This window comes from Moschus berezovskii, chromosome 12 (assembly GCF_049115385.1).
Source record: "Moschus berezovskii isolate FMDL1 chromosome 12, NW_MosBer_1.0, whole genome shotgun sequence".
NCBI classification, from domain to species: Eukaryota; Metazoa; Chordata; class Mammalia; order Artiodactyla; family Moschidae; genus Moschus; species Moschus berezovskii.
The window spans coordinates 19589611-19661699 of NC_142471.1; the positions used below are offsets into that span (position 1 = coordinate 19589611).

The window sequence follows — 72089 nt, forward strand, 5'->3', positions numbered from 1 at the left end:
AGGCCTCCCTGTCCATCACCAACTCCCGGAGTTCACTCAAACTCATGTCCACAGAGTTGGTGATGCCATCCAGCCATCTCATTCTCTGTTGTCCCCTTCTCCTTCTTTTTTTTAGGGATGGTTTTGATCACCACCTCCTATACAGTGTTACAAACCTCTGTCCATAGTTCTTCAGGCACTCTGTCTATTGGATCTAATGCCTTGAATATCCATCATTTCTACCGTATAATCATAAGGGATTTGATTTAGGTCATACTTGAATGGCCAGTGGTTTTCCCTATTTTCTTTAATTTAAGTCTGAATTTTGCAGGAAGGAGTTCATGATCTGACCCACAATCAGCTCCTGGTCTTGTTTTTGCTGGCTGTATAGAGATTCTCCATCTTCAGTTGGAAAGAATATAATCAGTCTGATTTTGGTATTGACCATCTGGTGTTGTCCACATGTAGCGTCGTCTTGTATGTTATTAGAAGAGGACGTTTGCTGTGACCAGTGTGTTCTGTTGGCAAAGCTGTTAGCCTTTGCCCTTCTTCATTTCGTACACTAAGGCCAAACTGCCTGTTACTCCAAGTATCTCTTGACTTCCTACTTTTGCATTCTAGTCCCCTATGATGAAAAGGACATCTCTTTTTTGGTGTTAGTTCTAGAAGGTCTTGTAGGTCTTCACAGAATGGTTCAACTTCAGGTTCTTTGGAATTAGTGGTTGGGGCATAGACTTGAATTATTGTGATACTGAATGGTTTTCCTTGGAAATGAACCAAGATCCTCTGTCGTTTTTGAGATTGCATCCAAATACTGCATTTCAGACTCTTTTGTCGACTATGAGGGCTACTTAATTTCTTCTAAGGGATTCTTTCCCACAGTAATAGATATAACAGTTATCTGAAATAAATTCTCCTATTCCTGTCCATTTTAGTTCACTGATACCTAAAATGCTGATGTTCACTCTTGCCATGTCCTATTTGACCACTTCTGATTTACCTTGATTCATGGGCCTAACATTCCAGATTTCTATGCAATATTCTTTACAGCATTGGACTTTACTTTCACCAGACACACTCACAACTGGGCATTGTTTCTTCTTTGGCTCAACCTCTTCATTTCTTCTGGTTCTGTTTCTCTGCTCTCCTCCAGTATCATATTGCGTACCTACCGACCTTGGGGTTCATCTTTCAGTGTCATCTTTTTGCCTTTTCCTACTGTTCATGGGGTTCTCCAGGCAAGAATGCTGAAGTGGTTTGCCATTCCCTTCTCCAATGGACCACATTTTGTCAGAAATCTCCACCATGACCTGTCCATCTTTAGTGGCTCTACACAAAATGGCTCATAGTTTTATTGAGTTATACAGAGCTATGATCCATGTGATCAGTTTGGTTAGTTTTCTGTGATTGTGGTTTTCATTCTGTCTGCCCTCTGATTGATAAGAGGATGGGGGTCTTTAAAGAGATAATTAAGGTAAAATGAAGTCCTATGGGTGGACCCTAATCCAATATGACTCTTGTCCTTTTAAGAGAAATTCAGAACAGGGATATATACAAAAGTAAGACCATGTTGTCAACTAAAAAGTGATGCACAATGTGAAAGTTACAAGTTTTATTTGGGGCAAAATGAGGACTGCAGCCCAGGAAACAGCACCTCAGAGACTGCTCCAAAGAGACAGTGGGGGAAGGTCAATATATAAGATTTTGGTGAAGGGGGAGTTCAGGGAATCAAGCACTTACTTTACAAAAGGTTTTTTGCTAGTCATGAGGAGCTGATGCCACTATTCTTTTCTAGATATGAGGGGATGCAAGGATAGAGATCAAGAAATCAGTGACTGAAAATATCTAACTATCTAAAGACCTGTTCTGCCAGTTTCCCTGGAGCACAGAATGCCTAAATCTCCACCCTGAATTCCCTCCAGGGTGTGTCAAGGGTCAGCAGCTGCAGCAGCATAAGTGAAGTGAAGTGAATTCACTCAATCGTGTCCAACTCTTTGCAACCCTGTGGACTGTAGCCCACCAGGGTCCTCTGTCCATGGGATTCTCCAGGCAAGAATACTGGAGTGGGTTGCCATTTTCTTCTCCAGGGGATCTTCCTGACCCAGGGATCGAACCTGGGTCTCCCGCATTGCAGGCAGACGCTTTACCCTCTGAGCCACCAGGGAAACCCATAGGCAGATGACAAATGCCCTAGTTGTTGTTCAGTTGCTGGCTCTTGGCAAGTGCTAATTTATAGCTGACAATGCGAAGTCAAGGAGCTAGGCCTCAGAAGAAACCAGTCTTGTCAACACCTTGATTTTGGATTTCTGGCCTCCAGAATTCAAAGAAAATAAATTTCTGCTGTTTCAAGTCACTGAGTCTATAGTACTTCATTATGAGCGCCCTAGCAAATTAATACACTCCCTTTTTGGAGCTAGCCTATATTAGAATGTAATATAGGTTGGTATACTCTTAGTAGCAGATGCTTCACCACACTTTGGGTCACTTCTTTGCACAGACCACAAAAGCTTGTTACTTCAAAGTCAAATGTATCATGACTAGATTTCCAGGAGACCACATAGCCCCTCAAATACAGAAATGGTGAGTCTGTCCTATAAGATCTTAGGTGTGCTTGCTGCTGCTGCTGCTGCTGCTGTATCACTTCAGTCGTGTCCGACTCTGCGTGACCCCATAGACAGAAGCCCACCAGGGTCCCCCGTCCCCGGGATTCTCCAGGCAAGAACACTGGAGTGGGTTGCCATTTCCTTCTCCAATGTGTGAAAGTGAAAAGTGAAAGTGAAGTCACTCAGTCGTGTCCGACCCTTAGTGACCCCACGGACTGCAGCCCACCAGGCTCCTCCATCCATGGGATTTTCTAGGCAAGAGTACTGGAGTGGCTCGCCATTGCCATCTCCGTAGGTGTGCTTGGGCATGTCTAAATTTAAATAGTAGTATCAATCTGCAGTTACATTTACTGAATGGGAAAAGGAGCTTAGGATATCCTGATGGCTCAGTGGTAAAGAAATTCACCTGCCAATGTAGGAGATGTGGGTTTGATCCCTGGGAAATGGCAACCCACTCCAGTATTCCCACCTGGGAAATCCCACGGATGGAGGAACCTGGTGGTCCACAGTCCATGGGGTTGCAAAAGAATCAGACACAACTTAGTGACTAAACATCAACAACCAAAGGAGCTTGTGATAGGGAGAAGCAATTAAGAACAGAAGAAATGGAAACATAAATCACAATTATGGACTGTTAATATCTGTAGTTAACCATGTAAGAACATTTACATATATCATTTTATTAATTTGTTCATTCAAAAATATTTATTTTGGGACTTCTATGGTGGTCCAGTGGCTAAGACTGAATTCCCAATGCAGGGGGCCCAGGTTTGATCCCTGCTCAGGGAACTAGATCCCACATGTCACAATTAAAGATCCCCTAGGCTGAAACAAAGATCAAAGACCCCACATGCTAAAAATAATATCTGGCACAGCCAAATAAATAAATACTAAAAACAATAGTGATCGAGCGCCTGCAATGTGCTAGCTACTTTGTGAGGAGCTAGGGCTGCAGTAATGAAGAAGAAAGACAAATCCCTGCTCTTGGGGTACTTCACTCTAAAAAAAGACATGGAGAATAAAGTAGATTTTTACAGTGTAACATGATGAAGATTCTAATGGAAGAATTATAGCGTGATGTGAGAAGATAGAGGAAGGATTATATATGAATTTGCTAGGATTGCCATAACAGAATACTATAGAACTTAACAACAAAAATTTACTTTCTCACAGTTCTAGAGGTTGGGAGTTCAAGATCAAGGTTGGCAGAACTGGATTCTCCTGGGGCCTCTCTTTTTGGCTTGCAAATGGCTGCATTTTCACTGTGCCCTCACAAGCCTTTTTCTCTGTGTGTGCACACCTGGTGTTTCTTCCTCTTCTCACATGGATATTAGAAAAGACTGGAAATAGTGTGGGGGCTATTAAAATCAAATAGACAAGATGGTAGTGGGAATGGAGAGCCGTATAAAGAATTGAGAAAGTCTCAGGATATAGGATTGAGAGGACTTGCTATTGGACTGGGAAAGGAGGAAAAAACCCAGGATGATGCTTAAGTTTCTGAGTTGAGCAAATAGGTGGGAAGTTGGTGCCATGCCCTGAGATAGGAAACAGAGAAGCATATATTCAGGGAGAGGGGAAGATGGTGAGCTCAGTTTTCAATATATTGAGTTTTAGGTGGGTTACTTATAAAAGTAAAGATATTCATAGCCTTATCAGCTAGTTATTTCAATCCATGTTTTATAGAAGACATTGGGGGAAAAAAAACAAACTCTGAAGTTCCAAGAGGTTGAGTAAATTGTTTTTTCACAACCAAGTTTATCTGACTGCAAGGGCTATGCCTTTTCTACTATAGCCCTCAAATTTTTACCCAAACCTCTGAGAGCCAGACGGGTTCCCTGGTGGCTCAGATGATAAAGAATCTACCTGCAATGTGGGAGATCTGGGTTTGATCCCTGGGTCAGGAAGATCCCCTGTAGAAGGGAATGGCTACCCATTCCAGTATTCTTGCCTGGAGAATCCCGTGGACAGAGGAGCCTGGTGGGTTATGTGGTCCATAGAGTTGCAAAGAGTTGGACACTACTGAAGCAATTTAGCATGCATGTATGAAGAGGAACTAAAAAGCCTCTTGATGAAAGTGAAAGAGGAGAGTGAAAAGGTTGCCTTGAAGCTCAACATTCAGAAAACAAAGATCATGGCATCTGGTCCCATCACTTTATGGGAAATAAATGGGGAAACAGTGGAAGCAGTGTCAGACTTTATTTTTTTGGGCTCCAAAATCACTGCAGATGCTGACTGCATCCATGAAATTAAAATACGCTTACTCCTTGGAAGGAAAGTTATGACCAACCTACATAGCATATTAAAAAGCATAGACATTACTTTGCCAACCAAGGTCCGTCTAGTCAAGGCTATTGTTTTTCCCATGGTCATGTATGGATGTGAGAGTTGGACTGTGAAGAAAGCTGATCGCCAAAGAATTGATGCTTTTGAACTGTGGTGCTGGAGAAGACTTTAGAGAGTCCCTTGGACTGCAAGGAGATCCAACCAGTCCATTATAAAGGAGATCAATCCTGGGTGTTCATTGGGAGGACTGATGCTAAAACTGAAACTCCAATACTTTAGCCACCTCATGCGACTAGTTGACTCACTGGAAAAGAGTCTGATGCTGGGGGGGATTGGGGGCGGGAGGAGAAGGGGACGACAGAGAATGAGATGGCTGGATGGCATCACCGACTTGATGGACATGAGTTTGAGTGAACTCCGGGAGTTGGTGATGGACAGGGAGGCCTGCTGTGCTGTGATTCATGGGGTCGCAAAGAGTCAGACACGACTGAGCGACTGAACTGAACTGAACTGATGCAAGGAGCGGGAGGATTATTCCAACTATTTTAGGGAAGAGGTGGGGATTTCCAGGAATTGGGCTACCATCAACTTTGTGGTCTTTGGTGGTTGGCTTTGGAACTGTCACGGTGCCTGTGGGTGTGTCATTTACTCATTGTGTTACAATGAGTATATAGTAAGTAAAGTAAAATTGCTCAGTCGTGTCCAACTCTTTGCAACCCCATGGACGGTAGCCTGCCAGGCTCCTCTATCCACGGAATTTTCCAGGCAAGAGTACTGGAGTGGATTGCCATTTCCTTCTCCAATGAGTATATAGTGAGGCTCAAGGTCTAGTGGAAGTCAACTGATCTGCCATTTTGGATCTGTTTGGTTCTAATCAGTTTATGTCATGTCCTCAGGCTAGGTGATTCTTTCGAAGGTTCTGCCCTGCCCCCTTCCCTCCTGTTTCAGTGTGTGCTGCATGCTAAGTTGTTGCAGTTGTGTCCAACTCTTTGCAACCCTAAGGACTGTAACCTGCCAGGATGCTCTGTCCATGGGATTCTCCAGGCAAGAATATTAGAGTGGGTTGCCATTTCCTCCTCCAGAGGATCTTCCTGACCCTGGGATCAAACCCAAGTGTCTTACGTCTCCTGCATTAACAGACAGGTTCTTTACCACTATTGCCTCCTGGAAAGCCCAAGTGACTCATAATAAATACACATACTAATACATCTTTAGTGAATTATGTGAATTTAACATTAAGTGGGATAAAGAAGAACCATGATTAGTCTCATAATAGTTCAGGGTAGGTTTTTACCACCAAATGGATAGAATAAAACCTTTCTGTTTCTTACAGGGTATACTGGATTTTGACATTTTTGATAAATACATATCTTTTAGGATAACACAATATCATGGAAATCAAAGGAATGTAGTTTCAAGAAGAAAGTGGTGGTCAGTGGTGTCAGATGTTACTAAGAGATGAAGGGCAAGGTTTGAAGTAAGGTCATTAGACTTGGTGATCAAGAAGTTAATAGGGACATCTCAAATTCCCCTGTGGCCCAATAGTTAAGAACCCTCACTCTCACTTCTGAGAGCCTGGGTTCAATCCATGGCGGGGGAACGAAGGTCCTACAAGCTGTGCAATGCGGCCAAAGAAAGAGAAAGGAATTGCTGGTGACATTTTCAAGAGCATATCCTTTGCTGGTATAAAGTAATGAGAACACAAGACAACTTTTAAGGAGTTAAAGAATAAGATAATCTGCATCCCCATAGGATGGTTAAAATTAAAAACACAACAAATAGAATTGACAATCAGAGCAAGTCTCACTTTTTCAGTGCTGGTGGTAGTGCAAAGTAGTTTAAGCATTTTAGAAAACTGGCAATATCTACTAAAGTTGCTTATTTACTTAACACATGACCCATCAATTCTGCTTCTAGATATTTGTTCAGCAGAAATGAATGCATAATGTGCTCCAGAAAGCATGCACAAGAATGTTCATATAAACTTTGTTTTGGAGTTCTGGTAGCTTCATGGATTATATTATAAAAAATTACAAATAAATAAAAATTGCCTACATGGACTGTTGTTGGCAGCTGGACATGAACCAAGGATTGTAATTATTTCAGATCTGTGCACTGAGGTCCAAAGAAAGGGGAAAAGTGTAAATTGTTAATAAGAATGGTCCCTAAGGATGTACTACTCAGCTCACCCTCTCTGTACACCAGTGCAGAATCAAATTTTGTAGAGTTTTAGGTGAAGCAGAAAAGGATAGCTTTATTACCTTGCCAGGCAAAGGGAGACACAAAGGCTTCTGCCTCAAAAAACTGTGTGTCTAAACTCAGAAGAATTTGATGAGGTTTTTTAAACAATGGTTCAAAGGTGGGGTCTCTGTCAAGATTAGGGTATGAGCAGGACTTTGTTGTTGCTGTTGTTCAGTTGCTAAGTTGTCTGACTCTGTGTGACCCCATAGAGAGGTAGCACGCCAGGCTCCTCTATCCTCAACTATCTTCCAGAGTTTGCTCAAATTCATGTCCATTGAATTGGTGATGCTCTCTAACCATCTTATCCTCTGTCGCCCCCTTCTCCTCCTGCCCTCAATCTTTCCCAGCATCAACATAGTTTCCAATAAGTCGGCTCTTTGCGTCAGGTGGCCAAAGTATCAGAGCTTCAGCATCAGTCCTTATATTGAATATTAAGGTTTGATTTCTTTTAGGATTGACTTGTTTGATTTCTTTGCACTCCCAGGGACTCTCAAGAGTCTTCCCAGCACTACGATTTGAAAGTATCAATTCTTTGGCTCTCAACCTTCTTTGTTGACTAGGAGGGCTACTCCACTTCTTTCAGGGGATTCTTGCCAACAGTAGTAGATATAATGGTCATCTGAATTAAATTCACCCATTCCTGTCCATTTTAGTTCACTGATTCCTAAGATGTCGATGTTCACTCTTGCCATTTCCTTCCTGACAATGTCCAATTTACCTTGAACTGTGGACCTACAATTCCAGCTTTCTATGCAATATTGTTTTTTACAGCATCAAACTTTACTTTCTCCAAGACATATCCACAACCAAGCATCGTTTCCACTTTGGCCCAGCCTCCTCATTCTTTCTGAAACTATTTCTCCACTTTTCTCCAGTAGCATATGGTTATCTACCAACCTGGGGGGCTCATCTTCCAGTGTCATCTTTTTGTCTTTTTATACTGTTCATAGGGTTTTCCAGGCAAGGATGCAGAAGTGGATTGCCATTCCTTTCACCAGTGGACCACGTTTAGTCACAACTCTCCACCATGACCTATCCATCTTGGGTGTCCCTGCACTGCATGGCTCAGAGCTTCATTGAATTACACAAGGCTGTGATCCATGTTATCATTTTGGTTAGCTTTCTGTGATTGTGGGTTTCGTTCTCGTGACTATGGGATTGCAGTTCTTGCTTCTCCTGTCTGCCCTCTGATGGATGAGGACAGGAGGTAAGCTTAGTCAACAGAAGAGTTCAAAATGCAGTACTTCAGTGCAATCTCAAAAACGACAGAAGAATCTCGGTTTGTTTCCAAGGCAAACCATTTAGCATCACAATAATTCAAGTCTATGCCCCAACCACTAATGCTGAAGAAGCTTCAATTGACTGGTTCTATGAAGACCTACAACATCTTCTAGAACTAACACCAAAAAACAGATGTTCTTTTCATCATAGGGGATTGGAATGCAAAAGTAGGAATTCAGGAGATACGTGGAGTAACAGGCATGTTTGGCCTTCTGTATCCGTTCCGTCGCTCAGTCGTGTCCGACTCTATGCGACCCCATGAACTGTAGCCTACCAGGCTTCTCCATCCATGGGATTCTCCAGGCAAGAATACTGGAGTGAGTTACCGTTTCCTTCTCCAGGGGATCTTCCCGACCCAGGGATCGAAGCCGGGTCTCCCGCATTGGAGGCAAACGCTTTAACCTCTGAGCCACCAGGTGTTGTTTGGTCTTAGAGTACAAAAAAACAGGGCAAAGGCTAACAGAGTTTTGCCAAGAGAACATATTGGCCATAGCAAACACCCTCTTCCAACAACACAAGAGATGACTACTCATGGACATCACCAGATCAATATCATCAATACAAAAATCATCTATACCAAAATCAGACTGATTATATTCTTTACAGTCGAAGAAGAAGAAGCTTTATACAGCCAGCAAAAATAGGACCTAGAGCTGACTGTGGCTCAGATCATGAACTCCGTATTGCAAAATTCAGACTTAAATTGAAGAAAGTAGGGAAAAGCACTAGGCCATTCAAATATGACCTAGATAAAATCTCTTACAATTATACAGTGGAAGTGATGAATATTCAAGGCATTAGATCTGATAGACAGAGTGTCTGAAGAACTATGGACAGAGGTTTGTAGCACTGTATAGGAGGCGGTGATCAAAACCATCCTGAAGGAAAAAAAAATGCACAAAGGCAAAATGGTTGTCTGAGAAACACAAACAGCTGAAGAAAAGTGAAAGGCAAAGGAATAAGGGGGAAATATGCTCAGCGTGTGAGTGAACTCCGGGAGTTGGTGATGGACAGGGAGGCCTGGCGTGCTGTGATTCATGGGGTCGCAAAGAGTTAGACATGACTGAGCGACTGAACTGAACTGAACTGAATGCTCAACTGAAAGCAGAGTTCCAGAGAATTGCAAGGAGAGACAAGAAAGCCTTCTTAAGTGAACAATGCAAAGAAATAGGAAAACAGTAGAATGGGAAACACTAGGAAGAGATCTGGAGAAGGCAATGGCAAGCCACTCCAGTACTATTGCCTAGAAAATCCCATGGATGGAGGAGCCTGGTGGGCTGCTGTCCGTGGGGTCGCTAAGGGTTGGACACGACTGAGCGACTTCACTTTCACTTTTCACTTTCACACATTGGAGAAGGAAATGGCAACCCACTCCAGTGTTCTTGCCTGGAGAATCCCAGGGATGGGGGAGCCTGGTGGGCTTCTGTCTATGGGGTCACATAGAGTCGGACACGACTGAAGTGACTTAGCAGCAGCAGCAGGAAGAGATCTGTTCAAGAAAATTGGAGATATCAAGGGAAATTTTCATGCAAAGATGGGCACAGTAAAGACTAGAAATGGCAAGGACCTAACAGAAACAGAGGATATTAAGAAGGGGTGGCAAGAATACACAGAAGAACTATGCAAAAAAGGTCTTAATGACCCAGATAACCATAGTGGTCATAAGATGACCTAGATGGTCACTCATCTAGAGCCAGATAGCCTGGAGTGTGAAGTCAAGTGGGCCTTGGGAAGCACTGCTACAAATAAATGAGTGGAGGTGATGAAATTCCAGCTGAGCTATTTCAAATCCTAAAAGAAGATGCTGTTAAAGTGCTGCACTCAATATGCCAGCAAATTTGGAAAATTCATCAATAGACACAGACTGGAAAAGGTCAGTTGTTTTCTTTCTAATCTCAAAGAAAGACAGCTCCAAAGAATATTCAAACTACTGTACAGTTGCTCTCACATCACATGTAGCAAGGTAATCTTCAAAATCCTTCAAGCTTCAACAGTACATGAACCAAGAACTTTCAGATGTACAAGCTGGATTTCAAAGAGGCAGAGATCAGATTGCCAGTATCTGTTGGATTATAGAAAAAACAAGTGAATTCCAGAAAAACATCTGCCTCATCTGCCTCATTAACTACACTAAAGCCTTTGATTGTGTGGATCACAACAAACTGTGGAAAATTCTTCAAGAGATGGGAATACCAGACCACCTTGCCTGCCCCCTGAGAAACCTGTACGCAGGTCAAGAAGCAACAGTTAGAACCGGACACGGAACAACAGACTGGTTCCAAATCGGGAAAGGAGTACGTCAAGGCTGTATATCGTCACCTTGCTTATTTAGCATATATGCAGAGTACATCATATGAAATGCTGGGCTGGATGAAACACAAGCTGGAATCAAGATTACCAAGAGAAATATCAACAACCTCAAATATGCAGATGTTGTTGTTGTTGTTGTTCAGTGGCCCTGTCATGTCCAACTGTTTGCGAACCCACAGACTATAGCACACCAGCTCTCTCTATCCCTCACCATCTCCCAAAGTTTGCCCAAGTTTATGTTCATTGCATCAGTGATGCCATCCAGCCATCTCATCCTCTGACACCCTCTTCTCCTTTTGCCCTCGGTCTTTCCAAGCATCAGGAACTTTTCCAATCAGTCAGCTGTTCACATCAGATGACCAAAACACTGAAGTTTCAGCTTCAGCATCAGTCCTTCCAACATGTGTTCAGCGTTAATTTCCCTTAAGATTGACTGGTTTGATCTCCCTGACCAAATATGCAGATGATACCACTCTAAAGGCAGAAAATGAGGAGGAATTAAAGGGCTTCTTGATGAGGGTGAAAGAGGAGAGTAAAAAAGCTAGCCTAAAACTCAACATTCAAAAAACAAAGATCATGACATCTGCTCTCATCATTTCATGGCAAATTTATGGGGAAAAAGTAGAAACAGTGACAGATTTGATGTTCTTGTGCTCCAAAATCACTGCAGACTCTGACTGAAGCCACAAAATTAAAAGACACTTGTTCCTTGGAAGAGAAGCTATGACAAATCTAAACAGCATATTAAAAAGCAGAGACATCACTTTGCTGACAAAGATCCTTATAGTCAAAGTTATGGTTTTTCCTGTCGTCATGTATGGATGTGAAAGCTGGACTTAAAAGAAGGCTGAGCACAGAAGAATTGATGCTTTTGAATTGTGGTGCTGGAAAAGACTCTTGAGAGTGCCTTGGACTGCAAAGAGATAAACCAGTCAATCCTAAAGGAAATCAAGCCTGAACATTCATTGGAAAGTCTGATGCTGAACTGAAGCTCCAATACTTTGGTCACATGATGCTAAGAGCTAACTTATTGGAAAAGACACTGATGCTGGGAAAAGATTGAGGGCAAGAGGAGAAGGGGCTGACAGAGGACAAGATGGTTGGATCACATCACCAATTCAACAGACATGAGTTTGAGCAAACTCCAGGAGATAGTGAATGACAGGGAAGCCTGGAATGTTCTAGTCCATGGGGTCACAAAGAGTTGGACACAACTTAGCAACTGAACAACAGCCTTCTTTCTGGTAAAGCTCTCACACCTGTATATGACTACTGGAAAATCCAGTAGTCACAGCTGCTGGTTTGAAAAACCATAGCTTAGACTAGATGGACCTTTATTAGCTAAGTGGTGTCTCTGCTTTTTAGTATACTGTGTAGCTTTGTCATAGTTTTCCTTCCAAGGAGCAACTGTCTTTGAATTTTATGGCTGCAGTGTTTTGGAGCTCAAGAAAATAAAAGCTGTCACTCTTTCCACTCTTTCCCCTTTTATTTGCCATGAAATGATGGGATTGGATGCCAAGATGGGAGTGTAACTTGATTGCAACCTTGAGATGAAAACCACATAACTGCACTGCAGTGGAGAGATAGTGTGGGCCTCTGCTGTAAATCTGCCATGCCAGACCTGGACTGACCTCCTCTAGACTTCTTTTACAGACTTCTACTTAAGCTATTTTTATTCTGAGATTTTATATGCAGGAAAATATAATTCATAAGTAACAAATTTCAATTAAATTACCCATTTAATCTAGTCAAGACTGATTTCTGCTATTTGCAACAAAAAGTGCTGTGCTTAGTCATGTCTGACTCTTTTTGACCCTGTGGACTGTAGCCCACCAGGCTCCTCTGTCCATGAGGGTTCACCAGGCAAGAATACTGGAGTGGGCTGCCATGCCCTCCTCCAGGGGATCTTCCCAACCCAGGGACTGAACCCAGATCTCCCGCATTGCAGGCAGATTCTTTACCATTTATTGTCTGAGCTACCAGGGAAGCCCAAGAATACTGGAGTGGATAGCTTATCCCTTCTCCAGGGAATCTTCCTGACCCAGGAACTGAACCGAGGTCTCCTGCATTGCAGGCAGATTATCAGCTGAGCTACCAGGGAATGGCACAGGATTCATGGTTTTAACTCAAAATTTGATATTTGTTATTTTACTTACTCTAAGTCTTATTGTTACTTACTTTAAGATCATGGCATCTGGTCCCATCACTTCATGGGAAATAGATGGGGAAACAGTGGAAACAGTGTCAGACTTTATTTTTCTGGGCTCCAAAATCACTGCAGATGGTGATTGCAGCAATGAAATTAAAAGATGCTTACTCACTGGAAGGAAAGTTATGACCAATCTAGACAGCATATTAAAAAGCAGACATTACTTTGCCAACAAAGGTCTGTCTAGTCAAGGCTATGGTTTTTCCAGTGGTCATGTATGGATGTGAGAGTTGGACTATAAAGAAAGCTGAGCACTGAAGAATTGATGCTTTTGAACTGTGGTGTTGGAGATGAGTCTTGAGAGTCCCTTTGACAGCAAGGAAATCCAACCAGTCCATCCTAAAGGAGATGAGTCCTGGGTGTTCATTGGAAGGACTGATGTTGAAGCTGAAACTCCAATACTTTGGCCACCTGATGTGAAGAGCTGACTCATTTGAAGAGACCCTGATGCTGGGAAAGATTGAGGGCAGGAGGAGAAGGGGACGACAGAGGATGAGATGGTTGGATGGCGTTACTGACTCGATGAACATGGGTTTGGGTGGATTCCGGGAGTTGGTGGTAGACAGGGAGGCCTAGCGTGCTGCGGTTCATGGGGTCGCAAAGAGTTGGACACGACTGAGCGACTGAACTCAACTGAAGCCTTGTTGTAAATAAATATTGATGCTGCTGCTGCTAAGTCACTTCAGTTGTGTCCGACTCTGTGCGACCCCATAGATGTCAGCCCAATAGGCTCCCCCCGTCCCTGGAATTCTCCAGGCAAGAACACAGGAGTGGGTTGCCATTTCCTTCTCCAATGCATGATAGTGAAAAGTGAAAGTGAAGTCGCTCAGTCATGTCCGACTTAGTGACCCCATGGACTGCAGCCCACCAGGCTCGTCCGTCCGTGGGATTTTCCAGGCAAGAGTACTGGAGTGGGTTGCCATTGCCTTCTCTGAAATATTGATGAGAGTCTTATCAATGATTTTAAAATACAGAATAACCAATGATCAAATATCAACTAGAAGTGTGGATAACTGACCAAGTTTCTTCCATAGATAAATGTCATGAAATAAAATGGAGAATAAGGAGTTATCTTGATTAAAAGCAAATTAAGAGACTAATAGACATAGCAGTTACATGTAAGTTGTGGACTTTACTTGGGTCTTGACTTGCTACAGGTTTGCTTTTTGAAAATAATTGGGAAAGTTTCACTACTGTTTAGGTGGATGTTAAGGAATGAATGTTAATTGTGTAATGTACAATTAAAGTATTATAGCAGAGAAAAATGTTCTAATTTTTTTAGAGAAGAATACTAAAATAATTGGGCTTCCCAGGTGGTGCAGTGGTAGAGTCCACCTGCCAATGCAGGAGACATGGGTTCAATCCCTGGGTTGAGAAGATCCCCTGGAGTAGGAAATGGCAACCCGCTTCAGTATTCCTGCCTGGAAAACTTCATGGACAGAGGAGCCTGGCGGGCCACAGTCTATGAGGTCACAAAAGAGTTGGATACAACTGAGCACAAACACAACTAAAGTAATTAGAGAATAGTAAAATATTATTTATGATTTACTTAAAAATTTCTAGCTGACAAATAGATGGAGAAAATATGGCAAAATATCAACACTAAATACCTGGTTTAGATACATTGGTGTTTATTATACTGTTATACTTTTTTGATATAATTGAAAATGTTCATAATAAGAGGTACAGAAATGCAGTTAAACAAGAGAAGACTTTAATTGTTTATAGAGTTAAAAAATAAATTTGTAAATTGCAATCAATAATTATCTGTGATAATTGAAGAACTCAAGAAAATTCTTTATTTGAATATTGTGGCCTCAAATTATCTGATTGGTCTATTTCTCTAATTACTTTTCTCCCTTCCCTCAAAATGTAAACTGGAAGAGTGTGATGAACATGGCAGTCAAACTGTGGAAGAGTCAGAGTCCTGTGGATTCTAGTACTGGCAAGAGAGAATTCGGCGTGGAATAATCTCTAAGTGTCTGGCCAAAGCTGAAGTCTGGCTAGCCTCCACCTATGCTGTGAAAATTCTCTGGCTGCAGTCCTGACGTCCTAAACATCTGAGGTTGCATCATTTTTCCCACAGTGGCTTCTAGACTGAATGTCAACAGCATATGATGTAAACAGGTCAGGATAATGTGTAGAAAGTGCCTTCAGATTTTCTCTCCTCTCTCTCTTTTCTCCCTTTCTTCCTCCCTCCCTCACTTCCTTTTTCTCTTCTTCCTCTTTTCCTTCTCACTCTCCCCTCCCCCCTCCTTCTCTCCCTCCCTCTCTCCTTCTCCCCTTCCCAGCTTCTTCCCACCCTTCTTTCTTTCTTTGTTTTGGAAATTCAGGCTTACACAGTTTCAAGACAGATTTTGCCCAAGGGTTTTTCAGTTTCTTGAAGGGTTGCTGCTGCTAAGTCACTTCAGTCGTCCGACTGAAGTGCCCACCAGGCTCCCCCGTCCCTGGGATTCTCCAGGCAGGAACACTGGAGTGGGTTGCCATTTCCTTCTCCAATGTGTGAAAGTGAAAAGTGAAAGTGAAGTCGCTCAGTCGTGTCCAACTCATAGCGACCCCACGGACTGCAGCCTACCAGGCTCCTCCATCCATGGGATTTTCTAGGCAAGAGTACTGGAGTGGCTTGCCATTGCCTTCTCCTTCCTGAAGGGTAGAAAGAGTATAAAGACTTGTGAAAAAGACCATTTCAGAAGTAAGTAATACAGCCAAAGTAAGAGGTAAAAAATTCAATTAGTGGTAAAAAGTTTACTTTTTTCTGTGCTGCTTTGCTATGAGCCCTTTCTTCCCTGAAGGCCTCACAGGTCTTCCCTGGTTGGTCAGTCAGAGGTCTCCTGGGCTTGTGTTGCTTAGGTGGAATGGCAGTAGGGAGCATGGAACGCAGAGCGAATGGATAGATCAACAATGGCCTTGAGACCCTTGGCAAATGTAGAAAATGTTGTGTTTATTTTTTAAATTATTTTTTATGTATTTATTTTTGGCTATGCTGGGTCTTCATTGCTGTGCACGGGCTTTCTCTAACTGTGGTGAGTTGAGGGTAACTGTCCAGTTGAGGTGTGCAGGCTTCTCAGTGCGGTGGCTTTTCTTGTTGCTGACCAGGGGCTCTAGAGTACAGGTTCAGTAGCTATGGCACATGGGCTTAGTTGCCACGGAGCATGTGGAATCTTCCTGAACCAAGGATCAAACCTGTATTCCTTGCATTGGCGAACAGATTCCTAACCACTGAACCAGGGAAGTCCTAGAAAATGTTTTTAAAGGAAGCTAGAGGCAAACTTCTCCTAGAAAACTTAAGGAAAAACAATCTTTGAACGTCTGCCTACGTCTTCATTCATTTCTTTCCTACCACTCAGTTTCTAAGTCTTCTCTTATTTATTTAAAATGTAATCAAACTCCATCTTCTAATAGCTCACGATTCCTTTGACTCTTTCTCAGTAAGTGGCTATTCTGTTTGAAACAAAATCCAGATAGACCAGGATTTTGCATCTCAGCGTCAAAGCAAGGGGTAGAGCTGGAAATTTGAGTCTGTGTAATTGGAGATGGTGAATATAATGTCTCAAGAGCTTTGATTATAGAGGCCTCGGTGTTCTGACAAGTCTGAAAATAAAATATACGTGAAAACTTTCTTTTGTGTCTGACCCAGCACAGATCAACAAGTGAATTATTTTTTACAGATACAATTAAGGCAGTCCTGCTGGTGTACCAGCAGATGCATGGTTCAAGGACATTGGGGATTCTGGAGAATTCTGCTCCCTTATTTGAGAAACGTCTAACGCAGAACTGGTTAAATCATTGCCTTTCTGCCTTTATTCGACGGACTTTACCCTAGTATCAGCTTACTGGTAAGAAACCTGCACTGAAATTCTACTTTCCTTGGCCTCCCCTCTGTTGAACTTTGTTGAATAGAATGCCTGACTCCTGCCTAACTTGGCTCTCTTCATCTTGGCTCAGGCTGAAGCAACTGGACAGCTTGGCTCAGAGTCCAGGGAGTTAAGAGACTACAACCTCGTGGCTACCCTGCCTCTCCCTCACATGGGCTGTTCCTGCCCAGTCTGGTTTGTGAATAGTTCTTGGCAACTACCCCAGAGAATAGAGCCACTAACAATAGCAACTCTCTTTTTAGCTCAAATCTCTTGGTACTCAGGACTGTGAACTTAGGAAAACCTAAAATAACCTATGTAATTACAGTGGGTTACCCTAAGAGTCTATTTCTGCCATTACCAACTCAGGATGTCACTCCAGTAGATATTTAGCTGCTCGTAGTGGAAAGAGTACTGGGCTTATGGCCAGACAGACCTAGATTCAAAAACTAACTCGGTTATTTACTAATTTTATGACATTGGGTAAGCCACTAATTTGAATCTGTTGGAACTGAATGAGTGCCCACCTATACATATAGATGCTTGGAAACCTGCAGAGTGTTATACAAGGTTAAACCATTGCTATTGGGAAATGGGGATAAAGTTTGAAGAAAAATTTAAATCTTCAAGAAGCAGATGAATCAACTTACCCTCTGTTCCATACTGTAGCGTAGTGTTAGTCACTTCATTGTGTCCGACTCTTTGTGACCCCATGGACTGTAGCCCGCCAGGCTCCTCTGTCCATGGAATTCTCCAGGCAAGAATACTGGAGTGCGTTGCCATTTACTTCTCCCATTCCATACCATGCTCAGTTCTAAAACTACAGGTCGTTTCCACTTAAAGTTAAAGGCAGTGTTCCCCCTTTGCTTATGACACAGCTGGAAATGGGGGAATGATTTGGCAGTTCCTTTCACATCAAGGGATGACAAAGCAAGAAGATGAGTCCTTATACCTAATTAGTACAGGAAAGAGTATTATCCACTTATGTGCTAACTGTGCCAGCAAACTGGCTTTCTCTGAAGTTTAGTCATTGTTTTTACTACTTAAATTTTTATCTTATGTGTAGGAAAAGAGATTGGTTCTTCAGACTGGTTCTTCAGAGTTAGACATATTTGTACACTTTCTCACTACTCTTGTGTAAACAGAGCAGGGCCCTGTTTATACAGGACCCTGTTTGTACCTACTAGGTACAAATCCTTTCTATGTTTCTTGATTGCAAGAAATAAGCTTCATTCAGCCTCCTCAACCTTCCCTGGGTTCCAAAGGGCACATTCTAACAGGCCAATAAACAGGAAAGGGAGGGAATGTAGAAAAAAAGAAGTCAAGAAACAACAGAGCAGTCCTGGGGCAGGCTCCTGGTTCCAGCCAAAAATGGCTTCTCTCGGGTCAAGAAAGTGAAGCCTGGTTCACTTTCTCCAGGGACCACCCCCTGCCCCTGCAAGCCAGATGGCATGGCCAGAAAAACAAAAATAAGAAAGCTCTGCCTGTGGATTTTACCACCTTGTAGGGGTCTTAATGGGCTTCTCAGGTGCTAGTGGTAAAAAAACCTGCCAATGCAGGAGACACAACAGACAGAGATTCAGTCTGTGGGTCTGGAAGATCTCCTGGAGGAGGGCACTGGCAACCCACTCCAGTGTTCTTGCCTAGAGAATCTATAGAGGAGCCTGGCAGGCTATGATTCACAGGGTTGCAAAGAGTTGGACATGACTGAAGGGACTTAGCAAGCATTCAGGGGTCTTAATAGTTTTCCTGGCCTTATAATAAATTATCATAAACTTAGTGGCTTAAAGCAACACACATTTATTACCTCACAAATTCCATGGATCAGGCTTTGATGGGTCCTCTGCTCAAGATCTCACAAGGCTGCGATCAACCTATAGGCCAAACTGGTGTCCTCTCCCAAGCTCACAAGGCTTTTTTTCTTTTTTGCCATGGGGTTGTAGGATCTTAGCTACCAGACCAGGGACAGAACCTGTGCCCTCCACAGTGAAAGCTTGGAGCCCTAACTACTGGACCACCAGGTTAATTCCCAAGCTCAGAAGGCTTTTGAAAGGATTTAAGTGGCAGAATTCATGGTGCCTCTATCACAGAGGTTTCCTTTACAGCATAAGTCACATTTTTTTACCAGTGAATTCTTGAACAGAACTCACTGTAGTGGTCTGACACATAATTGTTGAATGAATGGTATATGGTTATGGTATATATGGTATATGGTTACTTGAGACCCATATTATTTTCTTATTGATTTGTTAGCAACTTGAGGGCACAACCCTGAATCGTTTGTCTTCCTCCAACAGAGTCTAAGCCAGTGCGTGCTCTGGAGATTAAGTGGCTAAGTCGTGTCAACTCTTTGCGACCCCATGGACTGTAGCCCACGAGGCTCCTCTGTCCATTGAACTTTGCAGGCAAGAATACTGGAGTGGGTTGCCATGCCTTTCTCCAGATCGTCATGACCCAGGGATCAAACATGTGTTCTGTCCGTGGTCTGGTGGCTCCTGCAGTGCAGGCAAATACTTTACCGCTGAGCCACCATTGCTCAAATCTCATTTCTGCGGGGGGAAAAAAATCAGGTGCAACAACTAAGCCCGGAGCCTGAGAGCAAGGGAAGATCTGGCAATACCGAGTGAATTTGTGAGAAGTTACGCTGGAAGAACGTAGGAGAGACCGATAGACGAAGTCGGCCACTTAAAATTCTGCACGCCTGTTACCTCTGCAGGTGACGTATGAGTCTTCAGGAAGCTGGAGCTATGCTTCTCGCGAGAGGCGAGACGGACCGCGAGAAAGTTTGTCCGTGCCCCGCCTTCCTTGAGCCCCACCCACTCCCTGTCCTCACTCCCACCTTGAACCAGCTGCGTGTGACGATTTGACGCGTGCGTGGCCCTGGCGTAGGAGGCGGGCCCGCGACGCGGCGCCGGAGGAGGAAGTGGTGGGGTTGTTGCTCCTGCGCCCGCTGCTGGTTCTGGGGGCGCGGAGTGGGGCCACAGTCGCCGCCGCTGCGTTCGCGCTTTCCAGCCGTTCCCCTCCATGTGCCCGGGCTCCGTCGCTCCCCTTCCTCAGGCCGCCGCTTACCCCGGGGTCTATGGAAGTAATGGAAGGACCCCTCAACCTGGTGAGTGGCCCACAGAGGGTTGCGTCGGCTCTCGGGCACCTTTGCCTCAGGACCCCGATTCGGCGTGCAGCTGACTGGAGGCCGGGAAGCTGGTTTGGCGCGGGTGATCCTAAAATCTGGGGGGCGCAGCCAGGCTTGGCCCTACAGGGGCTCCAGCCAAGCAACCGCAGACGGCCCCTCGGGCATCCCTGGGAAGCTCCTGCCTCCTGTTCCCGCCGCCTTCAGGCGCCCCCTGCCCCAGGGCAAGGGGCTCCCACCAACGAGGGCTGCCACCTCTCCAGACCGGAGGAAATGCCTCCAAGCGCCACGTAACCACCTCTTTGCAGCTTGGAGAGACATTGAAGCCGGCTGGGGCAGAAATGGTGTGTAGTACTGGTTCTAACTTCTAACACAGGGTCTGAAGTCTGAGCGTCCCCCCACTGTGGAGAAATCATAACCTCTCACCCTCGTTTCCCTTCACCCATTTCTCACCTGTGTTCACATGCGTAAACTGAGACTTCCTTTCGCAACTAAATTAGAGACAGCTGGGGGAAAAAGACAGGGCTGTGTCTGTTTTTAGCTCAGTTTCATTACTTTAGGTATCATGAAAATATGGTAGATGTTTACCTTTCTCAGGAGAAGCATTGATAGCTCATTATTATGTTTTTAGGCACCTCAGGTGTAGCGATTTTAAAACAAACACGAGTTCTTTTCCGCCTGGCCGCTGTATCTTTTGGTTTTCCAGTGAGGGTATCTATTTTGGATACAAAAGTTGGATTACTTAAAGTTGTAGACAGACTGGGTAACTTTTTTCAGTTCAACTATGATAGTGGGTTTGGAAAAAAGAAAGTATGGAAAATTATTAGGTTTTCACGTTGGAACCCTGAGAACACGTGTGGTGGGAGAGCTCTGGGCTGGAATCAAATCATTCTGTAGAGAAGCAGTACAGCCTGGTGGACTAAGAGTATAGATTCTGGACCTAAACTGCTTGGAATTGAATTCTGACTTTGTCGCTTAATAACTGTATGACCTTGGGCAAATTGATCTCTCTCTTTGTGGTTTGTTATGAGCCTTAAGAGAGTAAATAGAAGTAAGGAGCCTAAAACAGTACCTGGTATGTAGTGAAGTGTAAGAGTTAGTTATTACAATAATCAGACCAAAACTCTTAATTTAAAAATCTCACTTGGCCTTGGTGAGCTTAAAAAGTTTAAGATTCTAGGACCTAAAGCTATGGTTCCCAGATGGCTGGTGCCAGTTTAGCTGCTTTGAGAAGTGCTTTCCAGTTTTATTGTTGAGCCCTGCCCCCATTGTTAAGAGTTGTTTACACTTAAAAAGAACCAGACTAGATTTGTGATTTTTTTTTTTTTAAACCAGGGAAATGTCTTGCACTTTTCTTGGTTTTAAGCTGACATATACTTGGCAGTGAAATATAATGGATGGCTCAGTACTGAAACTTCATAGGAACATTATTAGAAATAACCAGCAGTTCACAAAGTGCTTCAAAGTTCAAGTGTCCTTGCAAAATGACCATTGGTTCAGTTCCAGTTAACTTCTCTTTATTTGGCTGCTTGCTTCAGCATAACCCCAGCCAACTGCCCCACTAGTGTGTGGTAGCTTATGAAAAGACTGGAACTGGGTGACAGTTTAGATGGAGCAGCAGAATCACCAGTTTAGGAAAAATTAGTTGACTTGGCAGTGGTATTACCTTTTTATAGAAGATAATTTTGAATATTCTTAGGAGTCTAGCATAAATCCATAATCCAGCCATACAATTTATGTGGACAAGTATCAGAAATTTGGCATCTTGAATTCTTAAGCCATTTGAGATTTCAGAGATTTAAGTTTTAGGTCTAGCTGTGTAATGGAAGAAAACAATAGAACAGAAATTAACATTTACTTGAATCATTTTAACTGTGCTAAGTATCAGTGTCTGGTCTCTGAATTTGTTGTCACTCAGTTTTAAAAAACAGAATTTTTTCATTTTCTGTTGTACTATATCCTTGTAGCTTATATGTTTTATGTGTAGTTTGTACCCCTTAGTTCCCTATCCTGTCTTGTCCTATCCTCTTTACTTCTCCCTACAGGTTACCACTAGTTTGTTTTCTGTATCCAAGTCTGTTTTTTTGTTATTGAATATATTCATACATTCATTTTTTTCCTTTAGATTTCACATGTAAGTGATGTCATACAGTATTTGTCTTTCTCTACCTGACTTATTTCACTTATACCTTCCAAACCATCCATGTTGTTGCAAATGGCAACGTCTCACTCTCATTCTTTTTTATGGCTGAGTAGTAGTCCATTATTTGTGTGTGTGGTGTGTATCTGTTGATATACATATTTATATATACATATACACATACATCACACCCTTTTCTATTTGTCTGTTGATGGGTATGTTGGTGACTTCTGTATCTTGGAAATTGTAAATAATACTGCTGTGAACATTGGGTCGCATGTATCTTTTCAAATTAGTACTTTCATTAGAAGACTGAATTTTTTTTAAAGACAATCACATTCTTTTATGCCAGCCAATATTCATTCTAGTATCCAGCAGACTCAACATGAGAAATACTTCTCAATGCTATAATTTTGAGTGCCTTTGAGCATCCCATTAGTCTATAAAAGCTTTTTCTAATGACATCATAGTGCATTCCAAATTGATTGCATAAGGACTTATTACAGTTCAGTTCAGTTCAGTCGCTCAGTCGTGTCCGACTCTCCGCGACCCCATGAATCACGGCACGCCAGGCCTCCCTGTCCGTCACCAACTCCCGGAGTACACTCAAACTCATGTCCACAGAGTTGGTGATGCCATCCAGCCATCTCACTCTCTGTCGTCCCCTTCTCCTCCCGCCCCAATCTTTCCCAGCATCAGACTCTTTTCCAGTGAGTCAACTCGTCGCATGAGGTGGCCAAAGTATTGGAGTTTCAGCTTTAGCATCAGCCCCTCCAATGAACACCCAGGGTTGATCTCCTTTAGAATGGACTGGTTGGATCTCCTTGCAGTATAAGGGACTCTCAAGAGTCTTCTCCAACACCACAGTTCAAAAGCATCGATTCTTCGGCGATCAGCCTTCTTCACAGTCCAACTCTCACAACCATACATGACCACGGGAAAAACCATTGCCTTGACTAGACGGACCTTGGTTGGCAAAGTAATGTCTCTGCTTTTTAATATACTATCAAGGTTGGTCATAACTTTCCTTCCAAGGAGCAAGCGTCTTTTAATTTCATGGCTGCAATCAGCATCTGCAGTGATTTTGGAGCCCAAAAAAAAAAGTCTGACACTGTTTCCACTGTTTTTCCATCTATTTCCCATGAAGTGATGGGACCAGATGCCATGATCTTTGTTTTCTGAATGTTGAGCTTCAAACCAACCTTTTCACTCTCCTCTTTCACTTTCATCAAGAGGCTTTTGAGTTCCTCTTCACTTTCTGCCATAAGGGTAGTGTCATCTGCATATCTGAGGTTATTGATATTTCTCCCAGCAATCTGGATTCCAGCTTGTGCTTCTTCCAGCCCAGCGTTCCTCATGATGTACTCTGCATATAAGTTAAATAAGCAAGGTGACAATATACCACCTTGACGTACACCTTTTCCTATTTGGAACCAGTCTGTTGTTCCATGTCCAGTTCTAACTGTTGCTTCCTGACCTGCATACAGGTTTCTCAAGAGGCAGGTCAGGTGGTCTGGGATTCCCATCTCTTTCAGAATGTTCCACAGTTTATTGTGATCCACACAGTCAAAGGCTTTGGCATAGTCAATGAAGCAGAAATAGATGTTTTTCTGAAACTCTCTTGCTTTCTCCATGATCCAGCGGATGTTGGCAATTTGATCTCTGGTGCCTCTGCCTTTTCTAAAACCTGCTTGAACATCTGGGAGTTCACGGTTTACATATTGCTGAAGCCTAGCTTGGAGAATTTTGAGCATGACTTTGCTAGCGTGTGAGATGAGGGCAATTGCCTAGATTTATAATCATGTGTCCTCAGAGCATCCTTGAAATTAAGTAAGAATTGCTTCCCAGCTTTACAGATAAATAAACTAGACAAATTAAGTAGATTAGTGACTCAAATACATTGTGGAGCTACCTTATGTTGATATCATGACTTCTTTCTAGTAATTCTGTCTTAATGTACTTAAAATATTCATTTCAATATGGTCCTTATCTATACTGAATTACAGATTCTTTGTCAGTATTGAGTGGCTTTGCATGGTGCTAAGTTGCTTTAGTCGTGTCTGACGCTATGGACCACCGAGCTTCTCTGTCCCTGGGATTCTCTAGGCAGGAAGAATACTGGAGTAGGTTGCCATGCCCTTCTCTATGGGAATTTCCCAACCCAGGGGTCAATCCCGCATCTTTATGTCTCTTTACATTGGCAAGCAGGTTCTTTACAACTGGCGCCACCTGGGAAGCCCTCCTCTGCTCTAGTATTTCTTCTTTTATGTTAGATTTGCAGTATGAATTTGTAGGCCTGTTTCCTCACAGTGATTTTTAAGATATGGAAGAGACCAGCTTGAAATAGTCATTTTAATATATAGTACAAATACTGTGTTCTAATTTTCTGGTTTTTGAAGTTGGTCAAAAGGAAAATAGGATGAATTGTATTTACCTTGGTAGGGGGGAATAACTAGTCTTTGGGCTCTGAATAAGTTTTTTTTTCTTTTGTCAATTTTCAATATGGAAAATTGTAACTTATAAAGTTACTTAGTATATATTTAGGCATTTCTTTCCTTACACTTAATTTTGGTGTGATGCAAGTGCTAGTAGCAAATGTCAAAACTTATGTGACATAATTTCTAATTCTTTGATTTGTTTGCGGTCTATTTGGGAATGATGTCAGACTTTAATTTACATATGGCTGTGTTGCTCATGCTTTGCTTACCTACTCAGCAAACTCTTAAGGACAGAGTCCATATGACTGTGTGACCACAATTGTGTTCTTTGTGTTTGGCCCTTTTAAGAGTGCTGAGAATATGTTTGTTGAGAAGCTGAACTGCTCTTTAAAGTGCTCAACTCTTCTCATCTAAATAAAGGTATCAGGTATGGTCCAAAGGATGGCCTTGTATGTATGGGGTCTTTGTAACTATTCCATGTTAATTATATTGACAATAAAAATAAAATCTTGCCCTGAAAAATATCAAGGAAAAGTTCATCTTGTCACAGGCTAGGCTAAGCTTAGTGGAAGCACTCTGAGGGATGGCAGTAGAGCACTAGGACTTACCCAGTAATTACAGAGGCCTGGGGTTGGCAGCAGGCACTTACAAATATTATTATTTTGTTTTCTCAGTAGCTGTATGAGATATTTCACATTTTACAGATGAAATCTTGGAACTGCAGAGTAAGTGGTGATAGTTGGATTTGAAAGCAAGATTCTAAATAAAGTATCTCATCTTTCTATTAGATCATGTTTGCCCATTTAACTGTGATCCACAATAAGAAATTTTTACTTAATGACAATACACACATACTTAAGTGTATATTACCTCGGAGCTTGGTTCCTTATGGATGTGTCTCTTGGAATTGTGCAAAATGCAGGCACATTCATAAATTTAACCCAAAATAAGACAAGAAAGTAAAAATCTGAAACATAGAATGCTGTGTGTGTGTATAGTATTGCATATGATATACTCTGTTGTGCAAGTCTCAGTTGTGTCCGACTTTGCAACCCCGTGGACTGTAGCCCTCCAGGCTCCTCTGTCAGTGGGGATTCTCCAGGCAAGAGTATTGGAGTGGGTTGCCATGCCCTCCTTCAGGGGATCTTCCCAGCCCAGGGATCGAACCCAGGTCTTCTTCATTGCAGGCGGATTCTTTTATTGTCTGAGCTACCAGGGATGTCCAAGAATACTGGAGTGGGTAGCCTATCCCCTTTTCCAGGGCATCTTCCTGACCCAGGAATCGAACTGAGGTCTCCTGCGTTGCAGGCGGATTCTTTACCAGCTGAGTCTGTATAGTGTTATATATGATGCACTCTAATATTTACTATTCAGTTCAGTTCAGTCACTCAGTCGTGTCCGACTCTTTGCAACCCCATGAATCACAGCACGCCAGGCCTCCCTGTCCATCACCAACTCCCAAGGTTCACTCAAACTCACCTCCATCGAGTCGGTGATGCCATCCAGCCATCTCATTCTCTGTCGTCCCTGTCTCCTCCCACCCCCAATCCCTCCCGGCATCAGAGTCTTTTCCAGTGAGTCAACTCGTCGCATGAGGTGGCCAAAGTATTGCAGTTTCAGCTTTAGCATCAGTCCTTCCAATGAACACCCAGGACTGATCTCCTTTAGAATGGACTGGTTGGATCTCCTTGCATTCCAAGGGACTCTCAAGAGTCTTCTCCAGCACCACAGCTCAAAAGCATCAGTTCTTCGGCGATCAGCTTTCTTCACAGTCCAACTCTCACATCCATACATGACCACGGGAAAAACCATAGCCTTGACTAGACAGACCTTGGTTGGCAAAGTAATGTCTCTGCTTTTTAATATGCTATCTAGGTTGGTCATAAGTTTCCTTCCAAGGAGTAAGCGTCTTTTAATTTCCTGGCTGCAATCAGCATCCACAGTGATTTTGGAGCCCAAAAAAATAAAGTCTGACACTATTTCCGCTGTTTTCCCATCTATTTCCCATGAAGCAATGGGACCAGATGCCATGATCTTTGTTTTCTGAATGTTGAGCTTCAAGCCAACTTTTTCAATCTCCTCTTTCACTTTCATCAAGAGGCTTTTTAGTTCCTCTTCACTTTCTGCCATAAGGGTGGTGTCATCAGCATATCTGAGGTTATTGATATTTCTCCTGGCAATCTTGATTCTGGCTTGTGCTTCTTCCAGCCCAGCGTTCCTCATGCTGTCCTCTACATATAAGTTAAATAAACAGGGTGACAATATACAAATTTGACGTACTCCTTTTCCTATTTGGAACCAGTCTGTTGTTCCATGTCCAGTTCTAACTGTTGCTTCCTGACCTTACTATTAGAGTTTTTTAAATGCTGGTTGTGACCCACAGGTTGATTTCAGGACTTACTGTTGGTTTTCATCCTGTAACTTGTCTTCACAGCAGATGATGGCAGTTCTTAAAAAAGGGGTGGGCGTGGAGGGCAGGGTAAACTGAAATCTTGAGGAAGGAAAGAGATGCAGCAGACTGCCTGTGGGAGAAATTGACTTAACATCAAAGGTCTTCCCTGACGTCTCTTCCAGGTGAGCAGTTACCCCAGGTACAGTTCGTTATGCTAGTTACACAGTCGGTGTAGCGCTTACAGTTGGGGGATGCTACTTTAGAAGCATCACAGTAGACTCATAATAAATTGATTTGGAAATGGAGAGTGAATGACTTTTCCGCTTTGCTCTCCATTGAGGACACTACCACAAGGTTCAAGAATACATTAGATTTTCCTCTGCCAGTTTATTGTGTTTGGTAATGGTATTCCTTTTCTTTTCATCTTTACATACAGTTTTCCCCAAGGACGCAAATAAATGGAAGTTTAATAGAAAGTGATACTTTTATTCCCTTTGGGAAAGAACACAGTATGAACCTGTAGTTTTAAGGCAGTTAGCATGTAGTTCTTGGTGAGGGCAGTCACTTGGTAATCTATCTGTAGTTAGGATTTTTGTTGGTCACAGGTGATAGAAATCCAGTTCATATTAGTTTAAATCAAAAGGGATAATTTATTGAAATCGAAAGGTAGGTGTGAGGCACTTTGCTGGAGGTCCAGGTGTTAAGATTCTGCGCTTCCACTGTATAGTGCATGGATTCAGTACCTGATTGGGGAACTAAAATTCTGCATGCCATACAGCATGCCTCCCCTCTCCCCTTCCAAAAAAAAAAAAAGAAACCTACAAAAGAAAGGTACAGGAAGGGCAAGACTACAATGTAGGTGAGTCTAAGAACTTATGGGACCAGGGACTCTTAAGATAATCAGGTTTTTCTATTCTGCGTCATCAGACTTTATTGCTTTACTTCTCTCTCCAGATTCCAAATCTACATTTTCCATCTGGCTAGTTATAACCAATTAAAACTTTCTTGACGTACCCTCTGGTCCTAAGTTTGAAAATACGCTGGAATGGTTTCTTTAGAGGATGAGGTAATTTATAAATACAGCAAGTTCCATGGGGATCATATTGATTGTATCGGAAGAACAGTTCACAGGGTTGGGGGGGGCATGTGGAAAGTGTCGGCTGTTCTGAGGAGAATTCAGCAAGGAAGGAATTTGTACAGGGCACATGGAATAAGGGGGCTTCCCAGGTGGCTCAGTGGTAAAGAACCTGCCTGCCAGTGCAGGAGCCGTTGGAGATGTGAGTTCGATCCCTGAGTTGGGAAGATCCCCTGGAGCAAGAAATAGCAACCCACTCTGGTATTCTTGTCAGGATAATCCCATGGACAGAGGAATTTGCTGGGCTAGAGTCCATAGGGTCGCAAAAGCATTGGACACGACTGAGCACACATGTATAGTAAGATGTTACTACATCTAAAGCTGTTTTACTTTTTATATAGGCTTTAGAACATTTTGTAGTATTGTTCTTTCATTTTTACTCAGGAGGGAGTAGGAAACTGCTGGTTAAAATGTCCTCGAGATTGGATGGATGAAATAGTGAATGAAGTAAATATACCACTGACTGATTTTCTTGTGCTCAGTATAGGTGTATATATATATGTATAGTTGTTTATTTTAGATTTTGATGCAAAGTTTTATTTTGGTATTTTCTATGAAATACATTAATGCTCGCTTGGCATTTCAGAATCTTTGGTTTTGTCACCAACCCTCAACATAACCTCTCTCGTCCCTCTATCTGACTAACTGTTCATTGATCCATCAAACACATGAGCAGTCACTGTCTTATCAGGTAATCTGGACATCAAGGATTTGACAAAGTCCCTGTTCTTTTATCCCATTCTGTAGTTTTCATCTCTTGTGTTCTCTTTTTCTGTTTTCTTTAGCATCTTAAGCATAGTTAGAGTTCATTGCTATTCCAGTACCTGGGTAATCTCTGGTTCTGGTTCTGTTGTTTTCTGTTTTTTGTTAGTGCCATTTTCCTGCTTGATGTGCTGGTAACTTTATATTACACATATGGATGATGTGTTATGCAGATTCTGAATTTGTTATTTTCCTCCAAAGAATGTTGTTAATAGCTTGTTCTTCTGGCTGACAATGAAAATGCTAGTGGATCATCTTGGTTCAGTTCAGGCTTGATTTTAGGCTTTACCACAGTGGGTCTGTTTCGTTTTACCCATGATGCCTAGAGTGTGGTCCTTACAGAAGGGCTGGACTTCTGAGGTCCCAACTCAGAGTCCCAAGTGTTCACCAAAGATAATACTTTCTCTAGACCCAAACTGCGACCTGTCTCCCCAACACTGTGTGGCTTCTGAATTATTTGCTAAGAATTTCTGCTCAGCTTCTTGGAACTGGATCCTGTTCATGTACAGCTTAGATGTTAGCCAAGAATCTGAGAGAATCTTTGGTGCATACTTTTAGGGTGTTTCATTACACTTCACTCTAACCCTGGACTCTTCAAAATCTAGCTTTTCCTTCCAGTTTCCATCTCCTTAATCCTTCAAGCCTGGCTTCAACAGTAGGTGAACTGAGAACTTACAGATGTACAAGCTAGATTTAGAAAAGGCAGAGGAACCAGAAATCAAATTGCCAACATCAGTTGGATCATAGAAAAAGCAAGAGAATTCCAGGAAACATCTGCTTCATTGATTATGCTAAAGCCTTTGACTATGTGGGTCACAACGAACCGTGGAAAAGATGGGAATACCAGACCACCTTACCTCCTCCTGAGAAACCTGTATGCAGGTCAAGAAGCAACAGAATTAAACATGGAACAACCAACTGGTTCCAGATTGGGAAAGGAGGACATGAAGGCTGTATATTGTCACCTGCTTATTTGAATTATATGCAGAGTACATCATATGAAATGCTGGGCTGGGTTGAAGCACAAGCTGGAATCAAGATTGCTGGGAGAAGTATTAATAACCTCAGATATGCAGATGACACCACCCTTATGGCAGAAAGCAAAGAGGAACTAAAGAGCCTCGTGATGAAGGTGAAAGAGAGTGAAAAAGCTGGCTTAAAACTCAACTTTCAAAAAACAAAGATCATGGCATCCAGTTCCATCACTTCATGGCAAATAGATGGGGAAAAGTGGAAACAGTGTCGGATTTCATTTTCTTGGGCTCCAAAATCACTGCAGATGGTGACTGCAGCCACGAAATTAAAAGACGCATGCTCCTTGAAAGAAAAGCGCTGACAAATCTAGACAGCATATTAAAAAGCAGAGAGATCACTTTGCCAGCAAAGATCTGGATAGTCAAAGCTAAGGTTTTTCCAATAGTCATATATGGATGTGAGAGTTGGACAATATTATAGAAGGCTGAGTGCCCAGGAATTGATGGCTTCGAATTGTGGTGCTTGAGAAGACTCTTGAGATTCCCTTGGACAGCAAGGAGATCAAAATACTAAAGGAAATCAACCCTGAATATTCATTGGAAGGACTGGTGCTGAGGCTGAAGCTCCAGTACTTTGGCCACCCGATGTGAAGAACCTTCTCATTGAAAAAGACCTGATGCTGGGAGAGATCAAAGGCAACAGAGAAGGAGATGATTGGATGGTATCACTGACTCAATGTACATGAGTTTGAGCAAACTCGTGGAGATAGTGAAGGACAGGGCAGCCTGGCATGCTGCCGTTCAAGGGGTCACACAGAGTTGGACACAACTGAGTGACTGAATTTTGGCCAATGAGATCCTGCCTTCTTGGGCTTTATTTTCCTGTACTCTGTTTTGGAAAATGCACTCAGAATGCCAAGGGGGATGCAAGTTTCACCTTGTACATTTCCCATTTCTTGAAAATGTATCCTTCTGTTCCTTTCTTTCCTCTGCCATCTGTAAACTGTTGTTTCTTTATACTTCACCCAGTTTTGTAGTTGTTTACAATTGGAGAGTAAACCAATGCCAGCTATTCCATTCTATTTGGATCAGAGGTACAAATTTCCATGAGAATTTCCACAGGATTCTCAAAATTAAATCAGTGTATTATAAACCCTAAGTGCCAGAAAGTACTTTAATTTGAGATTGTGGTATCACAAAAGCTAATACTCCCAATATTCAGTGACAGGATATCCCAGCCATGTAAGGATTGGCCAGTCACTGCTTCCCATATTTAAACATTTATTTCCAAATAAAGTTTGCGGCAGATTACAAAAGACAGATACCATACTATTAAAATATTAGTTACCTTAAGTGAATACTTAAGTGAAAGTCGCTGTCGTTTCCGACTCTGTGACCCCGTGGACTATAGAGTCCATGGAATTCTCCAGGATTCTGGAGTGGGTAGCCTTTCCCTTCTCCAGGAGATCTTCCCAACCCAGGGATTGAACCCCAGGTCTTGGCTCAGACGGTAAAGCATTTGCCTACAATGTGGGAGACCTGGGTTTGATCCCTGGGTTGGAAAGATCCTCTGGAGAAGGAAATGGCAACCCACTCCAGTACTCTTGCCTGGAAAATCCCATGGATGGAAGAGCCTGGTAGGCTACAGTCCGTGGGGTTGCAAAGAGTCGGACACGACTGAGTGACTTCACCTTATCTCCTGCATTGCAGGCGATTCTTTACCAGTTGAGCCACAGTTACCTACTGAGATAAGTTATCCTGAAATTTAGCAGCTTAAAACAACACACATTTGTATCCCCACAGTTTCTGTGTGTCGGGGATAAAGGCATGACTTAGCTGGGTTCTTTGCTTCAGGGTCTTTTACAAGGCCACAGTCAAGGTGAGGGTCAGCTAGGGGTGCGGTATCATTTGAAGGCGCTCCTGAGGCAGGAGGGGTTAATGGCAAGATTTCATTCCTTGAGGGGTTTTGGATTGAGGACTTCAGTTCCTTGCTGGCTCTTGGCACGCCACCTCATACCCTTCCATGTGAGTGTTTCCTTGGGCAGCAAACAACATGACTGTTGGCTGCATTAAGGTAAGCAAGGGAGAGAGAGTGCGACCAAGATGTAAGTGACGGTCTTTTGTTACCTGACCATGGAAGTGACCCTCCATCACCTTGATTGTGTTCTGTTTCTTAGATGTAAATCACTAGGTCCAACCCACATTTGAGGAGGGAAGATTATATAAAGTGGTGAATCCCAGGAGGGAGGAGTCATTGGGAGCCATATAAGCAGCTTTCCACAATGGCTGATAGAAAAGCAAAGAAAATAAGAACTGAAGCAACAAAGAGTATCAAGAAAGTATAATCCTTTGGGGCTACGTCAAACTAAAAAACTTATATGCACAGCAGCAAAATGAAAAGGCAGCCTACCAAATGGGAGAAAATATTTGCAAATTATATATGATAAGGAGTTAGTATCCAAAATAGGGAAAAAAAAATCTGCTTAAACAACAGGCAGAGGATTTCAATAGACATTTTTCCAAAGAAGACATACAGATGGCCAACAGGTACACAAAAAGATGCTCAACATCACTAATAAGGGAAATGCAAATAAATCAAAACCACAACGAGATATCGTTTCTCACCTGTTAGAATAGTCATGGTTTAGTTGCCAAGACATGTCTTGACTCTTGTGACCCCATGGCTATAGCCAACCGAGCTGTAGCTTACCAGGCTCCTCTGTCCGTGGAATTCTCTAGGCTAGAATACTGGAGTGGGTAGCTGTTCCCTTCTCCAGTGGATCTTCCCAAACCAGGGATTGAACCCAGGTCTTGCGCATTGCAAGATTTTTTACTGTCTGAGCCATAGGGGAAATCCTCTCTGTTACTCTTTAAAAGATATGAAGTAACAAGTGTTGGCCAGAATTGGAGAAAAGGGAACCCGTACGCACTGGTGGTGGGACTGTATTCCTACATTGGTGCAGCCACTGTGGAAAAAGGTCCCTTGAAAAATTAAAAGTAGAATTACCATACTATGTTGCAGTTCCACTTCTGGGTATTTTTCTGAAAAAAATGAAAACAAAAAATGTCTACTGAGATTCTCTGCTTGTGGTTTCAGTTCAGTTGCTATGTTGTGTCTGACTTTTGCAACCCCATGGACTGCAGCACGCCAGGCTTCCCTATCCATCACCAACTCCCAGAGCTTACCCAAACTCATGTCCATCGAGTTGGTGATGCCATCCAACCGTATCATCCTTTGTCATCCCCTTCTCCCACCTTCAATCTTTCCCAGCATCTGGGTCTTACCAAGGAGTCAGTTCTACGCATTAGTGGCCAAAGTATTGGAGTTTCAGCTTCAGCATCAGTCCTTCCAATGAATATTCAGGACTGGTTTCCTTTAGGATGAACTGGTTGGATCTCCATGGAGTCCAAGGAACTCTCAAGAGTCTTCAGCACCACAGTTAAAAAGCATCAATTCTTTGGCGTTCAGCTTTCTTTATAGTACCACTCTCACATCCATACATGACCACTGGAAAAACCATAGCCTTGACTAGACAGACCTTTGTTGGCAAAGTAATGTGTCTGCTTTTGAATATGCTGTTTAGGTTGGTCATAGCTTTTCTTCCAAAGAGCAAGGGTCTTTTAATTTCATGTCTGCAGTCACCATCTGCAGTGATTTTGGAGTCTCCAAATATAAAGTCTGTCACTGTTTTCCCCATCTATTTGCCATGAATTGATGGGACCAGATGCCATGATCTTAGTTTTCCGAATGTGAAGTTTTAAGCCAACTTTTTCACTTTCCTCTTTCACTTTCATCAAGAGGCTCTAGTTCTTTGCTTTCTGCCATAAGGGTGGTGTCATTTGCATATCTGAGGTTATTTATGTTTCTCCCGGCAATCTTGATTCCAGCTTGTACTACATCCAGCCCAGCATTTCTCATGATGTACTCTGCATATAAGTTAAATAAGCAGGGTAACAATATACAGCCTTGACGTACTCTTTTCCCAATTTGGAACCAGTCTGTTGTTCTGTGATCCAGTTCTATCTATTGCTTCTTGACCTGCATACAGATTTCTCGGGAGGCAGGTAAGGTGGTCTGGCATTCCCTACTCTTGAATTTTCCGCAGGTTGTTGTCATCCACACAGTCGAAGGCTTTGACATAGTCAATAAAGGAGAAGTAGATGTATTTCTGGAATTCGCTTGCTTTTCCGATGATCCAGTGGATGTCGGCAATTTGATCTCTGGTTACTATGCCTTTTCTAAATCCACCTTAAACATCTGAAAGTTCACAGTTCATGTACTGTTGAAGCCTGGCTTGGAGAATTTTGAGCATTACTTTGCTAGCATGTGAGATGAATGCAATTGTGTGGTAGTCTGAGCATCCTTTGGCATTGCCTTTCTTTGGAATTGGAATGAAACCTGACCTTTTCCAGTCCTGTGACCACTGCTGAGTTTTCCATATTTGCTGGCATTTTGAGTGCAACACTCTAACCGCATCATCTTTTAGCATTTGAAAGAGCTCAACTGGAATTCCATTGCCTCCACTAGCTTTGTTCATACTAATGCTTCCTAAGGCTCACTTGACTTCACATTCCAGGATGTCTGGCTCTAGGTGAGTGATCACACCATTGTGGTTATCTGTGTCATTATAATCTTTTTTGTATAGTTCTTTTTTGTATTCTTGCCACCTCTTCTTAATATCTTCTGCTTCTGTTAGGTCCATACCATTTCTGTCCTTTGTTGTGCCCATCTTTGCATGAAATGTTCCCTTGGTATCTCTGATTTTCTCGAAGAGAAAACTGCTGTGGTTTAATCAGATTTTTTTGCTTTTTATTTTTATATTGTATGAATTCTTTGTTATTTTGGATACTAACCAGTCATCAGATATAGGATTTGCAGATATTTTCTCCCATTTGGTAGGTTGCCTTTTCATCTTGATTTCGTCTGCTGTGCATAAGCTTTCTAGTTTGATGTAGTCCCACTCTTGGCTTTTGTTGCTTTTGCTGTCAGTTAATAAATTATCACGGCCAAGAATTATGTCAGAGAGCTTTCTGCCTATGTTTTCTTTGAGGAGTTTTATGGTTTCAGGTCTTATGTTCTTTAATCCATTTTAAGTTAACTTTTGTGTGTTGTGTAAGGTAGTGGTCCAATTGCATTCTTTAGCATGTGGCTATCCTGTTTTACCAACATCCTTTATTGAAGAAACTGTCCTTTCCCTGTTGTATATTCTTGGCTCGTTTGACATTTGTTAATTGAACATTTATTCATGGATTTATTTCTAGGCTATCCTGTTCCATTGATCTTTGTGTCTTTTTATGCTATCATACTGTTTTGACTACTGTAGCTTTGTAGGGCTTACCTGCTGGCTCAGACGGTAAAGAATCTGCCCTTATTGTGGGAGACCTGGGTTCAATCCCTGGATTGGGAAGATCCCCTGGAGGAGGGCCTGGCAACCCACTCCAGTGTTCTTGCCTGGAGAATCCCCATGGACAGAGGAGTCTGGCAGGCTACAGTCAGTGAGGTCATAAACAGTCAGAGACGACTGAGCGACTAAGCACACACATAGCTTTGTAAGATAGTTTGAAATCAAAGAGCCTGATTCCTGCAGCTTTGTTCTTTGTATTGCTTTGGGTATTTGGGAGTTTTTGTATTTCTGTGCAACTGTTAGGATTGTTTGATTTCTGTGAAAAGTACCATTGGAATTTTGACAGGTTGCACTGAATCCGTGTATTGTAGTATGGACAGTTTAACTATTCTTTAAATCCATTTCATCAGCGGCTTAATAGTTTTTGTGTACAGGTCTTTAACCTCTTTGGTTAATTTTACTCCTAAGTACTTATTGCTTTTGATGCAGTTGTAAATGGGATTGTTGTCTTAATTTCTCTTATGATTTTTTAGTGTCTAGAAATGCAACAGAATTATGTGTATTGATTTTGTAAAATATTTGACTGTGCCGGGTCTTAGTTGTGGTACTTGGGATTTTCGATCTGCAGTTACTGCACGCAGGATCTTTTAGTCATGGCATGCGAAATCTTAGTTGCAGCATGAGAACTCTTAGTCATGGTGTGTGGGATCTAGTTCCCTGACCAGTGCTCCATCCTGGGCCCCCTGCATCAGGAGTGTGGAGTCTTAGCCACTGGACCACCAGGGAAGTTCCTGTATATTGATTTTTTATCTTACAACTTTGTACTACATTCATTGAGTCTAAGTTTTTGGGTGGAATCTTTAGAGCTTTCAGTGTTTAATATCTTGTTATCTGTAAATAGTGAACAGTTTTACTTCTTTCTTCCTGATTTGGATGTCTTACTCTCATCTAATTGCTGTGGCTAGGAGGGACTTCCAATACTATGTTGACTAAAAGCAACTGGAGTGGACATCTTTGTCTTCTTCCTGATTTTAGAGGAAAAGCTTTGAGGTTTTCAGTGTTGAGTATTATGTTAGCTGTGGGCCTGTCATATATGGTTTTTATACTGTTGAGATATATTTCCTCTATATTTATTTTGTTAAGAGTTTTTATCATGAGTGGGTGATCTTTGTCAGATGCTTTTTATCCTGTTGAAATGCTCATGTCATGTTTAGTCCTCCTTTTGTTAAGGTGTCATCACATTGATTTGGGGGTAAATTTGGTTTGTTGAACTGTCCTTGTATCCCTGGAATAAAACCCACTTGATTTACTAGTATTTTGCCAAGGGTTTTTGTATCTGTTCATCAGGGGTTTTGGCCTCTAGCTTTTTTTTTTTTTCTTTTGGTGTCCGTGTCTGTTTTGGTATCAGGGTAATGCTGGCCTTGTAAGATAAGTATGGAAGTATTTCCTGGTCTTCCTTCTATTTTTTTGGAAGAGTTTGAGAAGGATTGGTATTAATTCTTGTTTGAATTTTTGGTAGAATTCACCAGTGAAGGCATCTGGTCCTGGAGTTTTTGTGTGTGAGGTTTGTGGTTACCTCAGTTTACTGTGCTTCACTTTATTGCACTTGTAGATGTTGCTGATTTTTAAAAAAAAAAAACAAGTTGAAGGTTTGTGGCTACCCTGTGTCTTATTGTTATTGTTATTCCAAATGTATTATATTTAAATTAAGGAAATATACATTTTTTTAAGACATAATGCTATCACACATACAGTGTAAACATAACTTTTACATGCTTTGGACATTCGCTTTATTGCAGTGGCCTGGAACTGAACTTGAAATATCTTAGAGGTATGCCTGTTACTGGTCTGTTCAGGTTTTCTGTTTTTTTTTCGAAGTTTTTTTTTTCTAGGAATTCATCCGTTTTTTTTCTAGGTTGCCCAGTTTGTTGGCATATATTGATAATTGTTCATGATAGTCTCTTATGATCCTTTGTATTTCTGTGTTATCTGTTGTAACATCTTTCATTTTTGTTTTTTGTTTGTTTGGGGGAGTGGGGGTGGGGGAATTGGCCACATTATATGGCTTGTGGGATCTTAGTTCCCCAACTAGGAATTGAATCCAGCAGTGAAAGCAGTGAGTCCTAACCACTGGACCACCAGGAAATTCCCTCATTTTAAAATTTTACTTGAATCTTCCCTTTTTTTCTTCGTTGAGTATTGTTGTTCAGTCTTGTCCAACTCTTTGTGACTCCATGGACAGCAGCATGCCAGGTTTTCCTGTCCTCCACCATCTCCCAAAGTTTGCTCAAACTCATGTCCATTGAGTCAGTGATGCCATCCAACCATCTCATCCTCTGTTGCCCCCTTCTCCTCCAGCCTTCAGTCTTTCCCAGCGTCAGGGCCTTTTGCAGTGAGTCGGCTCTTCACATCAGTATACTCGTTCAGTATAGCTATAGGTTTGTCAATTTTGTTAATCTTTTCAAAGAACTAGCTCTTGGTTTTACTGATCTTTTCTGTTTTTTGTTTTTTTAATCTCTATTTCATCTGTTTCTGCTCTGATCTTTGTTATTTCCTTTCTTCTACTAACCTTGGGCATCATTTTTTTTTCTAGTTCCTTGAGGTGTAAAGTTAGATTATTGGAGATTTTTCTGGTTCTGCAAGGTAGGCTTTTATCCATATGAACTTCCCTCTTAGAATTGCTTTTGTTGCATCTCATAAGTTTTGGCGTGTTTTATTCCATTTTCATTTGTCTCAAAAGTATTTTTTATTTCTCTTTTGACCTATAGTTCAGTGTCATACTATTTAATCTCCACATAGTTACAATTTTTCCAGTTTTCTTCTTGTAATTTATTTCTCCCTGTAATTAGTTTCTGTGGTGGCTGGAAAAGATGCCTTGAAATGATTTCAGTCTTTTTAGGTTTATTAGGAGAAGGCAATGGCACCCCACTCCAGTACTCTTGCCTGGAAAATCCCATGGACGGAGGAGCCTTGTAGGCTGTGGTCCATGGGGTCGTGAAGGGTCGGACACGACTGAGCGACTTCACTTTCACTTTTCACTTTCATGCATTGGTGAAGGAAATGGCAACCCACTCCAGTGTTCTTGCCTGGAGAGTCCCAGGGACGGGGAAGCCTGGTGGACTACCATCTATGGGGTCGCACAGAGTTGGACACAACTGAAGTGACTTTGTAGTAGTAGTACGACTTGTTTTGTGGTCTAACACTATTATCTATCCTGGAGGATGTTCTTTGAGCACTTGAAGAATGTGTATTTTGTTGCTTTCGGTTAGAATGTTCTGTATATAACAAAACATATAAATAAATGACCATATAATCTTTGCTTTAAGAAGGATCTTTAAAAACTACATGAAAGTAAGTTTTGTACAGTATCTTTAGTTGAAAGAGAATGCAGTTTAGTCTCTTCCACCACATTATACATTTTATGGTGTTAGATAGCCCTGATGCTTTTAAATTCTTCTTTTTAAAAATAATATTTATTTGACTGTGCAGGGTCTTAGTTGTGGCACACAGGCTCTTCATCGGGGCGCATGGACTCTTTGTGGCAGCATGCCGGCTTCTCTCTAGTTGTGGCACGTGGGCTTGTTACCTGTGGTGTGTGGGCTCTCTAGTTGTGATATATGGGCTCTAGAGTGTGGGGTTGTTGCAGTGGGTAGTCTTAGTTGCCCCACGGCATGTGGTATCTTGGTTCCCTGACTAGGGATGGAACCCACATCCCCTGCATTGGAAGGCAGATTTTAAACCACTGGACCACCAGGCAAGTCCCTTTTATTGTCTTTTAACTCGTTTGATTTTCACAACATTCTCATCTTAAAGATGAGAAAACTTGGGCAGGAAGTTAAGAAAGCCAAGTTCCGGTGTCTAATAAGTGCTCAAGCTGAGATTTGAAAACCTCAACAGTCAGCATTTGCTGGGTGTCTAACACGACCAAGATAATCACGATGGTGTGCTCACTCACCTAGAGCGAGACATGTTGGAACGTGAACTCAAGGAGGCCTTAGAAAGCATCACTACGAACAAAGCTAGTGGAGGTGATGGAATTCCAGTTGAGCTATTTCAAATCCTGAAAGATGATGCTGTGAAAGTGCTGCACTCAACATGCCAGCAAATTTGGAAAACTCAGCAGTGGCCACAGGACGGAAAAGGTCAGTCTTCATCCCAATCCCAAAGGAAGGCAATGCCAAAGAATGCTCAGACTACCGCACAATTGCACTCATCTCACACGCTAGTAAAGTCATTCTCAAAATTCTCCAAGCCAGGCTTCAGCAATATGTGAACTGTGAAATTCCAGATGTTCAAGCTGGTTTTAGAAAAGGCAGAGGAACCGGAGATCAAATTGCCAATATCTGCTGGATCATGGAAAAAGCAAGAGAGTTCCAGAAAAACATCTATTTCTGCTTCATTGACTATGCCAAAGCCTTTGACTGTGTGGATCACAACAAACTGGAAAATTCTGAAAGAGATGGGAATACCAGACCACCTGACCTGCCTTTTGAGAAACCTATATGCAGGTCAGGAAGCAAGTTAGAACTGGACATGGAACAACAGACTGGTTCCAAATAGGAAAAGGAGTATGTCAAGTCTGTATGTTGTCACCCTGCTTATTTAACTTCTATGCAGAGTACATCATGAGGAATGCTGGGCTGGAAGAAGCACAAGCTGGAGTCAAGATTGCCGGGAGAAATATCAATAACCTCAGATATGCAGATGACACCCCCCTTATGGCAGAAAGTGAAGAGGAACTCAAAAGCCTCTTGATGAAAGTGAAAGAGGAGAGTGAAAAAGTTGGCTTAAAGCTCAGCATTCAGAAAACTAAGATCATGGCATCTGGTCCCATCACTTCATCGAAAATAGATGGGGAAACAGTGGAAACAGTGTCAGACTTTATTTTTTTGGGCTCCAAAATCACTGCAGATGCTGATTGCAGCCATGAAATTAAAAGATGCTTACTCCTTGGAAGGAAAGTTATGACCAACCTAGATAGTATATTAAAAAGCAGAGACATTACTTTGCCAACCAAGGTCCGTCTAGTCAAGGCTATGGTTTTTCCAGTGGTCATGTATGGATGTGAGAGTTGGACTTACTGTGAAGAAAGCTGATCACCGAAGAATTGATGCTTTTGAACTGTGGTGTTGGAGAAGACTCTTGAGAGTCCCTTGGACTGCAAGGAGATCCAACCAGTCCATTTTAAAGGAGATCAGTCCTGGTGTTCATTGGGAGGACTGATGCTAAAGCCGAAGCTCCAATACTTTGGCCACCTCATGCGAAGAGTTGACTCATTGGAAAAGTCTCTGATGCTGGGAGGGATTGGGGGCAGGAGGAGAAGGGGACGACAGAGGATGAGATGGCTGGATGGCATTGCCGACTCGATGCACATGAGTTTGAGTGAACTCCAGGACTTGGTGATGGACAAGGAGGCCTGGCGTGCTGTGATTCATGGGGTCACAAAGAGTTGGACACGACTGAGCAACTGAACTGAACTAACAAGAATTTGGTGTAGGACCTGTATTTTAAAAGGGAATTTGATTGCCCATGTGCCAGAGAACTAGAATAGGTATGTGTTTTAAAATGAGATGTAACTCCTAAATTGGCAGAGTGATCAGAGATTGGATTTTACATGGAGAAGTTTTAGGGGAGTTGGAAGAGCCATGAGGTCCTGGTCTTATCACTTGAGAAGTTTTGGTTTCTCTGGTTTTGAAATGAAAAAAAAAAAAAGTTTATTTCATACTGTAGACAGAAATAAACTCAAAATGGCTTAAAGACTTGACAACATTAAACTTATAGGAAAGAACATAGGCAAAACATTCTCTGACATAAATCATGGCAGTGTTTTCCTAGGGTAGTCTCCCAAGGCAATAGAAATAAAAGCAGAAATAAACAAATGGGACCTAATCAAACGTACAAGCTTTGCATTGCAAAGCAAGCCTTAAACAAAAAGCCTACAGAATGGGAGAAAATATTTGCAAGCTGTGTGACTGACAGGGGCTTAATTTCCAAAATATTCTAACAGCTCGTAACAAAAAACAAACAACTGAATTAAAAATGGGCAGAAGACCCAAGTAGACATTTCTTCAAAGATATACAGATGGCCAGTAGGCACATGAAAAGATGTTCAACATCACTAATTATTAGAGAAATTCAAATCAAAACTACAATGAGATACCACCTCACATCAGTCAGAATGACCATCGTTTTAAAAAATTCTACAAATTAAAAATGCTGGTGAGAGTGTGGGAAATGGAATTCTACACTGTTGGTGGGAATGTAAGTTGGTGGGAATACAGTTTTGGAGTTCCTTAAACTAAAAACAGCTATACATATGATCCAGCAGTCTCACTCCTGTGCATATATCCAGACACAGCTCCAATTTAAAAAGATACATGCACACCTATTTTCACAGCAGCACTATTAGAATACCCCACACATGGAAACAGGTTCATGGACAGGTGAATGGATAATACACCTGGAATGTTACTCAGCCACAAAAAATGAAATAAATGAAATGTTGCCATTTGTAGCAACATGGTTGGGCCTGGAGGTTATAACAAGTGAAGTAAGTCAGAGAAAGACAAATACCATGTGAGGTCACGTACATGTGGTGTTTAAAATATGACACAAATGAACTTTTCTGTGAAACAAACAGTCTCACAGAAAACTTATAGTTAGCAAAGGGGAAATGGGGTGGGGCAACTTGGGATTAGCAGACATAGACTATAGTATATAAAGAAGATAACCAACAAGGGCCACCTGTATAACACAGGGAAATATATTCAGTATCCTGTAATAAACCATATTGAAAAAGGATATGAGAAAGAAAAGATATTCTCTTATTGTGAAACCTGAAGTTTAACTAGGGAGCTTCAGAAATATGGTCCAAGGTAGAAAGGGATTGATGTCATTGGACAGAAACTAAAGACACAGTGTTAGAATGAGGTAACCCCAGAGAGCATCTCATCCCTACTTCTCAAGTGTGTCTGGGAACCTGTGGGTCTAGCTTTACTGGTGGAATCTGAGGTCCTACTGAAGAAGAGTCTACATGTATTCCGCAGGGGAGTCAGATTCAGTTAAAATTTGAGAAGCACAGATGTGGTCTAACTCCATCATTTTACAAGTGAGGAAACAGACCCTGAGGGCCCAGATAATTTGGCTGGTTTTGGTGGGAGAGTGAGGACTTGTGCCCAGTGCCCCAGGTTCGTAGGGCTTTGCCCACACTGTGCCATCCAAGTTAGAAAGTACTTTTGGATTCCAGAGAACACTGTCTCTTCTGGAGGGCTTCTTTCAAAGCCTAGAAAGGTAAAGGCATGTGCTGATTCTTTCATTTGTTCCCCCTACCTAGATCCTGAGTGTCACTTTCTTTAGCTATACTCAGAATACATTTCTTGGAGAAATCATGTTGGTCGTAACCTAGTTTTCTTCATCATGTACGTTCTCTTCCCAAAGATCTCTATCATTTCTGGATATTATCTAATGTTCTTGTGTTCAGAACATGTTTTTTTTTCTTCAGTCCAAGACTCTATGGTTGAAATTATTTTCAGCCCGTAGTCATTTCTTGTTACCCGCACCTCCCCCTGCCCGCCTTTTTTTTTAAGGAATGAATTGAAGCTTAGAGATAAAGTTTGTTTACTGTTTGAAGAGTAAGAAGCCTTTGAAACAATTGGAAGAATAATCTTGTTTCTAAAAGTGTTGCTTCTTCCTTACTAAAATAGAAACAGGAGAAATGTAAACAGCATGCATTGCTAGAAGTGTACTGTTGCCTGCTTTTGTCTTCACCTGTTTTCCACTGAGCATGATTTGTAAGCATGCTTAGAATATTTCTAATCTCAGTTACAGAAGTGATCCTCTGAAATGTTTTTATGAGGCATCAGTGGCACATTTTTTGAAAAGCATTCAAGATGAATCATTTTACACCTGACACAGATTTGATTTTTGCTGTTGAAAACAAAAACACTAAGGTAAAGTACAGAGAACATACTATTTTCCATCTCTGATTTTTTTTAATTAAAAAAATTTTTGACCATGCCATGTGGGTTATGGGATCTCAGTTCCCTGGCCAGGGATTGAACCTGGGCCATGGCAGTGAAAGCACCGATTCCTAACCACTGGACCATCAGGGATCTCCCAAATTTGCCATCTATAATTTTTAAATGTACAGTTGAGTAGTGTTAAGAATATTCACATTTTTGTGCCGCAGATGTCCAGAACTTTTTCATCTTGTAAAAATGAAACTACACCCATTGAATGAGAACATCCCACTTTTCTTTCCCCTGGTCTCTGGCAACCACCATTCTGCTTTCAGGCTTCATGAATTTGACTACTTTAAATATGCCAAATTCAGACTGAAATTGAAGAAAGTAGGGAAAACCACTAGACCATTCAGATATGACCTAAATCAGATTCCTTATGATTATACAGTGGAAATGAGAAATAGATTTAAGGGACTAGATCTGATAGATAGAGTGCCTGATGAACTCTGGACGGAGGTTTGTGACATTGTACAGGAGACAGGGACCAAGACCATCCCCATGGAAAAGAAATGCAAGAAAGCAAAATGGCTGTCTGAGGAGGCCTTACAAATAGCTGTGAAAAGAAGAGAAGCGAAAAGCAAAGGAGAAAAGGAAAGATATAAGCATCTGAATGCAGAGTTCCAAAGCATAGCAAGGAGAGATAAGAAAGCCTTCCTCAGTGATCAGTGCAAAGAAATCGAGGAAAACAACATAATAGGAAAAACAAGAAATCTCTTCAAGAAAATTAGAGATTCCAAGGGAACATTTCATGCAAAGATGGGCTCGATAAAGGACAGAAATGGTATGGACCTAACAGAAGCAGAAGATATTAAGAAGAGGTGGCAAGAATACACAGAAGAACTGTACAAAAAAGATCTTCACGACCAAGATAGTCATGATAACGTGATCACTGACCTAGAGCCAGACATCTTGGAATGTGAAGTCAAGTGGGCCTTAGAAAGCATCACTACAAACAAAGCTAATGGAGGTGATGGAATTCCAGTTGAGCTATTTCAAATCCTGAAAGATGATGCTGTGAAAGTGCTGCACTCAATATGCCAGCAAATTTGGAAAACTCAGCAGTGGCCACAGGACTGGAAGAGGTCAGTCTTCATTCCAATCCCAAAGAAAGGCAATGCCAAAGAATGCTCAGACTACCGCACAATTGCACTCATCTCACACGCTAGTAAAGTCATGCTCAAAATTCTCCAAGCCAGGCTTCAGCAATATGTGACCCGTGAACTCCCAGATGTTCAAGCAGGTTTTAGAAAAGGCAGAGGCACCAGAGATCAAATTGCCAACATCCGCTGGATCATGGAGAAAGCAAGAGAGTTCCAGAAAAACATCTATTTCTGCTTCATTGACTATGCCAAAGCCTCTGACTGTGTGGATCACAATAAACTGTGGAACATTCTGAAAGAGATGGGAATCCCAGACCACCTGACCTGCCTCTTGAGAAACCTGTATGCAGGTCAGGAAGCAACAGTCAGAACTGTACATGGAACAACAGACTGGTTCCAAATAGGAAAAGGAGTACGTCAAGGTTGTATATTGTCACCCTGCTTATTTAACTTCTATGCAGAGTACATCATGAGGAACGCTGGGCTGGAAGAAGCACAAGCTGGAGTCAAGATTGCTGGGAGAAATATCAATAACCTCAGATATGCAGATGACACCACCCTTATGGCAGAAAGTGAAGAGGAACTCAAAAGCCTCTTGATGAAAGTGAAAGAGGAGAGTGAAAAGGTTGACTTGAAGCTCAACATTCAGAAAACAAAGATCATGGCATCTGGTCCCATCACTTCATGGGAAATAGATGGAAAAACAGTGGAAACAGTGTCAGACTTTATTTTTTTGGGGTCCAAAATCACTGCAGTTGCTGATTGCAGCCAGAAAATTGAAAGACGCTTACTCTTTGGAAGGAAAGTTATGACCAACCTTGATAGTATATTAAAAAGCAGAGACATTACTTTGCCAACCAAGGTCTGTCTAGTCAAGGCTATGGTTTTTCCTGTGGTCATGTATGGATGTGAGAGTTGGACTGTGAAGAAAGCTGATCGCCGAAGAATTGGTGCTTTTGAACTGTGGTGCTGGAGAAGACTCTTGAGAGTCCCTTGGACTGCAAGGAGATCCAACCAGTCCATTCTAAAGGAGATCAATCCTGGGTGTTCATTGGAGGGACTGATGCTAAAGCTGAAACTGCAATACTTTGGCCACCTCATGCGATGAGTTGACTCACTGGGAAAGACTCTGATGCTGGGAAAGGTTTGGGGCGGGAGGAGAAGGGGACGACAGAGAATGAGATGGCTGGATGGCATCACTGACTCGATGGACATGAGTTTGAGTGAACTCCGGGAGTTGGTGATGGACAGGGAGGCCTGGCGTGCTGTGATTCATGGGGTCGCAAAGAGTCGGACATGACTGAGCGACTGAACTGAACTGAACTATGTTTTGGGCTTCCCAGATATCTCAGTGGTAAAGAATCAGCCTGCTGACATAGGAGATGAGGGTTCAATCCCGGGCTGGAGGATCCCTGGAGAAGGGAATGGCAACCCACTCCAGTATTCTTGCCTGAAGAATCTCATGGACAGAGGAGCCTGGAGGAGCCTACAGTCCATGGGGCACAAAGAGTCAAGACATGACTGAAAGACTGAGCACAGATACCTCATAAGTCGGATCATACAGTATTTGTTTTTTTTTAAGTGGCTCATTTTATATTTCATTATTAGCTTAAAGTCCTTAACGTCCATCCATGTTACAGCATGTGTCAGTTTCCTCTCTCTTCAGGCTAATTTTACACTGTACATATATCCCACAGTTTGTTCATTTTTCTATTGATGCTTAGGTTACTTTCTCTTTTTGACTACTGTGAATAATGCTGCTATGAACATACGTGTATAGTGCTTTTTTCACTTTGACTAGCTTTGTTAAATTGTCTGTGAGTTTGTTAGTGAGGAAAACATTAACCTAGTTGGAAGACTTCCAATTCTTTCTCCCTGCCTGCTCCCTATATAACTTAATGTAAGACACATGACTGCTGTGAGTCTAGGGAGCTCCTTTTGTAAGAGATGAAACACATTTCAGAGAATTGTAATAATTCTTAAATGTAACACAGATGTAAGAAGACAAGTGACTACTTAGTTAATCCACATGCGTTCAGTACTTCTGAGTTTCTTGTTCAGGTGAGTTGTACCTGATAAAATATCCACCGTAATATTAAATATTGGTATCATTAATTCCTCAACTGTATAATGTATGAGTTTTTAAAATGTAAATAGTAACTTTAATGTTGAAAAGGAAGAATGAGTTAAGAAACAACAAAGTATACATTTTGAGTAACAATCTGATTTTAACACTTGGTTAATCTCTGACGAATGTGAGCACCTTGAAGGAGTTAGTGCCTGGTATTAGATTTGATAGTTTATCAGTAGAGTTGAAAGAAGTTACCAGTCCTTTCAGATACTACACATTAGATTTCCCCAGTTTCAGATAGAGTTGTAATGGTTTGGCACATGTGGCAACAAACAGCATTACTGTCTTAAAAGGTTTGTTTTTTTTAAGTAAAGAACTCAGGAATGTTTGTCTTCTAGGCCCATCAACAGAGCAGACGAGCAGATCGTTTGTTAGCTGCAGGGAAATACGAAGAGGCTATTTCTTGTCACAAAAAGGCTGCAGGTGAGTATTCTTTTTACATAGTACTGAGTCTGAAACTGCTGGGCAGTTTCTTTTTTCCGGTATCTCTCAACATAGTGTTTAGGATGAAAGTCACAAGAGTAATGATGTGTTATTGCCCTGCATGTATACCACACTGACACTACTGACCCACTGGAACACAGCTTGGAATATTTTTCAAGTGAGTGTGTTAGATTTTCCAGCTCCTCTTAGCCTAGTCTTTCTAAATCATGGAAATTGGATATGCCTTATTGGTAAATGATTCCTGGACACAACTTTCTGAGCTGGAAGATTCTCCCGAGACAGAAGTGATTGCAGTAAGTGTCTGTCAGTTCATCTTAGTTATTATAGAGGAGTTTGGATTTCAAATATTTAGCCATTTTGGGTTCTGGAATTAATAACTGATTTAATTCCAGCCAATTAATTTTCACTGAGTTTCTGTTTCCTAAGGTGCTGATAATGGAAACCCCTCGAAACCCTTTCCTGTGGTCTTTCTTTAGCTTCCCTTCTGAATGTTTCATCTATACATTCATGCTTATAGTATCATGCCGCTGATGACCTTCTTTTAGGTATGATATTTAGAATTACTGGATTCCTTTCAAACACCTTATTTTATCCCAGTCATAAAACTTAGTGTATGTTGGACTCAGAAATAGCTCTCCAGGGTCTGTTTTGTACAGACTGGCTTCTGTTGGCCGAGTAACAAAGCTAAAAGCTTAGAAGTGGGAGTGGTACATCCAAAATCGGTGTGGCCACCATTCTTTGAGCAGGCCCTGTAGTCTTCCTGCTAGAGAAAGGCACTTCCTTTCCCTGAGGTCAGTACCATAATCAGTGTCCTGTTTTTTCCTGGCAGAATCTTCTCCTGTGTTGCCTTACTGCTGAAATACAGACAGCACAGTGGAGACTGGTTTAGAAGAGTCCTTCTGTGTCAGTGATTTTTGCCTACAAGTCAGTAATTTTGAGGGAGAATTTCAAGTCTTACTTTTGAAGAGTTCGTTTTGCCCCTGAAGTGTATCCTTCAGCTGTAGGGCTGAGCACATTGTATATATCCCATAAACCTTTGTGGTTTTTAATTTATTATTATCACTACTTGGCCATGCCTCACAGCATGGATTGTGTGTTGATTGGTAGAATATTCTTTTTTTCCCCCAGAGAAGGAAGTATTTATTACTTGCAGCAAGAAAGGAGAACACTTGCTTTCCCAAAGCAGGGTCTCTGATCAGTAGGATATTCTGAGTATATAAAAGGCATAATTTTTTTTTTTAAGGTTTATTTATTAATTTTATTTTTGGCTGTGCTGGGTCTTTGTTGCAGTGCCCCAGTGTCTCGTGGTGACGGCTTCTCCTGTCGCAGAGCACAGGGTCGAGGGCACACGGGCCTCAGTAGTGGCATGCGCAACCTGGGCTCGGTCGTGGCTTGCCGGCTTAGGTGCTCAGCAGCACGTGGGATCTTCCCTTCCTGCTTGGGAGGGAAGTTTCTTTCATTCCTCGTCTATATTCCTGTCTTCATTGGAAGACTTAAAATTAATGCTAGGCTTTAAACACCTCTCCCCCTTTCTCTTTATCTAAATTCTGTGACTTTCTCAGGGGTAGAAAAGATAAAGGCAGTCTGTTGGATTCCATTAGCTCTTAATTTCGGAGGTACAACTTATAAGTGTGATTACTTAATCCCACCCAGCCGATTTGATTTGGAGTTTAGACTTGTTTGGAAATAGCCTTGTGTTGTGTTTCAGAGTAGAGTTGTGAATATAATGCTAGTTGGAGAATTAATGTGGAGGGATTAACTCTGTTTTCTAAATTGACTTCACATCTAGGCTTGAACAGAGCTGTTTTGGGAGGTGTGGATGTAAATATATGCTGAGAGTAAGCAACTTAGTGTTTGGAAATCATGTTAGACACACACCAGGGGAAGGGCGTCATCTGAGGAGTGTTGGGAACAAAAGTTGGGAACAAAAGCTTGAAGTGAGAGAATTGACTCGCAGAAGGGGCCTCATTTGAAGAGCAGAGGAGATTCTGAGACTGCAGCGCTAAGGACTCATGTCCTCCGTGCTTGGCACTGTTCTGATAATGCTTTGTGAATGTGTAGAGGTTACCTGATCAGCTGAGATACCAAACTCAGACAGAAAAAGCCATCTAAATCTGACGGGGTAGGGAGGAGGAGGAGATGTACTTATTTTTACCACCCTATATTGAAAAAAAAGTTAAAGAAGATATAAACTACCAAGAATTCACCACTGTTAGAGGACTCTTGCTTTAAATCCTTGCTTAGCAGCTGCAACTGGGTGCTGTAACTGTCCCTTGTCAGTCTTATGCAGTCCACTCTCTAAGTGGATTTATTTTCTTTCACAGACATCAAAAAGGGCAAAAGCTTAAATGGGAAGTTAGTAACAACCGTTAACAATGTTTAGAACTCACAGTGAATTTTTCAGAAGATGAACAGACTTGAGAGTGTGTGTTTATATGTACTTGAAAATAGATCTTGACCTGAACCTTCTCCTGAGACTGTAGTGTCACAAAAATGCTTCGGAGCACATCAGTCTTTGTTGTTCAGAGTCAGTGTTGTGTGTATGTGTGCAGTCAGCGCTGTGTGTGTGCGGATAGGCTGTGGCAGCTCAACAGATTCATGATAGTAGTAGTTGTTATTAAAAAGTAATAGATTCTTCAGATATTCTTAATTCCTTTTCCTTATCATCTACTTGGTATTTACTTTAAATATTAGCCTTGTATCATGACTGAAGGAAGGAGTTTAACCACATTGTTAGATTTTCCGAGATGAGTTTTCTCTACTGACATTTTTGTCATGGTGGGCACTTGTTCCTGTTCTGGCTGTGGAGCAAATTCATTACCATGCAAACAGATTAAAAACCACCACCACAATATTGTCATTGTCCTCCAATTAAAATAATTTTTTTAAATAATTTTTTTTTTCTTTTAAAGGCTCAGGTTTTAAAATGACATTGAGTACATCTTTTAAATGACAGTGTGACTCTTGTTGAGTTCTCTGCTGTTTGGGAACTCAGTGTCCTTGGGTGTCTTCTGTCATGTAATAGTTTCAGGATTCTACAAAGGGAGGTATTCCGTTTGGGTTAAGCATAGTTTTGTGACACTTTCATTTGTTAAGAAACTGAATGTAAAGCAAACCATAGTTCATACAGGGAGACAGATATATGCCGAGGGAATGGGAGGGATGTCTAGGGAGATTTATCCACACTATCATAGCAAGAAATAGAATGTCTCAACAGACTTAAACATGAAGAAAAGGAAAAGAAATGGTCTGTATGCAGTTATACAGACTTAATATAGGAGTAAAAGAAAGTTGAGGAAAAAAAATTTAATATGGGTGGAGCAAAGGCTGTGTAACCAACTCTGTTTTTTGATGGAGAGGGAACACCCAGTTAGTCTGTCTTAAAGACTGTGATAGAACCTGGCAGACAGTAGTTCCAAGTCATGAACTTAGAAAATCATTAAAATATTTGGATTAAGAGCAGACAGAAAGCAATGCCTGTAGTGTCAGCAAAAAGACGAGAAGGAGCTTAATGTGTGAGAGATGCCAAAAAGTTTATAGTGAGGAAGAGATAAAAATGAGGATTAATTGGACACAACCTGTTACTAATACTACTTGTTATTTTCACTGTTGCTAATATTACTTGTTATTTATACTCCATCTTGTTCCAGACAAGCTATAAAAGGGCTTACAGAGGAATACAACAAAATATAATCTCCACAGAAAGATAAAATGGGAAAGGGCTGGGAGTATAGTTCACTAATGCATCATGAGCTCTTGAAGGGAAACATGGCTCCATGCTTTCCAGCAGCTAGCTCATTTTCATAAACTTCATAATACTGCCTGCAGTTGCTTATTCATAAATGTCAGTGAGTTCTTTGGACTTTACCAAGTTCATAGTAGGCTGATGATATAACTTAGAAACAATTCAATAAAATGGTTTTGTAGGATGCCAGAATGATAGTCTGGGTATTCATGTGGGTAAAAAAAGTCATTAATAGTCAATATCTTGATATTTCTGTGAATATAATAGGATTTTGATAGGTTTTTATATAATTTTAATCTTCCCCAATTCTGTTTTTCTGATTATGTCATCTTTACTTCCTTAATTGTGAAATCTACAGTGATTTAAAAGAACCAGCTCCTCCAGGTGAAGTATGGGATATCTCCATTTGGTTACCACTGATCCCCTTTTTGGGGAAGTTAAGAATCCTTTTTTAAAAAATCCTTTTCAGGAATAGGATAATTGTGTAGTAGCAGAATTGCTTCTAAGACCAGTCCTCTTTGTCATAGGAAGAGTATTATAAAACTCTTACTTTGATCTTTTAATAACAAAATGATAACATATATTAATGTGCCTTTTTTTTTTTTAAACCAGCATATCTTTCTGAAGCCATGAAGCTAACACAGTCTGAGCAGGTAAGACACTTTTAATATTTCCAGCAAGGGTTAGAAACGTTTTCTTGTGGAGACTTGAATTGTGTATAAAATAAAGTTCTTGAAGGGAAACATGGCTCCTCCCAAAACACTGCAGTCAAAAATACATAAAATGGGGAACAGATTAGTTTTTCAGAAAGGAAATTAAAACTAAATGAATTGACATACATATAATTCTATATATAAAATAGATAATCAACAAAGACGTACTTCACAGCACAAGGACCTCTACTCAATACTCTATAATGACCTGTATGGGAAAAGAATCTGGAAGAGTAGATATATGGATATTTGTAACTGATTCACTTTACTGTACACATGAGACTAATAAAACTTTGTAAATCAACTATACTCCAATATAAAATAAAAATTTAAATTGCTGCTGATGGCATGCAGAAACTGCTTGTCCTTTTTTTCCTAGGGTTTTCTCATAGACCTTAGATTGCCATGTGTCTTTTAGAGACCCCTCTTAATGCCTTTTCTGATATTTAGCTCACAGTAAGCAAGCTGGCCTGGCCAAGGGGAAACCAGTTGGCCTTTCCTTTGCTTGTCAAAGATGATTTAAATCCAGACCTGTCTTTTCCTGAACTCCTAAGCGGTTCTGGCACTTTTATTTCACCAGTGGCTTTACATTGTCTTCTGTGTTTGGGGAGGGCCTGTCTAGGGTTTTAAAATGCCTTTATACAAAGCTAAATCTTCAACCAAAGGTGATTTCCTGATAATAAAAGTGGCAGATACATAGGAGTTATTTGGTAAATCTTTAATTGACTTAAGGAGATGAGGGGATTTCAGTGATGGGAAAAAATACCAATTCTGTAGAAGTTGTGTTCCTTTCTGTGTACTTCCTTTTGACCAGAACTGCTTGTGTTAACCATGTAATATAGACATGCATTGAACCCTTGTTGATAGACTTTAGCTAGTTGTAGAATAGAAGTCCAAACTGGAAATTTTCTAATTTTAAGCTGAGTACAAATAGAGGGCTGAGTCACATTTTAAAAAGGTACAATTCAGTGTGTTGATTTGGAATTGGAATAGGACTTACTGTTACTTCTTGAACAGTGTTTTGTTTATGAATAAAGATGGTAGCTTACCTAGAAAGACTATTATTTTGGAAAATGTTTGGCATTCTATGGAATTGCAAACATAGTATAAATTTTAAAAATTCAAGTGATACTGGCTTATTCAGAAAGGAAGATACTAGAATAGCATTTACTGGATATTACTAAAGAGACTTTAAAAAAATGTTAAATTATACCTTTCTTTCTGTGTAATAGGCTCACTTATCACTGGAACTGCAAAGGGACAGCCACATGAAACAGCTCCTCCTCATCCAGGAGAGGTGGAAGAGGGCAAAGCGGGAGGACAGACTGAAAGCCCAGCAGAGCACAGACAAGGATGCAGCTGCCCAACTTCAGGCACCTCACAGACCCTCCGCTGAGGATGCAGACAGCCAGAGCCCCCTGCTCTCTCAGAAGTACAGCCCTTCCACAGAGAAACACTTGCCTGAAATTCAGGGGGTCTTTGACAGGGATCCAGACACACTACTATTTTTACTTCAGCAGAAGAGGGAGCCAACAGAGCCATGCATTGGAAGCAAAGCCCCAAAAGATGATAAAACAATTATAGAGGAGCAGGCCACCAAAATTGCAGATTTGAAGAGGCATGTGGAATTCCTCGTGGCTGAGAATGAAAGATTACGGAGAGAGAATAAACAGCTAAAGGCTGAAAAGGGCAGACTTCTAAAAGGCCCAATAGAAAAGGAGCTTGATGTAGATGCTGATTTTGTAGAAAAGTCAGAGTTATGGAGCTTGCCACCACATTCAGAAACTGCAACAGCCTCTTCAACCTGGCAGAAGTTTGCCTCAAACACTGGGAAAGCCAAGGATATTCCAATACCCAATCTTCCTCCCTTGGATTTCCCATCTCCAGAACTTCCCCTCATGGAGCTCTCTGAGGATTTTCTGAAAGGATTTATGAATAATTAAAATGGAAGGCCATAGGAGAGGTAAAGAGAGGGAATAATATGGTAATACAGATAATCCAGCAAAAATAAAAAAGGGAAAACCACGTGCAAGGGTAGTCCCGGAGATGCTGCACCAGGCATACTGCAGAGAAGAGGCATTGACAGGACTTGGCAGCAGTCACTGTGAAACATGTTGCGTGTCTGTTTTACTGACTCAAGTTAATGATTCCAGACTTGGCAGATACTGAACTGTTGGAGGTTCACTTTCTCCTGATACAAACCAAATGGCTACCTGGAATAATTTTTTTCAAGCAACAATTATTTTTATCTTCAGGGTTAAAATTTATAAAAGTATGTGTAATCTATAATGCCATAAATGATAATGCAAAACCTAAATAATATGGTTGCCCGAGGGGCTGCCTTGTATTTGAAACATGCTTTCTATCATGCATTGACTGTATGCATCTTGTTATGCACATTTCCTTTGTCTAATAAGGTGTGTACTAACCTTTCTAGAAGAAACTGTGTGCCACACTTTGCACTACTCGTAACATAATGATAACCTCAAGACTATCAGGAGAAATATTTAAATTTCCATTTATGAAGAAAGGAACCAAATTATTAGTTATGCTTTTTTTTTAATTACCAGTTTACATAATTAATCAGGGTGCATTTTAAGTTCTAACTTTTTTTGTTTATTGTGTAATGCATCATTTGAAAATATCAAGGAAATATCCTTTTGTTTTTAATGATGCACGAGTGGAAGTAATGCTAGTCGGCAGTATTTGATTGTAATAAATCAATAAAGTAATTGTATTTTATACCTTTGTTAAAAGCAAGTTTTGTTCAGCTTCTGTGTTGGAAATTTTGAACATGAAGACATTCTGTCAAACAATTACTTTGATACGTTAGAGATTTTCTTCGTTTTTTGTAGTCAGCTACCTCTACAGCTATGGTGGAAGAGAACAAGGAATTCGCTGAGCCTCTATGTCCCAGCCTTCGTGGGCTGGCACACAGGGACAGTGTTCAGTCTGGAGGCAGCCGTGCTCCAGTGCAGAGCAGTACTTGGATCCTCTCCTCTCCTCTCTGCAGAGTCCAGTGATGTCCCAGGAGTGGGAAGAAGAGGAAGGTGTAAGTGAAACATGAGGGTATAAGCCACTGGGTGTGTTTAAAGCATACACTTGGTTTATCTTGGGAGAGAGACAAAAATATGGATGAACAGCATCTCCTGAGGGAATGGGGACAACTGGGCTGAGGGGATAGGGTTGGGCTCACATGTCTAGTGATGAAACCAGCAGGACGACAGTAAGATGAAGTGACCATGCAGAAGTCCCTTTTTTCCTTTGTCTCGGTGCAGATGAAACCAAAAATAAACTTAGCTTCTTAAAATAGGATGAGAGTTCTGTTCTCTGTTGATCGTCCATCTCAGTATTGTAGTTTCCTAGACTCAGAATACTTTGCTTGCCTAACCTTCATTATAAAAGTTGAGATTTAAAAGATTGTGCCAATAATGAAACTGTTATTAGCCTATTTTACTTTTAAAAATAAGATGCTATGTTTTGACATGAACACTTGGTCAGACACCCTCCCTTTCTTCCTCTACCGTCTCCCTTCCCCCACCCCCTGCCCCATTACTTTGAGCAGTTTGATATATTCCACAGGACCCTGTTCTGTGCATTTCCACTAACATACATGTTAAATAGACTAACTTTACTTTTCCATGGTCTTTGAAGCATTTATTCACACTTTTTAATACTCCTGTTTCATCTTGTTTTTAGGTTTTGTATTTGAGTCTATCAGTAGAATGTATTGGGTTGGCCAAAAGGTTTATTCGGTTTTTTCCATAAGCTGGTTCTGGTAGCACTTCGTTGTCTTTAAACATCACTCAAAACAGTTTTGTTAGATTGTATTGTGACAACTGTACATCAGTGTGCATTTTAAAAAAGTTATCAAAATTGGTGGATTTTTTTGTCGCAATTTTCATATTGAGAATGGAAGAAAATATTTTCAACATTATGCTTTATTATTTCAAGAGAGGTAAAAATGCAACTGAAATGCAAAAAAAGATTTGTGCAGTGTATGGAGATGTTCTGACTGAAGGAATGTGTCAAAAGAGGTTTGTGAAGTTGGCGATTCTCGCTGGGTAGACGAGTTGAAGTTGATAGTGATCAAATCAAGACATTGAGAACAATCACCATTATACCATGCAGGAGATAGCCAACATATTTCAAAATATACAACTCAGATTTGAAAATCAGTTGCACCAGTTTGATTATGTTATTCTCTTTGAGTTCTAAATAAGTTAAGCAAAACCTTGACCGTACTTCTGCACATGATTCTCTACTTTAATGAAAAAATTCATTTTTAGAATAGAAATGGGCAACGTGACAGGCGATGAAAAGTGGATACTGTACCATGAAGTAGAACAGAAGAGATCATGGGGCAAGCGAAATGAACCACCACCAATCATACTTAATTCAGGCCAGTCTTCATCTAAAGAAGGTGGTGATGTAGATATGGTGGGATTGGAAGGGAGTCCTCTATTATGAGCTCCTCTGGAAAACCAAACAATTCCAACAAGCATACTACTCCCAGTTAGTAGCACTCGACAAATAGTGTCTGGGAATTAATCAACAGACAGTGCATCATCTGCCATCAGGATACTGCAAGATCACGTTTCTTTGATGATCAGGCAAAACTGGGACAGCTTGGTTGGGTTGGGAAGTTCTGATTCATCCGCTGTACTCACTAGACGTTGCACCTTTGGATTTTCACGTATTTGGGTCTTTACAAAATTCTCTTAATGGAAAAAAATGTCAATTCCCTGGAAGACTGTTCAGGTACCTGGAACGGTTTGCTTTGCTTAAAAGGATAAAGTTTTGGGAAGATGGGATTATGAAGTTGCCTGAAAACTGGCAGAAGGTAGTGGAACAAAATGGTGATTAACATTGTTCAATAAAGTTCTTGGTGAAAACAAAAATTGTGTCTTAGTTTTACTTTTAAAATGAAGGAATTTTTTGGCCAACCCAGTATGTGCCTTTTGACCAGATGACTTGGTACGTTTGCAGCAACCTAACAGTGAGTGAAAGTTGCTCAGTGGTGTCTGACTCTGCTACCCCATGCACTATACCGTCCGTGGAATTCTCCAGGCCAGAATACTGGAGTGGGTAGCCTTTCCCTTCGCCAGGGGATCTTCCTGACCCAGTAATCGAACCAGGGTCTCCTGCATTGCAGGCAGATTCTTTACCAACTGAGCTGTCAGAGTGGGTGCTTAAAATACTATTCCACGAGTCACGTGGCCCATCTCCTCACCGGGGTTTGTAGGCGCTTTCCTCTCTGTAGCTTAAGGGATTTAAATCCCTGAAAGGGATTTAAGGAAAGCTTTCTTCCACTGAATGAAACTGAATTATGCATGTACTGGAAGTGGAGTAGACTCTTGTCCTTCTTTACTCAGTGGTGGCCTCTTGCTTTTGAACCCAGATAACTATCTGGGCATTAGAAAGCAGTCCTAAGTTCGTACTCTCAGCTTTTCATAGAATGTCAACAAAAAACATTTCTTTCAGAAAGTTAGTATGTAGTAACAGTCTTGGTATAATGTCATGGTAACCACAGGTAAGTCCATACTGAATTCAGAAACCATGCTTAGGAGGAAATAAGATACTTTCAAAATCATTTACTTTCAAAATCATTCTTGAAGCCATTGTCTATCCCTAGTGTTTTAACACAAGGTTATTGAAATAATGAAAATATTTTGTCTAGATGAAAGTTAATTCAAAACATTAAAACAATATCGTTATGCTTTTCACTGTATAGGTACTTTCTAAAAAATTGCAGTTGGCTTTTACAGTATTAGTTTCAGGTGTACATATAGTGATGTTATTTTTATAAATTTTACCCCATTTAAAATATCAGCTGTACTCCCTGTTCAGTATTTCCGGCAGCTTACTTTGTTCACAGTACTTTGTACCTCTTAGCGCCTTATCCCAGTCTCGGCCCTCCCCATTCCCGTGTCTCCAGTGGTAACCAGTAAGTAGTTTGTCTTCTATTATCTGTGAGTCTGTTTTTGTTTTATTTAATCATCTTTTAAGGTGATAACATACAGGATTTGTCTTTCTAATGTATTTCACTAGGCATAATACCCTACTGGTCCATCCGTGTTAATGCAAATGGCAGAATTTTTATTCTTTCCTACGGCCAAGTAATACTGCATTTCACAGCCATACCAACAAGTGTGAGGTCGTATCTCACTGTGGTTTTGGTTTGCATTTCTCTGACTAGCAACGTTGAGCATCTTTTCATGTGTCTGTTGGCTATCTGTCTTCTTTGGAAAAATGTCTTTTTAAACTTACTGTCCACCTTTAATCAGTGAGCTGTTTATGTAGTTCAGGTACTAACCTCTATTAGTCCTAACACAAGTGCGTTCTCCTATTCAGTAGGTTGTCTGTGTCAGTGGTTTCCTTTGTTGGACAAGAACTTATTAAGGAATTTGATCTCACTTGTTTTTGCCTTTGTTTCCTTTTCCTGAGGAGACATTAAAAAAAAAAAAAACAGTTGTGATTTATACTGGAGTGTTCTGCCTGTTTTCTTCTAAAAGTTTTATGATTTCTGGTCTTAACATTAAGGTCTTTTATCCCTTTTGAGTTTTATGTTAGGGAATGTTCTAATTTCATTCTTTTCCATGTAACTGTCCAGCTTTCCCAGCAGCACTCACTGAGGAGCCTGTCTGCTCCATTGTGTATTCTCACTGCTTTATTGTAGATTAGTTGGCTGTATGTGTGTAAGTTGGTTTCTGGACTATTTCGTTGCAATGATCTCTTTTTTTATGCTGCTGCTACTGCTAAGTCACTTCAGTCGTGTCCGACCCCATAGATGGTAGCCCACCAGGCTCCGCCGTCTCTGGGATTCACCAGGCAAGAACACTGGAGTGGGCTGCCATTTTTTTTGTGCAGTACCCTACTATTTCAATTACTATAGTTTTGTAGTATAGTTCAGAAGTCAGGGAGCATGATACCTTTGGCTTTGTTCTTTTTTCTTAAGATTGCTTTGGCTGTAACCATTTTTTATGTGGATGTTAAAATTTTTAGGATCTTTGAGACCTATTTTCTAAAAGAAATTGAGGCCCTGAAGGTAGGAGTTATGTAAACTTGCATACCAGATTGGCAGCAGAGCCAAGAGAAGAGAGGTCTAGACTAGCAGTCCTGTGCTGTTCTTCCTGGGCCACACTCAGGTTGTCGTAATTTTCTTACCATGGCCCAGCGGCCTGGTCATTTAGGCTTCTCTCAGGTGCATACTCTCCCATCGCACCCCAGCTACTTTTCCCAAGAAGTTGACCACTTGTTGAAAGCTGACCTCATCCTTAAAATCACTTGTAGAAATCGTAATGTCCACTTTCTGTGGTTTCCTTTTTCGTCTTTGAGGAGTTGTAATTGAAGTTTTGTTGTTTTAAAAGATGAACAAGCACCAGAATGAGGCAGTCTGCTCCAGGGTGTATTTACAACCTATTTGAAAAGACGTGACCTGTGATGATAATAGTAACAGCTATTATTATTTACTGAATCATTCTAGACAGCGATCTTTACCATATTTTGTCATAATCCTAGTGTAGCCTACTTGAAGATCTCTGCCAGAATGGGTGGATTTGTCTATCTTGTCCCAGCTGGAACCCTGTCCTAAGTCACTGCTGACCAACGGTGCCATCTAGTGGATGGTGAGAAACTTTGATTCTTGTTCCCTTGGAGTTTGTGGTGGGTTGCAGATGAACACGAAATCATTAGTTGGTGTCTAGTAAATCATTCTGTCAAGAGTGGTTCTGTATTTATGAATAAGCAAAAAAAGGGGTGCAATATGAATACAGGCACCAGATGACTACCACCGTCCACTAGTACTATAAAGTGATAAATGTTACCTTCATGATAGTGACGTGGTCAGATGGGGAAATGGCTTCCTGGGTAAAGAACAAAGGCCCAGAGTAAGACATGGGTAGGAGGAGCTGAGTCATCTTGGTCAGAATGAGGGCACGGCAAGACACTGAGGAGATATTGGGCAGCTCATACAGATTGTCCTTGCCCTTTTCCTAGGAGTGAGGGGGCCAGGGTCAGGTCCTGGTCTTGAGTGGAAAATACCTGGGTTATGTTTTCAAGGCTAGGATTTGCTCAGTAGCCAAAAGGGTCCTGGTAAGCTGGGGCCAGTTTTTATGGTCCTTTGTGTGGTAGACATTAAATGGGGGTGGGGGGGGTGGGGAGAGGTAGTGTTTTCTCAGTATGGCAGAAGGATGAGAGGTGGAGGACTCAAGATACAAATGAGATTGTCTTGAAGGCTAAAAAGTCCAGGGAGAACAGTACAGTTTAGATACTTAATGACCTCATCAGGGGTTTCCAGAGGTAAATGACAGTTTTGAGAAAGGTTAGGAAAGGGAGGCTGTAGAGATTTGAGGAGCCAGATGACCCTCAGGCCTATCTTTCTGGAAGTTGATTCTCCAAATGTCTCGGTACTGAGAGTATTACGAAGTCCCAGGGCCTCCGTTGCTACCAACTGGTTTTTTATTGGCTTCAGATCATATTATTTCCCTGTTCTTATGAGAAAATGCCTGTGTTCGGGGAAGGGCCCAGGTATCTGAAACATGCTAATTACTGCTGCAATTCTTTAGTTTCAGGGTGAATAAAAACTAAAACTTGTGTGGAGGCAGTAATAGGGTCACAGACCAACTTTATTTAAATAACCAATACTTTGAGTCTTGTGGTAAATTCTAGAAGGACATTTGCTTTGGTCTTTCAGGTTGAATATAGTACTTGAATTTTAAAAAAATTTAAAACATAGACTCATTTGGCACAAAACTGGCAAAAGAATGAATAGGATTACAATTCAAGACAGGGACTTGGACTTTGGTGTAATTTTTCAGCCCAGCTGAAAAACAGCATTGCCTTTCCATGGTTGTGTTCAGTTGCTCAGTTGTGTCTGACTCTTTGCTACCCTTTGGACCACAGCCCACCAGGCTCCTCTGTCCATTGGGATTCTCCAGGAAAGAAAACTACAGTGGGTTGCCATGCTCTGCAGGGGATTTTCCAGACCTAAGAATCAAACCAGTCTCCTGCATTGCAGGTAGAATTTTTGCCTGCGGAGCCATCAGGGAATATAGCTCAGTAATAGTAAAATATAGTAAACAGTAAATCTATTTGTGGGATTATGAAGCTACTAGAAATATTTAGGACTACATACTGTTTGGTTTTTCCCAACTAACATAATACCAGTTTTTATATAACACATGATCTATGTACGAAAGACTTGTGGGAAGTAAACCAATAGTGGTCATCCCCTTTTACCCTCAATCCTTTATACTGGTTGGTAATAAGAGTATCTTGATAAATCAGGAAAACACAGATGATGCAATTTTTTAATTCCTGTGGTTATAAAAAGCGAGTCCTTTCAGGATGACTTAAGAGTTCATCCCAGTCTTACCTTTTAATAAACCCTTTCCCCCAGGGTTTAGACAGTAATGGAACTGATAATTGGTTGAAAAGATGTGAATGGAATGCCGAGACCAAAATGTGGACTCCCTAACTCAAGTGCCATACGTGAAAGTGCAGTACAGTAGGTCCTATGTAGTGCCTCAGAGATCCACTAACCAGGAAGGATCCCTGACTCTAGATTCTAATTTCTGGATTTTTTTAAGAACATATGTCACCAGGCTCAATTTAAGTGGGCTTACCATTGCAACTTTAATTTCTCCTCAGGGAGGGTGTGTGACAGGGTGACCAAGTCACATGATAACCAATTAACTGATATTTCAACTTTTTTAATATTAGTCCTAGAATTTGTTTCTAAAATTCTGTAGTTTCACTGGATTTCGAAAGCTTTGATTCAAATAATCTTTCTTTTGTTGTACAGTCACTTCAGCTGTTTCAAAAATGCAGATTTACCCAAGCATGATTAATATATAGGGAACAATTTGAACAATGTTTACTTAACTGGGAATTCTGACTGCAGGAAAAACCATACCGACGAGTGTGGCACCTGAACTGTCACCATGGTATTGAGCCACACCCTTCTACATCTGGCGCTAAGATGTTTCCTCTAGTTTCAGATAACCTCCTTCTACCACTTGACAGTATCTTCATCACAAGCTGCAACCCTTCTGTTGCCCACTTCCAAAGCAAGCCTCTGGTCTTCAAGGTAAAGTGCCATACTTGCAGTGTTAATCTATTTCTTAAACATTTAACACATGTAAAACCAGTACTGCCTTTTAAAAATGTAGTTCTAATAAACGTTGTGAATGTTATGCCCACATTCTATTAACCCCCCTTTAAGTCCGATGGGACATTTTTTTTAAATGGGACTTTTTGCACAGTGCTATGATTTTTAGGAATTGGCTATAATGGGATTCTGTCTCCTTTAGTAAAAGGTTGTAAGGTGGAAATGTTGTAGGCTGGCTTTTTCCCTTTCTATCTGGAAAAAGTTTGTTAACAAAGTTTTGTTCAATATTTGTTTCTGAAATAATGTTATATTTATTAGAAAATTTTGGTGAAAAGTTCCCATATATGCCATATATGGTTACTAATTTCCAAAGGAACTACTGGACATCTTAGGCTGGCTAAAGTTTGAGCTGATTAAGAAAAGCACCTCAAGCGATGAGTGTTTCCAGGTGTTTGACAGGAAAATAACCTACTCAACACAGAATAGGGGAGAAGAGACTACACTCCCTTGCCTGTGACACACCCTGGAAGGTGTCTATTGAACTCTACCTTCCATGGGGATTTGTGATATTCACCTCTTAAAATGGAAGTCCTACAAACAGCTCCAACCCCTCTGCTCTTTAGAAGATGAGTTTACTGATTTTTTAAGTCACTGTTGAAAGTATGTTTGACGTCTCAGCTAATGTGTCTAGGGAAAGGGGCTAGAAGGCAAGTTAGTATGTCCCCGCCTTTCACTGCCAGGCTTGATCAGGTTCAGCTTTTGTGGTTGGCGTTGTAGTATGGTTTCCAAGTGGCTCAAGCAACAGCAAGAGAAGCAAAAACCTTTTGGAAGAAACTCACCAAAGACTGGGCTCCCAACTGACTTTAGGGGGCCAGCAGGACAGTCTACTCCAGAATCAGTATCTTGGGCTTGAAATTAACTTCACATCTAAATTAAATTTGATGGAATATATGAAAACATTAAGCAAAAGATACCATTTAAGGAGTTGAGGCACTTTTTGAAAAATGGTATTAAAATATAATAAACTTACAAAAGCTGTAGTCAGCAGCGTCTTTATCCCCATCTTTAACCCACTGGCCCTGCAGTTATGATCCACACCATTAACCCCGGTGCCAGGCAGAGTATTAATGTGAAATGCAACTGCTCACATCCTGGCTGAAACTTGCCTGGAGCAGAGGGTGACAGAGCCTAAAGTGGTGGACATGGGCAACAGAAAAAAACTAGCAACTTATCTACAAGGTCATAATTTAGGCTACTGTTGTGTTTTTTTTTTTTCGTTTTAAATGATGCGCTTTCAGCTAAGAAAAGGTCATGCCTTCAGCATCCTGCAGGTGTCAGTGGAGGGCTGCATTTTTTCAGTTAAAAGGTTAGGATTATGAGCTTCAAGCAACCAACTGATGATAGTTGTCAGCTATTAAAGGCAAGACTCCAAATTAATGCAGCTACCAAGGTCACATAATAAGTAACAGAACTCATGTTTAATCCAGGTTGAGTGACTTCAGGCTCTTCCCTGCCTGCCTCCTTGTCTCCTCACACCCCAACTGTATATTAGCAAGTATCTCTGCAGTGAAAAACACTTACTTGAAATTTTATGATCACATAATCTCATAATTATGCCTTATAAAATGTATGAGTTCCTCTGTGAAATAAATTTGTTCACAAATAACATGCTGGAGTTTTCTGTATTCATCAGCTGGGCCACAGGACAAGAAACTCGAGGCACTTACCTGTGATGGCCTAAAAAAAGCTTACAAGAAGACAGTGTTCTGGGAGAGGACACAGTACCACAAGAAAATGCTGGTAAGTCACCTTGATGATGATGAAGCCCCCAGAATACACAGAGCAAGAGCAAGAACACTTACACTAGCCCATTTTTGATAAAGTCCTTTTAATGGAAAATGTAAAACCCCTCTCAACTTTACAAAGCTATATGTAACACTTGCACTTTAACAAATAAAAGCAAGCCAATGTTTTAAAAAAATACATCATTAAATGTATATATGTATATATTTACATAGCATATTAAGTTTAATATTTAGCTTTAAAAGTTCACATAAATTTTACCAAAATGAGACAATTTTAAATAAATTACACCTTTTGAAAATGTTTAATTGTACAGTCAATAGCTTCAACAAAATATTGAAGTGTCTGTAGTATCTACTTTATATACTTTATATTTTACAAATTTTACAATTATTTGGCAGTAATTTTCTGATTATGACATGTATGCTGTGCGATTCAGCAATTTCCCAAATGCAGGCAATAGCTGGTGTTTGTGTCCTATTCTCACAGTAACTGTCTCAATGTAGTGAAAAATATCAGTTATTTTAGTAAACTGTACAAGGTCACATTTACACTTGATCAACAATATAGCATAGAATTTTGTATTTTTTTTCCAAAAATAAATACATCATTTTAAATCTGGCATTTTCACAAACATCATATACACTATAATACAAAAACAGCTACGAATTGCTGCTTTTAAATTTAGCTTGTTTTCCTATTCAATCACAGGAGCTGTGACTTACGCTATACTGCTGTGGTGTCAGCAACAAGTAATTACTACACAGAGGATTTCCTGGCACTGATGGTTTTATGAAACTTCAGTCAGTGTATACATATCATTGTCTGAGAGTAAGCAAGTCCAGCTCAGCGGTCTGAAAGCGTTAAACTGGACCACATCTAATTTTCTTCCACAGCCTCTACTTCATCTTCATGTATCTTCAAAGCTCTCACCATTTCCTTGACTGCATGATACAAGATATTTTTAACCTGAAAGAGATGTTGTATTTCTAATCACTTCAGCAGGAGATAAATTAACAAATGAAACTGCATCAAGAGTTTTAAAACAAACTTAAGCCAAAGTTAAAGTGAGTCACACAATTAAATACTGGTTTGGTTGGTATTGTACTGTGACAAACCAGGCAATGACAGCCTAAGCTGTTATGCATGTATCATAATTCTGAATATAAAAAGCCTGCAGAGCAGGAAGTAGTTAGAAAACTCATCTCTTACCTGTAGTTTATCATCATAATTGATTTCTTCCTTCAAAAGTCTCAGTTCTTGTGTTAAATGAAATGACTGTACGAGATGTTCTGGAGACACAAAGTCTTCAGTTACCTGAATACAGCTGTGAAAATTCTGTACCTATTCCCCAAAAAGAGTAAAATAGAAGTTTTAGGAGGTGGGAATACAGAGATGCAAAGTGGTCTCTTAACAAGAGACAATTCACCCAAGAACTTATTTTCTCCAAAACATCAAATGCATTTCAAAGTGGAACACCACACTTTATGAGAAAGTTTATCACTGAAAAGTTTCATTTAATGTGACTTCACGAATCCCAGGGATGGGGGAGCCTGGTGGGCTTCCGTCTATGGGGTCACACAGAGTCGGACATGACAGAAGTGACTTAGCAGCAGCAGCATGTAAATGGAATATTTTTAAATGATGCAAGAAAAAGAACTTTTCCAGGAATCCTTCAGAGAGGCTGATAACTGGGTCCTAATTATCAATTTTGTCAAGGTAGATTTCGGGTGTTAAGAACAGAAACTGCTGTACGGAAGGTATGTTTTCCCAGTCAGTGTGGTCAATCTGGATGAAGGATGTTGCTCCTTTGACTTTCAGCATTTGGTCATTTCACTGTTAAGTTTTGTTTCCTTTAATCTCTCTGGTGTAAAACTTAAGTTTGATTATTTGTGAGGAACTGTGACGAAAACTAGTTCCAGAAAGATCTTCCGACCACACAGTTTTAGAACTCTCCTAGGATTTTTTTTGTGCCTTTCTTTCAAATCAACCAATTAAAGATATCCTTCAGTCTCTTGTGTTAGCAATATAACCGTTTTTCTACTAGTTCTTTTTCTCTTGACTAAATGGTTTCACAAGAAGCCAGTCAATATCATCTGTTATTTGTTCAGCATGCACAAACTGACTCTGTACTTTACAATTTCTTTAGAATCGCATTCTATCAATGCTCAGGATAACGACAGAGAAAGGAGCAAGCTTATCCAATCTGGATTATTTCCATGCTATAACTCCAGACATCATAAAATTCCTGGGAAAGGAGAAATAACTGAAAAACTAAGCATTTACATTCTCATTTTTAAACATATGAAAGTAAACTTAATTGCGAGAACTGTAAAGGGGGAGATAGTGGAAAATAGAGACTGTGGAAACAATCTCTATGATAAGAGTGATGAAATTCCGAAGGGGCTGGAATTTCTCCTCTGGGCGTAATGACCACCTGAACAGCTGCGGATGTCTTTATTCTTTAACTCAAGTACTGTGCCTCTACTGGTAACCTGACAGCACATATTAAACATTTTCTTCATGTAACCATTGGGTTGTTGGTCCCTCTGGAGGATGCGTACAGTGGATGCCTCACATTGTCAGCATCGCTGTAGAGGCCCAGTGGGTCTTCATTGTGTGTCTGTACAACAGATGCTCTACTTCACAGAGCAGGAAACTATGGACAAGAGATCAGCGCCTGTTCCAAGATAAATCAGCCAATAAATGGCAAGTCAACAGGAACCCAGCTCCTGTGACCTCTTGTATAGCAGAGATGCTTTACAATCCTGCATTAATTCAGTCATGCCAACATACACCGGAGAAGGCAATGGCAACCCACTCCAGTACTCTTGCCTGGAAAATCCCATGGACGGAGGAGCCTGGTAGGCTGCAGTCCACAGGGTCGCTGGGAGTCGGACACGACTGAGCGACTTCACTTTCACACATTGTAGAAGGAAACGGCAACCCACTGCAGTGTTCTTGCCTAGAGAATCCCAGGGACGGGAGAGCCAGGTGGGCTGCCGTCTGTGGGGTCGCACAGAGTCGGACACGACTGAAGTGACTTAGCAGCAGCAGCCAACATACACAGTCTCCAAATGCCCTGTCCCATCTTGCATTCAGCTGAACAAACTGTAGGGAGTAAAGTCAGGCTTTCTGAAGTTCGAGCCTTTACCTTTTAGCATATGAATCTTTTTTAAAAAAATAACTTCTCTTCAGTATTCTAAATTTTGTTCATACATCATTTGCCGCCCCGCCTTTTCAGTCCTTTAGCCCTTTGAGCATAGTTAAGATAACTGACTTGAATTCTATGACAAGTAAGTCTGATGTCTGGCGTTCCTCTGAACAGTTTCTGTTGAGGTATTTTTCCCCCGTGAAGGGGCCATCCTTTACTGTTTTTGTGTAGGCTCTGAGACTTCTGGTTGAAAACTGGGCATCTAAACAGTATAATGCAGTGGCTACAATCAGATTCCACCCCCACCGGAGAGTGCTGCTGTTGACTGACATCGGTTGTAGTCATCCATTTGTTTTGCGATCTTTCCAAACTACTTTTGCAAAGACTGTTGTTTTTGGGTCTGGTCACTGATGTCTGTGTTACGTTATCTAAGATGTTACAGATTTCCTTAAAGACCAAAAACCAGATACCCTTTTCTTCATTAAGCAGGCCCCTGGTCAATGTTAAGTTTTGAATTAGATTCTAGAACTTTGAAAAAGTTGATTCTGTCGGTCTTAGCCAGTTTATGGTTGTTTTAAAAGCACTCTTTAGACGATGACTGTTTCCTGATGACCTCAAATAGATTGCTTAAAGACTTTAGGATTAGTTCGAAGAGGCAAGGTTTAGTTTTAAAGCAGAACATATTTGAACTTCCCATTCCACTTACCTCTTTTTGGGCCATCGTGTGAGTCATTTTACATTTCACTTCCTTGGTAGATTGTCTTAATTCATACTTGCCTTCAAGGATCAGTTGTAATCATAAGTAGCTAATGTTTAGAAAATGTAACTTTTGTTTTCATGGTAGGAAGGTTATTATCTTAACACTGATTTTTGTCTAAGTCCTTTTAGTCACAAGAATGAAGATAATTTACAACTTAGGAATATTATTAACTTACTGTGAATGACCAAACACAAATCAATTAAGCAATTAAGGAAAACATTACTAGTAAAGATTCTGTGTTAATTTAGAAAACAAAACAAAAAAACTGTTGCTGTTTAGAACTAAAACTCAGAGCTGCGACAAAGTAAATCCTGGAGATCATGATCCATCTGCTTTGTCCAAGGATATACAAACACAGGGGTTTCACAGACTCAGCCATCTTTGCCAACAGATTTTTAAGCCTGCAATTCTAGAGTAGTTCTTAGAATATAAGGAGGGCTGCTATGACACTTTCCCTCAGCTTGCCAAGATATACATCTGAAATGTCCCTGCTGAGTCATCTGCGTCCCTCCCTCCCCTAGCCCCCAGGTCTTTCAAAGTGTTCACTGCTGACAAAGAAAAGTATGTTGATTCTTCCCTAGCACTGCTGGACTGTCAATTCATGTGCTATCATTTGGTTGAAAGTTTTCTGATAGATGCCTTGGGTTTGCCAGGGCTTTCTATTTGTGCGGCTCTTAAAGCATGGTTCCCAGAGAGTATCATCAGAGTCACCTGGGAGCTCGTCAGAAATGTCGAATTTCAGGTCCTTCCTCAGACCCACTCTGGGCTCAAGGTCTAGCACTGTGTGTTATATCAAGCGCGCCAGGAATTCTGGTGTATGCTATAGTGTGAGACGCACTGACTTAAGCTCTGGCATTATTTTTAAGGGCTATCTGTGGTTTGGTGAAAGTGTTGAAGCCATCAATGAAAAGTTTTCAGGACTTAGTTCTAAGGACTAAATAGGTTGTAAATAATCATGCATCTTAAGTCCAAGTTACACTGTGAATGGAATTTGTACTTCCTTTTAATTCTCTGTAAAAACCACATTACCACCACTTGTGAGTCATAGCCAACACCCTTTCAACAGAGTGCAAGTAACTGCACTGTCATCACACCACGTAAAGGAAGGAAGGTAGAAATGCTTGCAATTTTATGCCAAAATATGCAGTAGATAAGTTTTTATTTATCTACCAACAATTTAGTGGCAGAGCTCAAAATAGAATTTGCCAGTTTAGGTCACAGATGCTGCTTCAGTCATTTAAGCATAGCATCGTAAGTAGAGTGTGTGTGTATATACAGATCCGCTACAAGTACACAGAGATGCTAAAGCACAGTGACTTCTGAACTTTAAACAGGATCATTTTGCCCACTATTTTGAGGAAAACACATATCAGATATAAGACTCTTAAGTAGAGCAGGTAGACACCCCCAACACAGTAAGGAAAAAGAACCCAATTACAAAAATGTATATATAAATGCACTGCAAACACTTCTACTCTTTGGATTACATTTTCACTCTCTTAATAGTGCTTTTTAATGAACAGAAACTCTTAATTTTAATATATTCATTTATGCATTTTGAAAAAATGGACAAATATTTAAACACACATTTACCAAAACAGATTTACAGATGGCAAGTAAGCACATAAAAAGATGTTCAACTTATTTAGATATTAAGAAAATGTAAATTAAAGCCATAATGATATAACAATGCATACATTCAGATGCTTAAAAACAAAACTGCCAGTAAATAGAGGAAATGGAACTCACATGTACTGCTTTGGGGAATGGAAAATGGTGTAACCACCAGATTCGCAGTATCTTATCAAGTAAATCATACACTTATCCTGTGACCAGGTTGGCATTTATCCAACTGAAATGAAAATTTATGTTCATACAAAAACCCTTATGTGAATGTGGCTTATAGTGCCTTTGTTACTAATCCAAACTGAAAATAACACAAATGTTCAATTGGTGAATGGATTACAAAACCAAGTGACACATTTAAGCAATGAAAAACTACCCAGTAAGAAGAAGCAACTACTGACACAACATGGATGAAACGCCAACGCACTACACTACGGAAAGTCACACTTAAGGGCTCCAGATTCTACGGTTCCAGCCGTATGACATCCTTATGAAGGCAGGGCTACAAGGAAAGCACACAGGTGTAAGTGGTTATGGGAATGTCAGGTGGAGAAGGCAATGGCAACCCACTGCAGTATTCAGGCCTGGAGAATCCCAGGGACAGAGGAGCCTGGTGGGCTGCCGTCTGTGGGGTTGCACAGTCGGACATGACTGAAGCAACTTAGCAGTAGTAGTAGTAGGAACGTCAGGTAGGAGAAGAGTGACTGAAAGTGGGGGAGAGAGTGTGGAACATGATAGAAACCCACACACCTGTGGTCAGCTAATCTATGACAAAGGCAAGAATATAAAATGGAGAAAAGACAGTCTCTTCAATGAGTGGTACTGGGAAAACTGGAGTTATATGTAAACGAACGAAACCAGAACCCTCCCTAACACCATACACAAAAATAAATACAAAATGGATTAAAGACCTATATGTAAGGCTGGATACTATAAAACTCTTACAGGAAAACATAGGCAGACCACTCTCTGACATAAATCACAGCAAGATCTTCTATTTACCTCCTACAGTAATGAAAATAAAAATAAATGGGACCTCATTAAACTTAAAAGCTTTTGCACAGCAAAGGAAATCATCAACAAAACAAAGAGAACCCTGAGGACTGGAGAAAATATTTGCAAACAAAGTGACTGACAAGGGAATAATCTCCAAAGTATACAAACAGCTCAATAATGGAAAAAAAACAAAAAAGGCCAACAGCAAAATGGGGATATGACCTAAACAGACATTTCTCCAAAGACATACAGATGGCTGAAAGGCACATGAAAAAATGCTCAACATCACTAATTGCAAGAGAAATGCAATCAAAACTATAGTAAGGTACCACCTCACACTGGTCAGGATGGCCACCATCAAAAAATCTACAAGCAAAGGCTGGAGAGGATGTGGAGAAAAGGAACACTCCTATACTGTTGATGGGAATGTAAATGGGGGCAGTATGGACGTTCCATAAAAAACTGAAAACAGAACTATCATGTGACCCAGCAATCCCACTCCTGTGCATATATCCGAAGAAAACCATGATTTAAAAAGATACAATGCACCCCAATGTTCACTGCAGCACAATTTACAACAGCCAGGACATGGAAACAACCTAAATGTCCATTGATAGAGGAATGGATAAAGATGTGGCACATATGTAAAATGGAATATTACTCAGCCATAAGAAAGAATAAAATAATTTGCAGTAATATGGGTGGATCTACAGATTATCATACTGGGTGATGTTAAGAGAAACACAAATATTATCATCACTTATATGTGTAATCTAAGAAAATGGTGCAAATAAACTTATATACATAAAAGAAATAGAGTCGCAGAGGTAGAAAACTTATGGTTACCAGGGGGAAAGAGACGGGGTAAACTGGGAAACTATGGTCGATACATTACTACACGTGAAACAGTCAGTCAGGATCTACTGTGTAGCATGGGAAACTCTGCTCAATATTCCATAATGACCCCCATGAGAAAAGAATGCAAAAAAAGAGTGGAGATATGTATAACTGCTTCACTTTGCCGTTTACCCAAAACTAACATTATAAATCAACTACATTCCAATAAAAAAACTTTTTAAAAAGTTGAGGACGCAGGAGGGAATTTTTTGAAACGATGGCAATGTTCTTTATTACCTAATTACACATTTGTGAAAATTCACGGAACAGTATAGTATAAAAGAGTACATATACTATATATAAATTATACCTTTAAAAGCACTGTCCACTTTGACTTTTAAGAAAATGAATTTTGGATAAACCGAGTACGTGAATAAGGATTTTCAAGGGAACCTGTTTTGTGTTGTCAAATAATTACTTATAGTTGCAAAAATATTTACTGTATTATTCTCTTAAACAGACTGCTTCTTTCAGGGCATTTTACATTTGGATAAAGACTAGCTATTTTCTGGGCTTCCCTGATAGCTCAGACGGTAAATAATCCACCTGCAATCCATTTTGAATCCCTGGGTTGGGAAGATCTCCTGGAGACGGGAAATGGCTACCCACTCCAGGATTCTGGCCTGGAGAAATCCATTGACAGAGAAGCTTGGCAGGCTACAGTCCATGGGGTCACAGAGAGTTAGACATGACTGAGCGACTTTCACTTTACTATATATTTTCTGCTAAGAGGTTAGAAGGTCAAGAATGATATGTGGGGTGCATCCCAATTAAACATGAATCATAAATGACACATCTCTGAAATTATTGTATTAAGTCCATGGGAAAATAAAACAATTTAACATCCTAGAGAAAAAAACGTATAAGTGTAATTTTTTCTCTAGGATGTCACTGTAGAGAAAAAGATATAATGATGATTATATTTTACTACCATAAATGCTATTTGAGATTTAAGAATGATAAATCTAACCCTAAACTTGACATCTTAAAAACTTATCACTTAAGGAGTATTTGTGGCTATTATAACAGTATCATAAATATTATGCAGGCAGTAATTGTGTATTGGTATATAAAATGTAGGAAGCTTTCCTTGGTCAAAAGACACACATCAAATACATCTCAATACATCTTTGCCACCTTTGGTGGCAAAGGTAGGAAACCAACTCTGAGACAAGCCAGCTTTCTGGATTCCCAGGTTGCCTTTGCACTCTTGTTACTATGAGGGCTAAACTGCTCTCTAGTAACTTCAGTATATTTATAGAAACCCCAATACATGCTTTTAATCCAAACCTTCCACATCACTGTCTATTCTGTGCCATTCTTCTGGGTGCCACACAGTCAAGCCCCAGAAACAAAAATTAGGTGTTTAGTTTTAAGTTTTGTGAATCAACAGCTATAAAAATTATGTACCATCTTTCTTTGGACATGCTACTGTCATGTTAGCAAACTAAAGGAAGGAACTCATGTTAGCAAAAAATAGGAAGGAAGCATAGTGAAAGCCTGAATTATGGAATG

The 72089-nt window shown here is 40.9% G+C and overlaps 2 protein-coding genes and 1 long non-coding RNA gene across 12 annotated transcripts in view; 1 reads left to right on the forward strand and 2 right to left on the reverse strand.

Annotated features, from left to right (window-relative positions):
- Window positions 1–15830: 15830 nt before the first annotated feature.
- Window positions 15831–17620, reverse strand: LOC148775941 (uncharacterized). The gene is made up of 2 exons (XR_016038824.1): window positions 17411–17620; window positions 15831–16497 (listed from the first exon to the last, which is right to left on the reverse strand). It is a non-coding gene; the product is annotated as an uncharacterized LOC148775941 (long non-coding RNA).
- A 2014-nt stretch (window positions 17621–19634) lies between these two features.
- Window positions 19635–54043, forward strand: NRBF2 (nuclear receptor binding factor 2). 2 transcript variants are annotated; one of them, XM_055425641.2, is made up of 4 exons: window positions 19667–19869; window positions 46664–46748; window positions 51127–51167; window positions 52460–54043. In XM_055425641.2, the coding sequence occupies exons 1-4, from the start codon at window positions 19840–19842 to the stop codon at window positions 53168–53170; spliced, it is 867 nt and encodes a 288-aa protein (XP_055281616.2). In that variant the 5' UTR covers window positions 19667–19839; the 3' UTR covers window positions 53171–54043. The 2 variants fall into 2 exon arrangements, with proteins under 2 accessions (XP_088698045.1, XP_055281616.2); XM_088841919.1 differs by lacking the exon at window positions 46664–46748 and having other exon boundaries at window positions 19635–19869.
- A 9166-nt stretch (window positions 54044–63209) lies between these two features.
- Window positions 63210–72089, reverse strand: part of JMJD1C (jumonji domain containing 1C) — a 330340-nt gene continuing 321460 nt past the window's right edge. For all 9 annotated transcript variants that reach the window (XM_055425636.2, XM_088841916.1, XM_055425633.2 and 6 more), the window contains 2 exons: window positions 64354–64485; window positions 63210–64110 (listed from right to left, as the gene is read on the reverse strand). In XM_055425636.2, coding sequence (XP_055281611.2) covers window positions 64021–64110; window positions 64354–64485 — 222 coding nt within the window. In that variant the 3' untranslated portion in view covers window positions 63210–64020. The remainder of the gene's footprint in view (window positions 64111–64353; window positions 64486–72089) is intronic.

Bases quoted from the DNA above. Each gene is read 5' to 3' on its own strand.
- NRBF2 (XM_055425641.2), top strand. From the start codon at position 19,840: ATGGAAGTAATGGAAGGACCCCTCAACCTG. The intron at 19,870-46,663 runs GTGAGTGGCCCA...TTTGTCTTCTAG, and splicing joins TGGAAGGACCCCTCAACCTG to GCCCATCAACAGAGCAGACG. The intron at 51,168-52,459 runs GTAAGACACTTT...TCTGTGTAATAG, and splicing joins AGCTAACACAGTCTGAGCAG to GCTCACTTATCACTGGAACT.